Source organism: Paramisgurnus dabryanus, chromosome 22, assembly GCF_030506205.2.
Source record: "Paramisgurnus dabryanus chromosome 22, PD_genome_1.1, whole genome shotgun sequence".
NCBI classification, from domain to species: domain Eukaryota; kingdom Metazoa; phylum Chordata; class Actinopteri; order Cypriniformes; family Cobitidae; genus Paramisgurnus; species Paramisgurnus dabryanus.
Genome location: NC_133358.1, coordinates 26875542 through 26947630, shown reverse-complemented (window position 1 = coordinate 26947630; position 72089 = coordinate 26875542). Strand labels below are relative to the sequence as shown.

Here is a 72089-nt window from a genome sequence, read left to right as displayed (position 1 = left end):
ATAATTATATTAATAACAACGACCTCAACCTCTCAATCAGGTTGTGGAGGTTTCATCCATACGGACAGAGGTGTTATAAGTTCTCCCCAGTACCCACAGAACTACAAGCCCTACCTGAATTGCAATTGGGAAGTATTGGTCACTCCAGGGTTTAGGGTGTCCGTGACATTCCAAACACCCTACCAAATACAAGGGTTTGGCACACAGTGCAGCACTGGGGACTACTTGGAGGTGAGATACTATAGGGGAAGATGTAAGATTGAAACCCCTTTAAAAATAACTTTAATGAAGAGGACCAATTTTTCATGCTATTTTGGGTCTAATGAGACAGTTTAATAGTTACATCCACTAAAATATTTTCCATTAGTTACGAAATGGACCTGATGGCAACTCACCAAGTCTGTCAGGGCGTCTCTGTGGGACCAGCCCTCCATCCACACTTCAAACCACAGACAACGGCTTATTTGTCCACTTTGAGTCAGATGCCTCAAATGAGGCTAGTGGTTTCAAACTGGTATTTGAGGCCCATAGTTCAGGTGAATACTTCATTAAAATTAGTTAATTCATACAAAATACTCCATTAACACTCTGGATGCCTGCCAGTTCCTAAAAAGTTTCGGGATGCCTGTTACAATATCACAATTTTCTTCAATGTTCAGTAGTGACTGAAATAATAGTAGTAGTAAATCTCTATGCTTTTGTCCAGCTTGTGGTGGTGTTATTGGGCTGAATGATGGAGATCCGCCAGGTTACATTACATCTCCTAACTATCCATCAAACTACCCCCAAAATATCGATTGTGTGTGGATAGTCCATGTTCCCAATGGAGAGGCTGTACAACTCGACTTTGAGGATGATTTCTACATTGAGCCTCATACTGGGTATATAAATATAAATATATTTAGATCAATCAAAACATAATATTGTTGCATCTAACCATAAAAAACACATTTATCTTAATCTTCCTCTTAGATGTCTTTATGACTACATTGAGATTCGTAATGGCCCCACATCGGATGCTGATTTGATTGGCAGGCTTTGTGGCAATACCCGCCCATCCACACAGCATTCAACGGGCACCACCATGTATATACGGTTTCGAACTGACACCAGCATCGCACATATTGGTTTCAAAGCCAAAGCCTCTATCGGTAATCCATGCTACACAAATCCCTAACATTCAAATCTTGTTGTCATTCTCATTATCTCAATGGCTCAAAAATATTTTTTACCCTACTTAGCTACATGTGGAGGCACTTACATTGGTCAGAATGGTATGATCAAAAGTCCAGGTTACCCAGATTCACATTATCCAGACAACTCCAACTGTGAATGGTACCTGGAGGGTCCCACTGGACATTATCTGACCCTAACTTACACCACTTTTGACCTCCAGAGCTCCATTGACTGCACTAATGACTTTGTGGAAATCCGTGAATACAACGCCTCAGGTTTGAGTTCTCCCTTCACAAAATGCAGCCGGTTGGGGTGTCATCTGGTTGTACAGGTCGTTCATCAAAGCATTCTCTCCCCAGGTCGTCTATTGGGAAGACACTGTGGAAACAGCCTTCCGACTCCCATGGACACTGCGGACAGTTTTGCATACGTGAAGTTTGTCAGTGATAGCAGTGGAAATGCAGCAGGGTTCAGCCTGTCATTTGAAGCCAGTGTTGAAGGCAAGTGCCAATTTATCTTGAAAGCATCCGATTAGGGTTTTGTACTCTAGGGGTTAAAACTAAGGGCTGGTGACCTGGATGTTCGTGGTTTAATTAATGCCAACAAAGCATAATCCAGGGATGTTAATGAATCAGTACTGCTTTTTCCGAAGGGTAGATCAAACCCTTATAAACACACCTGAAAGAAATAGCTCTAGTTGAGTAGTACTTGAAGATCACAAGCCAGTGCCCTTGAGCAAGTCATTTGAACCAGAGGTTATGAGCATCTCTAGGTGAATTGTCCCAGCAAAAGTGTGCTTTAAGGTGTTCTGGACAGAATTGTTTTCTGAATGGCTGCTTATATAAAATTATGCTGTTGGTTTTGGAGTAGTAACCGTGACTAAGTGATGATAACAAGACATTGCTCTTCTTGTAGAGTGCGGAGGGGATCTGAATGCACCATTTGGGACCATATCATCTCCCAACTACCCAAATCTGTACCCTCACAGCCGAGTGTGTCACTGGAGAATCAGTGTTCCTCCAGGTCGTAGGGTTACTCTAACCATCAATGACTTGAGGCTGGAGGACCACGATACCTGCCTATTTGACTATGTTGAGGTAAGGTGGTTGATGCATCAGGCATTAGTCAATCTGAATGTAACATTATTTTTGTATTGAAGGTTTTAACATTAGCATGTATAGGTGAATTAAAGCTTTGTTGTTTTGACTCATTGGTTGATAGGTCCGTAATGGTTTGGCGCCAAGTGCCCCTCGATTGGACCGTTTATGTGGCACAGTGCCTGCTGGTACTCAAATGAAATCTTCGGGGAATACTATGACCGTAATTTTCTCCACAGATTCATCAGTGTCTAATGGTGGATTCACTGCAGATTACTCCTCAGAGGAAGAAGCAGGTGAGAACGTTAGTGTAAAGTAAAACAGTGAGATAACCAATGAGCATTCATATTCCTGCTAAATCCCTACTGTTTTGTTAGTGTGTGGTGGGATACTTAGTGAACCTGGCAACTTCACCTCACCGGACTTTGGCATTGGAAACTACAGCAACAACTTGAACTGCGAATGGCTGATCCAGAACCCAAAGCATGTGAATTCCTCAATTGTGATATTTATAGACAGCCTCCATCTAGAACATCATCAAACCTGCGAGTGGGACTACTTGGAGTTCAGACTGGGTGAGGTTTATAGCACCACTTTTATTTATGATCATAATGCTGTGTTTTTAGCTCAGGTGGTAGAGCACATTATCCAATCTATCACGTAGATTAACTAAATTTGACAATAGAAGTCGATACAAGGAAAACTTTTATGCCTGTTACATTTGTTCTTCTCATGCAGGTGATGTGAATGGAGAGTTCCTGGCCCGTTTCTGTGGTCAGACCGCACCTACAAACCCCATAGTGGTGTTTACCCCTGAGCTCTGGGTCCACTTTCTATCGGATGAGGCTGTAGTTGACTTGGGCTTTAAAGTCACATATTACTTTTCAGGTGAGATTGATCATTCAGAGTCTCTTAAACACAAGAATCTGTTAACTTTATAAAGCCTACATGACTGAAGAACCAAATTATTTTCCTTAGAGTGTGGAGGTTTACAGAGTGGAGATGGAGGTGTCATTTCTAGCCCTGGATATCCCAACCAATATCCCAGTCCAAGCCGCTGTGCATGGCTTCTTGAGGCTCCAGAAGGACACACTATCACTGTAAGTGCTCCTAAAATTTACAGATCAGGTCTGCTGTGTTTTTCCTATTTATTCATACTCTAAACTCTACTAACATATGTTTGTCTAGCTCACTTTTACGTACTTTGAAGTGGAAGAGCACAGCCAATGCGGTTGGGACTCTGTGACTATCTTCAATGGAGGCTCACCAGGAGCCCCCATGATTGGTCAATATTGTGGACACAACTCTCCTGGAACAGTCCAATCAGGTTCCAACAAGTTAGCTTTGGTGTTTCTTGCTGATCATGCAGTGTCCAAAGGAGGATTTGTTGCTACCTGGTCAACGGACTCATCAGGTATGCATCTGCACCAATGTCCCGTGCTGGACTTGGAACAAGATTACAGTCATTGAGTCAGGTTTAGGGACATATTTGGGTTAGGGACAAGCATTAGAGATAAGATTATGGTTTGGTATATTTGGTGTTAGGGACTAGCATTAAGGTTAGCATTAAGCATTAGAGTCTGTTTTAGGGGATATGATTATACATTGTTTTTCCCACTTCTTCAGGGTGTGGTGGAATCATTCATGCTGATACAGGCACCATCAAGTCTCCCAATTATCCACAGAATTTCCCAACCAATACTCAATGTTCCTGGACCATCATAGCCCATGATGGAAATCATCTTGAAATGGGCTTTGCCAGTGACTTCCAGATCCCAGATGCAAGTGGACAGTGTCATAACAGTTACATCAAGGTAAACAGGTGACAGTTTGATAGTAAACTGGTGATCTCTGTGTGTGTGTCTGGGATGAAATTGTCTTCTTTATGTGCATGTCTGACAGGTATGGTCTGACAGCGTAGAGAAAGATGAGAATCTCTTGGTCACTGGTTGTGGCTCTACAGCACCTGGTGTAGTCACTGCACCCCGAAATGTTATGAAGGCCCGTTTCCAATCCACAGAAACGCCTGGCAAAGGATTCTCTGCCGCATTTTATACTCGTATGTAGCGCAAATTTCTGTTTTGTTTTCCTCTGCTCTTTAAATTCTTAAAAGCATCTTAATGTATATGTTTAACTTCTGTTTTTAGGATGTGGAGCAAATTTTACAGGCTCAATTGGACGGGTAGTATCTCCAAACTACCCAGACCACTATCCAGATAATTCCAATTGTAATTACATCATTGATGGAGGAGACCAGAACGTAGTTGTCCTCACATTTAAAACTTTCCAATTGGAGGGTATGTACTTCCTAAGAAAATCATAATAGGTTGGGGGGACTGCAATTCTGTAAATTTTTAATCAAGCCTTTGCATCTTCTCCAGCACACTCCACATGTATCTATGACGGTGTGAAGATCTACAGTGGTACAGTCATCAATGGTTCTCCAATGGCTACTCTTTGTGGAAATACCATCCCAGGCGTCTTCTCCACTTTTGGACCAATGCTTCTGAACTTCTACTCTGATTTCTCAGTTAACGATAATGGCTTCCTGGCTGAATACAGAACCTTGCGTAAGTAACAACCACATAACAATGACTGTTGTCTAGTAGGCTTATATAGACTATACCTCCAGTCCCCATAGAATAAATAGACCTGGAATGGTGTGCTAGGGGACTTGGAACGTAGTATGTGTTGAGGTCAATGTGGTCTTAAGTTAAGTGTATGGTGGTATGGAAGTGGTTTATATGTATAAAAGTGCTGGTGTTGTTTGAATGTAGTGTGTGTGTTGCTGTATGGGTGGATATGATGTGTGTAGGTGTAGGCATGAATGGGTGTGGGTTGGATGTAAGTATTTGTTGACCAGAATGTTAATGTTTGCTGATATACTTGTAGCATAGCTCATTTTGAAGATTGCATCCTCCAGAGGTTGGATACATCATCAATGTTGTCTTATTTCAGACGAGATTTGAGAGAATATGCAAACGTGCATGAGAATTCCATTGCAGATTTCTCTGTCACTTCACAAAGTCATTCACAGGAACTGTGAACTTCCCATGTTGTACAATAAAAATGCAGACTTAAGGGCTGTTTTAAACTTTTCTGTGAGTTGGTGCTAAATGTGAAGACGGGACAAAATTTCTCAAAAAAAACCCTTACGAAAATTAACCATGTTTTTTTCTTGTGGTATAAAAGTGTAATAACCATGTTTTTTGTTGTATTGATTTTGTTGTATTGTCTCCAGTACAACATAAGAACAAGCAGTTTCATTTAGGAGTGGTAATAATTTGCAAAATATTGTAAATTAACGAGTTTTAGGATAAGCACTACTATGTATAATAAAGAATTTGTTTTTCATTTGAGTTCCAGCTCCCATAAGTAGATTTTTATGATTCTGCTTAATAAAAATAGATTGAATTTCATTTTTTATGTGTTTTTGACAGCATGCGGTGGTACATTTAATGGCACTGCGGGGACAGTCAGCAGTCCTGCGCATTCAATCATCAACTATCTTCACAACATCAACTGTACATATCACATACACGTCAGCAACAATCGCGTCATTGACCTCAAGTGAGTGTCCTTTGCTTTATAATGATTTAATGCATTTTCTCTGAAAATCTGCTTGATCTACACTTAAATGTTCAGTTTTAAGTGCATTTATTTGCATTTATTATTTATAATAAAGGTGCTATTTTTCCTGTGTTTTCGAAGCTTTGATTGGGTTTACGGTGCGCAATATAGCATATGATCATGTTTCCTATGTAAAAAATAAAGTAAGGTCACGTCTTTTTTTGGCGTATTTCTGCACTGCAATAAATGACTTTATTACATAGTATTTTTGTCTTGTTTTAAGTACAAATATCTAAAAAATTCTTAAATCAAGATTAATTTTCTTCATTAGCAAAATGAACTGGCGGATTGTTTAAATTTGGATAATTTTTTTGTCTAAAAACTAGACTTTTTTAGGTCATTTTGGTCATCAAGAAAGCACATTTTGATTTAAGAATTTTTTGATATTTGTACTAAAAGCTAGACAAAAATACTAAGTAAAAAAGGTAATTTTACAGTTTGTAGGTAGAGGTTGGATCAAAATTCAGAAAATTGTAGTACCTGGGAAATAGAGGGCTGTCCAAACCAAACTTTCTCTGTAGTCCTTGAAAAGCAAATTATGTTAAAAAATGATAAATCGCTTGGTCATAACTAAAGTTTTATAAATGGGATCACGAAAAACGGCACCTTTAAAGCTGCAGTCTGTAACTTTTGCCTCTCTATCGCCATCTCTGTTTGAAACATAAAACTGCAGTTATTAGCAGAGTACTTTTCTGTATGTGTGTTGGGCTTCACTACTAAAAAGTAGTTATCTGAACAAATAATATATCTGCTGCATTTGTTCTGACTAGTTGAAAACATACAAATTTACATACAAATACACTTCCTCAATGAAAGTTAATGTGTTCTACCACATACCCTTATGAAAATTAACCGTGGTTTTACTACAGTAAAAAAAAACATGGTCACTGTAGTAAAACCATGGTTACCACAAAATAACCATGGTTTTGACCACTATGGATTTCAAAAAACATAGTTACACCATGGTTACTGTAGTGAAACCATGGTTTTGCTGATAGTAATCAATACACCATTGTAACTACACTTTTACCACAAAAAAACATGCTAAATTTCCGTAAGAGAGACAGATGCCGAGAAGACGAAAGCATGCTAGTATTGATCATCTATCTGTCCTTTTGTGTAGCTAACCCCACTTAGATGTTGTGTCACGGCCAGGCAGCAAGGCTTTCATCCATCATCCATCCCTAGAGGCCTTTTCTTAAAGAAGCCCCACTCTCCCATTAATGCTGTGTGCTTTCTGAAGGATAAGATTGTTTTGCATGGCTATAGGTTTCAACTGGGATAACTAACTGTGCTTTTTCTGTTCTATAGATTCAACTCTTTCAGTTTAGAGGCCTCCTCAAACTGTCGCTTTGATTATGTGGCTGTGTACGACGGAGAAAACATTCTTGCCCCGCTAATGGGGAAATTCTGCGGACAGGAGCTTCCGCCAAACCTCAGGTCCTCGTCCAATCAGATGTTTCTCGTATTTGTCACTGACGCATCAGTTGCGGCAGAGGGTTGGAGAGCAACCTACAGTGAAACTTTAGGTAGAGATGCTCCATTTTTCATTGAACCAAAAACATACAAACAAGGAACAGATTTACACTGATTTGCGTCGTTCCAAAATCTAGCGATCATCCTAACTCAAATTAACACTTTACACAGAGACTACATAAACTTAAAAAGAAAAAACAGGTTGTTTTAACCAATGGTTGGGTCAACTGTTGGGTTATAAATAAACCTGTTCCCAGTTATGGGTTGAAACAAGTCAACATTTGGGATTGCCTGTGTTTTGGGAACAGCATTTATGTCTGGAGAACGTATATGATGCCTTCAATGCTGTCTGGGTGGGTTGGCAGCTAGCAAGCTGTTGTCCAGACCTCACTTACTTATTCCAGATATCGGTTTTGAAGGACAGTATCTGACCAGTTACTCACAGATCAAATCTGTGGTGCTGAATTGTAATCTGATCTGGTTCCTTCCTCACTAGAACAGACTTAAGACTGTGGGGATGATTGCAAAAGTCAGTAAGAAAGACAAAGATCTTTCTGTCCGGGGGTCATAAACAGCATTCTTAATAAAAGGCTAACTTCAAGATGACCAGGCTTCCTAAAGAATTGAATACTAAACAGTTTTGTAACCTGTTTATGTCCTATTGTCGTTCTTTCACAACAATAGCACTCGTTCAGAACATAAAAATCTTTTCTCACATCGTGACCAGAAACAAAGCATCATTCTCCATCCAACAATAAAGGGGCGGTTTCCCGGACAGGGTTTAGATTAATCCAGGACTGGGCCTAAATTATATAAGGACATTTTTAGTGGTTCTTACAAACCATCCTTACAAAAAACAATACTGGTGTGCAATTTAAGACAAAACAATTGCACTGATATATGTTAAGATAGGTGTTTTTAAATTAAGGAAACTCAAACATGCATTTTAATCTGGGACTAGGATAATCCCTGCCCAGAAAACTGCCCCAAAGAAAAGGAGACATTTTACAGTCTCGCAAATTAAGGTAATGTCTATGGCACTTACGTTCACTTTATATTTTTGGGTACTTTATTGGTGTGGTTCTTTTTACCAAACACCGTTTACCGTTTATGATAAAAGACACGCTTACCTTCACAAAATACACGCAAGACACTCCCTTAACACTAAACTCTGATTACGCATGAGATTATGCGAGTATCTGGCAAACGCGAGCGTCTCTTTTTTATCATAAACCCTTTAAACGCGTCTGCAGCAGGCACTTATGTTGACAAGACACGTGATGCACACAGGATCTCTTGACGCACAGAACACATATTTTGAAAAAAGGAACCACACACATGACGTGCTACATACATGTTGTGACAAACTTCGCATCGAGCGCTCGAAAAAAGAAGTCACCGTCCGCCACTGTCACCAAAATCAAAAAACAAACCAATTGGTCACTGAAACCCCAATATTGATGTAAAAATTGTTTGTTCTCATTAAGCAAAAAGGATCATGGAGATTTTAAAAATCAATGGTGCTTACAATATGTGACCCTGGGCCATAAGTCTTTAAACATGAATAATTAAGCTTTGCATTGATGTATGGTTTGTTAGGATAGGACAAAGCTATCTCACAAGAATTCGTAAATATTTTACGAGTTGTCTAATTTGTATTAATTCATACGACCACATTCGTAAGTTTTTGTACGATTTGCCTTGACCCCTGCGACGTTTGGGTAAGGTGTGGTGTAAGGGGTTTGGTTTTGTTGTTGTTTTTCTCATGAGAATCGTACGTTTTTGCACGATAAACTTTGTATGAATTAGCCAACTCGTAAAATGTACGAATTCTCGTGAGATCAGGCTGGATTGGACAATATTTGACCGAGATACCACTATTTGAAAATCTGTAATCTGAAGCTGCAAAAAGATCAAAATATTGCATTTTTTTTAAGTTGTCCAAATATTATTTATATCCAAATATGATTTAAGTTGTCCAAATATTATTAATTATAAATACATTTTTGTTATATTTATGGTAAGAAATTTGCTAAATATCTTCATGGAACATGATCTTTACTTAATGTCTTACTGATTTTTGGCATAAAAATAAATTTTGTTACATATAATGTATTGTTGGCTATTTCTACAAATATAGCTGTGTGACTTAATACTGGTTTTGTGGTCCAGGGTCACACATTATATTAGTCTGGTTTGACTCCATCAAGAACAAAAATGAGGTGATTTGTGGTCTGCACTGCCACCTCCAGGTGGATTGTGCAATTCTTGTATTTTCAAAATTCAACATTTGTCTTTTCCCCATCCATAATCTTCTCAAGGTCCACAGCAGGGTTGTGGTGGCTACCTGACGTCCTCCACTGCAATGTTTGGTTCTCCCGATATTAACATGAATGGACAGTATGAGCCACGTATGGACTGTATGTGGACCATTGCTGTGGAGGATAATAAATCCATTAACCTCACATTCTCCACATTTGAGCTTGAAGGTCCAGTTGGAGCCTTCTGCAGATATGACTATGTCAAGGTAATGACTTATAATGTCTTATAATTTGTGACAATGTTCAGACTCTTGCATGCTAACTTTTTCCATCCATAGATGTATGATGGTGACAGTGCTCACTATCCACTGGTTGGAACATACTGTGGTGATGTAGTTCCCGCTCCTTTCATCTCAACCAGTAACTTCCTAACCGTTCACTTTATATCAGACGGCATCGTGCAACGCCGCGGATTCAACGCCACTTATGTGGCAATGGACAGTAAGACGACCCTTAGACTGAGAGTTGTTTTGAGAAGTGTTTAGTGAATCAGACACCTTAACTATGCTTTTGCATCTGGTTAGGACTTTGTGGAGGAACATTCAATGCAACAGAATCGGCTCAGACCATCACATCTCCTCTCTATCCAAATCCTTACCCACCCTTCACCTCGTGCCGCTGGGTTCTGGATGCTCCTTCTCAAAAGGCTATAAAGGTGACCGTTCAACAGTTTCAGCTCCAGTCCATCCAGAGCTGCACCAGCAACTTCCTGGAATTTAAAGACTTCCCACTGGTGAGACCCAATCATCCTATATTTGAATCTTTTGGGTATGGATGTCAGAAATGCATAAATGTGTTTTATTTCTCCCAGGGGGATTATGGGCAGGCTCATAAGTTCTGTAGCATAGACTCGCACATACCAGATTTCTACAGTTATGGCCGCACCATGCACATCACTTTTAAATCCGATATCTTCATGGCTGGCAATGGATTCAGTCTGACCTATCAGGTTGCAGGTACGTTCTTTCTCTGAAAAAATCATAAGAGTTTCTTTCTTTGTGGTGTAATTATTTTGTCAGTGCGTGTATATATGTGTTGTATTTGCAGGTTGCAGTCGAGTTTATGAGCAGGAATATGGCTACCTGAAAAGTCCAGGCTGGCCTGATATATATCCTGAAAATATTGAATGCAACATCGTACTGCAGGCGCCTCAGAACAGCTCCATCTCTCTGTTCTTCACCAGTTTCGATCTGGAGAGTCACCCTTCCTGTACCTATGACTATCTGGAGGTGAGCATTAAAGGGACAGTTCACCCAAAAATGAAATTAATGACTCACCCTTGTGTCGTTCCAAACTCGTAAGTCCTCCGTTTATCTTCGAACACAGTTTAAGATGTTTTAGATTTAGTCAGAGAGCTTGTTGACCCTTCATTGAAAATCTACGTACGGTATACTGTCCATGTCCAGAAAGGTAATAAAAACATCATCAAAGTAGTCCATGTGACATCAGTGGGTCAGTTAGAATGTGTTGAAGCACTGAAAATACATTTTGGTCCAAAAATAACCAAAATTACGACTTTATTCAGCATTGTCTTCCCTTCCGCGTCTGTTGTGAAGCACATGCGCGAGACTAAAGTCACGTGACTGCAGTGACGCGGATGACGTGTTATCCTCAGACATGTTTGACAAGTTTTTTTTTCAAACATACAGCGTGCGTCTCCCTCATACTGTGAACGAAGCTCGGGCGCACAAAACCGAAAACAAACAAAAAAACAGCTGGGGCGCACCAGATAACACGTCAGCTGCGTCACTGCAGTCACGTGACTTTAGTCTTGCGCTTCTGAATCAGTGGAATCTGAAACGCGGAAGAGAAGACAATGCTGAATAAAGCAGTAATTTTTGTTATTTTTGGACAAAAAATTTATTTTCAATGCTTAAACATATTCCAACTGACCCACTGATGTCAAATGGACTACTTTGATGATGTTTTTATTACCTTTCTGGACATGGACAGTATACCGTACGTAGATTTTCAATGAAGGGTCAACAAGCTCTCGGACTAAATCTAAAACATCTTAAACTGTCATCCGAAGATGATCGAAGGTCTTACGAGGTTGGAACGACATGAGGGTGAGTCATTAATGACATTATTTTCATTTTTGGGTGAACTAACGTTATCCCTTTAACCAAACTCAAACCAATCCAATCACATGCAAAGTAAAGAAATGGTAAAATACAGACTGATCCTACAGTTTCATAAAAAGGTATTGGGGCGTTACCCTTTTTTAGGGGTGTAACGATTAACCGTGCAAATTCGCGTTTTCTCAATGAATAAATTTAAATGAATAACGGTGAAATCCAGGCACATCCGAAACACCAGGGGGCGCTCCCGTGCAGAAACTCCCTTTGTGCCACAGAAGAAGAAGCATTACGAAAGCTATTCCAGGAAATTTCTACAGGAATATTTATATCACTGTTCTTCAAATTGTTTCAGGTATTTTCAAGATAATAAAGAAAAGTGTTGCTTTTTTAAATGCACGTTAAAAACAACTCCGAATCGTTATGATTTTAGATTGATAAGGACTTCCTACTGACCAAATGCCGTAGTATACGCACAAGCTGTGCATTAAACAAAGAATCGCAGCCTTGCGATTCAGAATCAATTTCAGACAGGCATTTTTAATGGGACACATGGTTGAATCGTTATATCCCTACCCTTTTTAAAAGTACACTTTGACAACTAAGTCAACTTATTTTTTATTTTTTGTTTTTGAGTCAACTAATATTTTTGAGTTGAATAAACTCACAATTGTAAGGCAACCAGGTAACTTACTTTAAGTTGAACCAACAAATCTTTTATTTACAATGTGAAGATAATGATGCCATATCTATTTATATTTGACTGTAGGTGAGAAACGGCAGCACTGCCACGTCTCCTCTTTTAGGGAAGTACTGTGGAAGCATGCTGCCCAATCCCGTCTTCCCTGGAACCAACCAACTATTTCTGCATTTCAAGAGTGACTTTGCTATGTCCCGCAATGGCTTTGAGATCACCTGGACTTCTTCACCACAGGGTAAGAGCCTGTTTCTTATAATATTGCAGCCAATCTTTTGCTGAAGGAAGCATTGGGTGAGTCCACACTGTGTTTGTTGTGCAGGTTGTGGTGGTGTGTTATACGGAGACCACGGCTCTTTCACCAGTCCGAACTACCCTGGCACCTATGCCAATGGCACATCATGTGAATGGGGAATTAGAGCCCCTAGTGGCAGAGTTGTGACAGTCACGTTTAACCAGATCAGCATTGATGATCCAGGAGACTGTCAGAATAACTACCTGAAGTTGTATAACGGACCCAATGCTGATTCACCTGTCGTTGGGCCTTACTGTGGATTGGTATGTGTGAACTTGTACTCGTTTTGATGCTGTTTATTATTAATGATGCTGTTGCTTATATGTATGGTTGGTTAGGGGTTTGTTCTAATCTCTTGAACCTTAATATTAAACTGCTTTCCAATGCCTCGAAAATCAAGCTGCTTTGTCATTGCTATGTTATCACCAGTTAGCTTACAGTATACTATTAATGTTTTTGTTTTTCTGCAGGAGACAAATATCGCACCATTCAGAGCATCATCAAATTTTGTGTTTGTGCAGTTCTCTGCCCAGTCTGCTGTTCTTCCATCTGGGTTCAGACTCACCTGGAGCAGCTGAGACGATATTGAAACATGAATGCACACATATGCAAATACGCACACACATAACAATCATGTAAACATTTTCATTCACTGGCAAATCAGATATACCGTAATTTGACCTCCGGTTTTAGATAATTGTTTTAAGAATGAGTTTCTATATGTATATTTGAGGTATTTTTTGACAATAAAGATGTTTTTGTGTACTTTCAGTCTGGCTTATCCTACAAAAGTGAGAAATTGTTAACAATATTAGAAAGAAAGAAACTTTTAAAGAAGTTAGAGGAGAATAGTGGAGTCTTTTCTCAGCAGAAAGTCTCCATTCAATCTCATTAAAGTCAAAGGTCATTTTTTATTTTTATTTATTATGGGAATGTTTTGCTTGCGTTTTATATACCAAAAGCATCTGGTTTTACTGTAGATACATGACAGTTTCATTTAACTTGTGCTTTTCTTTTAAAAATTATGGGGTTTATGGAAGCAGCTACAATAGTAAGGTGTCACTGTCTTCAATTCTCTATCCACTTCTCTGTAGACTTTATCCAAACCATAGACCAGTGGCGGCCGGTGACTTCTTTTTTCGAGGGCGAAGTTCATCACAACACGTACACTCACCTAAAGGATTATTAGGAACACTTGTTCAATTTCACATTAATGCAGTTATGTAATCAACCAATCACATAGCAGTTGCTTCAATGCATTTAGGGGTGTGGTCCTGGTCAAGACAATCTCCTGAACTCCAAACTGAAAGTCAGATGGGAAAGAAAGGTGATTTAAGCAATTTTGAGCGTGGCATGGTTGTTAGTGCCAGACAGGCCGGCCTGAGTATTTCACAATCTGCTCAGTTACTGGGATTTTCACGCACAACCATTTCTAGGGTTTATCTTGAATGGTGTGAAAAGGGAAAAAGATTCAGTTTGTGACAATCCTTTGGGCGAAAATGCCTTGTTGATGCTAGAGGTCAGAGGAGAATGGACCGACTGATTCAAGCTGAAAGAAGAGCAACTTTGACTGAAATAACCACTCGTTGCAACCGAGGTATGCAGCAAAGCATTTGTGAAGCCACAACACGGATGGGCTACAACAGCACAAGAACTCCTGGGGACTCATCTCCACTACAAATAGGAAAAAGGGGCTACAATTTGCACAAGCTCACCAAAATTGGACAGTTGAAGACTGGAAAAATGTCGCCTGGTTTGATGAGTCTCGATTTCAGATGGTAGAGTCAGAATTTGGCGTAAACAGAATGAGAACATGGATCCATCATGTCTTGTTACCACTGTGCAGGCTGCTGGTGGTGTAATGGTGCTGAGGATGTTTTCTTGGCACACTTTAGGCCCCTTAGTGCCAATTGGGCATCGTTTAAATGCCACGGCCTACCTGAGCATTGTTTCTGACCATGTCTATCCCTTTATGACCATCATATACACATCCTCTGATGGCTACTTCTAGCAGGATAATGCACTATGTCACAAAGCTTGAATAATTTAAAATTGGTTTCTTGAACATGACAATGAGTTCACTGTACTAAAATGGCCCCCACAGTCACCAGATCTCAACCCAATAGAGCATCTTTGGGATGTGGTGGAACGGGAGCTTCGTGCCATGGATGTGCATCCTACAAATCTCCATCAACTGCAAGATGCTATCCTATCAATATGGGCCAACATTTCTAAAAAATGCTTTCAGCACCTTGTTGACACTCTGAACACATATTTTGAATTAGCACCCCTCAGATGAGCAGTCACGAGCTGCCACTGCCATAGACTGACATCCTATGCATCACATTTTACTCACTGGACAAAGAAAGTAGCTGAAGGTGAAAATACTGTAAGACTTATTTGGATGGAGATAAAAGCTGCCTGTTGTTGATGGACTCAGACACTAATGAGTCAGTTTTCAGTGTACATTGAGAAAGTTCTTTCAGAGAGAGAGAGAGAGATAGCATTTTGTGTAATCTTTTATCCAGGTCCAGTAAAGACCATGATAAGATAAGGAAAAATATTAGAGCTTTGAGATATATCATTTGGTCTTAAAGAATTTCTCAGGATTTTCATACTTATTTTGCCTAAATATAACAGGGGGTCAAAGTTTATGAGAATCTTTCTCTGTGTAGTAAAAAAATAAAAAGGTTTGTCCCTCTGGATTTTTCACTGATGCAATGAGGGGTTTCAATGTTCTGTTTCTGTTCTGTTTATGCAAATTATCTTTCTTGGTAGGTCTCATGAATCTCAGCAAGAATATTTCCAGATGAAACGTTATATAAATTATAAATAAAAAGCAAAAATAACAACATGGCTGGGATTGGACAGGCAGGGTCACATAATACTGTTCCTCAGGCACATAATTTGAAAACAACTCATAAATCACATGCGTTCGTGTGTTTTTAACACCTAATGAAACACATAACTCCCCATGCCTTTCCTGATTGTGTCCACTCTCATTTTTGGCTTCAGACTGAGGGTGTTGGTTAAAGATTTTACAGCATAAACAAGCCTTGACCCTGGAATCCCGAACTCCCGTTCTGCAAAGCAAAGTTCAGCCATGCTGAAGCATGTGTTGCCACCCACCAAATATAATCAAGCATAAAAATAGATCCACAGTTTTTTAGCCCCCCGTTTGAAATCATCAACCCTTCCAGAACTAGACACAGAGAGGAAAAAAGGAGAACAAGAGAGAACCAAGCCCAAAACAAGACCCTTTTGTTGGAACTCATCCAAAGGAGGGTAGACGTGTGGATATTACCTGTGTCCAATGCCAGGGTTCTGTATGCAGGAGGGGTTTAAAACAGAAAAGTTTTATTTCTTCGGCCACCTTGTGCGGACGTCTTTACAATGTGTCTTTCCTGGAAGGTAGGGTTTGTCAACAACTGCTCTTATCAAGACACCTGCTAAGGGTTCTCAGATTTTGATTGACAACTATTCTAATTTTACCTTATTTTTGAAAACTTTGTAATGCTACTGTAACGGCAAAAAAAAAAAAAAAAAAAAAAATTATTCATAACTAACACGTGAGGCTAATGAATATTTTCTTTTAAATTCACAATAGATACAAAATGTGTGTAATTTACTTTGAGTGTTTTGGAATTGTTGAGATTTAAAATAAAATGTAGGATTAAAAATGAATAACGTTTTTAAACTACTTCTGAAAAGTTTTAAATATTTGTTCATGCCTATGTATCAGTATGAAAAATATAAATAGAATTATAAATAATTTATTACGATCACAACAAAACGAATAATAATATTTATACCTGCTTATGATATATTTTGGCATCAGAATTTTAAGCACTGTAAACTGCACCTCACTACCCCACTTGGGTGGATGTTACAGGAATGCCACCATAGAAATAGTGCAAACTATCGCGCTGCATTTCTACATGTCTATCGTTGCACTAGCCGTTTCTAAATCCGAAGGCTGCAGCCTCCGGAGGTCGCATACGCAGGGTGCAAACGTAATCAAGCATGGCTTATTTAAGTTAACTGAGCATTACATTAGGAAGTCATAGTATATTACAATATTTTACGATTAATTAAGAATAATAGTCAACTTTATAATTGTTAATATTTTGAAATAAGACCGTCTTGATGACGTATGCAGCCTACAAATGCGACCTTTGGAGGCTGTTGTCTTCGGATTGAGTTTCGGCCCTGTTACAATTTATTTTCTTCTATTGGACCAAGGAAGCGCAACGGTGAATCAGCGCGCGCCCTCATTGGATACTTTTGTTTCATTTTTCAACGAAGTAGCAGCTGATTGGACATAAAAAGAGCATTCTGACTTGCATTCTTTTCCTCGCTTCGTGCCCCGGAAATATCCATTTATGGAAGGAATTCGTAGACTTTACAGACATACTATCAACTTCCGGTTGGGTGTGAGCGACTGTACTGTTACTAAAATATCTGGTTTACTGCCCCGAGGGTCTGAATTTTCATATCTGTTTTAATTATAACTTCGTTCATTCAGTTCAGTGAGGTAAATACTGACCGAGCACTTTGTCTGGTTGCAATTGAATCAGTATTGCGGTCAAAGAGTAATATTTTTACAGGATGTCTGTTTTGTGTGTTTATTTTTCTTGTAGATAATGTCTAAATCCCTGAAGAAGATCGTGGAGGAGAGTCGGGAAAAGAACCTGCCCGAGGTGGATATGTGTGACAGGGGAATATCAAACCTGTTGGATATTCCTGGACTTTGTAAGTAACGTTAAAGAGAAAGTTCAGTTGTCTGCTAGACATTTAAGCTAACTTTGTATTTGTGTTAATGCATCCCTGCTTAAAAACAACAGAAACCGTCACATAAATTCAAGTGAATTTATAAGAATTTACAATGGGAATTTATATTTATAGTTTTAATGGAAACTTCATGGTCTACGTGGGTCTCTACTATGTAATTTGTTGTGTTGGATTGGTGAGTTGTTATCTGATGGATGGCAACCAATAGAGATCCATTAAATCCTATTGGACCCAAAACACGGCACTTAAAATAAGTTATTTACGGTTTTAAAAATAAACAGCAGATGGTTCATACTATTGGAAACCATTAGAATTTGTAGTTTTTCTCAGTAGGGATATATGGGATGCATCTAATTTGTTTACATTGTAAATAAATGGCAGCCAGCAGTGTCAGTTTAAGTGATGTAAGTAGTAGATTAATGACATCATCACTAAGACACAGTTTTGTGTAATACTAAAAGATTGTTTTGTTTTTTAGTCACCCTGTCCAACATAACCCAACTGGTCCTGAGCCACAACAAGCTTACTGGTGAGTTCATGTTTCAAGAAATGAGATCTTAGCAAGCCATCAAAGTGTTTTTTAATTTTTTTATTTGCATGATTGTGCTTTATTTTGTGTCATAATTTTACCGAAAGCATCATGCAACAATATTGTGAACAAACAGTTGTTACAAATTACAAATAACATTTGTAGAACTTAAAGGTATACAATTTAAAGGAAAAAGCCATCAAAGTGTTTTATTCTGAAGAATATGTCATGTTTGACATGTCTGACATAGTATGTCATTAGTGTCTGTAAATATATCAGCTAACTAAATTACCTTAGTACTTTACAGCAGTGGTTCTTAAACTTGTGTCTGTGTCCCCCTGAGATGGTGCCAGGGGGCCCCCAATTTAATGTCAATTTTTTAAATAAATTAATTTATCTAAAATTCTGTGTATAAGAGTACTGAGATTGGACTACTGACCAACAGCACAACATTGAATAATGTAATATGTTTGTTTATTTCAAATTTTATAAATAGGACAAATTTCTATAAATTTTCTTTGGGGGGACCACGAAGGCACGGTTTCATCAGTAACAACAGTAATAAGCGGCTTTCATGGTCATCACGTAACTTCCGGTAAACTCCGCAAAGAATAAATAACAACAAAGTCCTTTTAAAGTAGTTTATTTATATAACAAGCAAAATAAACAACACTTAAGATTACATAGGAACACAAAACATTTGTTATTTGTTTAAGAGTTCAGTTTCAGCAACTAGTCAGACCATTTAACAAACAGAAACCGGAAGTAAAGTTCGGACCAGACGCTTATCGCGTCACAGCACGTGCGCCCGATGCAACGGTTTATAGAAGGGGGGGCACGTTGAAAAAGTTTAAGCAACCACTGCTTTACAGTAAGGTTGTATTTGTTTACATTAGTAAATGCATTAGAAAACACATACTAACAAGGAGCAATATAGTTTTTCACATTGTATTTTCTTTAATTTTAATGTTAGCTTCATTATGAATTTACTAATGAAATGTTAACAGTTACAACTTTTGATTAAAAAAAAATTCTTGGTAAATGTAAAAATTTCCATTAACTCTGATTAATAAAGGCTGCAAAAGTATTGTTTATTATTTCATGTCAGCTAATTATTTAACTAATTTTAACAAATATACACGTAAGTGTTACCAAAACTATTTCAAGTATCACTTCTAAATTTCTAGGTTTTTATGTATATTCTTATCGCACTACTGTAATTTAAACTATCCATTACTTGCATTACAAACAGAAGTTGCAGTTTCTTACAATACCAGAGCAAACGCTCAAAGCTACTACATTAATAATATTGTTATAGTGAACAATACGGATTTAATGTGGTAGTCATAATGCAATCATAATTGTTTTTAGTATTGTTGTCTATTGTGTATTACTACAGGACTGTTTTGATATTACCTGGATATTTTAAGGACAGTAGTTGGAAGTGAAGGCCACTAGAGGGCTGTGTTGTATTTGCTGAGCATGTCAGTTTGATTTTAGCTTTCTTAAAGTACAAAATAAACATAAAAGGTAGCAAGTACTTTACGTTAAGTAAAACTATTTTTAAATATTCACATTGTTCTATAGAGTGTGAATTTGATAATAATCTGTTATACATTTAAAGTTATTGGTTGAATTATTATAAGCAGGGCTGGAAATGGGACGAATCATAGGTTACTAAGTCCAGGGGTGTGAGTTTTAATGATATGCAGAGTTATAGTTCAAAATTTTAGAGAATTTCCATCTTTTTGGCTCTAATAACCGCAAAATGATATGCAAATGTAATATATAAACATGCTATAGTATGTTTTTTTTGTTGTTGTTTAAAATGATTAAATATATCCCCAACAAGAGTCTCCCAGTTAATCTCGGACATTTTCACAACTGATTACAAAGAAAAAAGTGTTTATCAGTGGAGATTGGATTTCAGTGTGGAGACTTTTATCCCCTGCATCATCTTTGGATTTACAGTCTTTGCTTTGAGCCATCTCCCATCTGATATGTACCTGAAGTGTTTAGTTGGGGACATGTTTGTTTACACAAAGATTCACTTTTTAATCTCCATGAAGATCTCCGTGTGATAATGCACATTTCTGTCAGGTACTGTCTGTAGTAATGATTAAAGCCTTTTAATATGATTTACAAGAAGATTTTAAGATGAGCAAATGATTAACTTAACTGTGGGTGACAATGCTTGTCTAAATTTTACCTACCTTATGATGAAGAACATAAACTTTACGGAAATACAGTATGCAGAAGACCACAGATAAAAATGCATTTTTTGCATAAAAAAGATAATTTTTATAAATTATCAGACATCAATATTATACATAGTTTTTAATTGGTTAAATAGATAACAAAATCATTTTTTTTACAAAGTTAACTTGATGGTGATTGTTTCCTTATTTTATGTATTACCCTCTGCTTTGTTTTATTTAACCTACACTTTTATATTTTTTCCAGGTTAAAATCCAAGTTTCACTGTATATAATCTATATGTTGTGTTTCTATTATTCATTTTCATGTTTTCATCTGTACTGTAAACTCCTCACCCCCCGCACATCCTTCTTTTCCTTTCTGTTCCCTTCCGCTCTCCTCTCTCTCATCCTGCTGGCTTAAAGAGCAGAGACAGGGAATCTGCCATCTTTTGAACTTTTCAAGGTAGTCAGGAATTACAGTGACATTTGGAACCCTTTCATTAGCAGCTCGTGAGTAAAGCAAGGCTGCTGTTCGGCCCGGGCAGGCAGTAGATCAGGTAATGAGAGAGGAGCTCTTGGCAAAGCAGCAAACCTTTCGGCTCTATATAGCTCCGTATATACCTTTCCAACTCGCTTTAAAGTCACCACTAGTGCCAAAAACATATATTTAAAATATGCACAGCTGTGTGTGTTTACAAGCATTGTTTGTACTTACAATCCACTTGATTCTGCGCATATGAAGCAGCCTATAGCTTTAAGTAGCCTATAGTGGTTTAAAAGTCTGTTTTTAGCTTAAGGTGATGAAGTATAGATGTCTGGTTGAGGGTTGGAAAAGGCAGTTTGGAGATCAATCTTGTGTGCCATTTGTGTTCAGGGCCCTGTTGTGTGGCTCTGTCCCAGGACCCTGACACGGGGTATAAGGTTCAGTGTCTTGCAGTCTCTTGGTACATTCATGGTTACATCGAGATATGGGAAACATATTGTATGTATCAAACATCTTTTATACGAGAAAAGGTCATAGGACAGATGCATGAACTGGGATTTGGACTGACTGATTAGTTTTAAGATTTCAGGTAACACTGTATGTTTCATTAACAAAGCATAAGTTGTATATAAGCTGATTAATTACAATTACAAAAAATAGGTAATACTAAGTATACCCTTTTAAATACTTTTAAAATGTTTACAAGACACAGATTTGAAAATGTTTAACGTCCAATGGCAAAAAAATCATTATATCGGCCTCTGCAATGTATCGGTTTATCACTACTTAACAGTACTTACTTAACAGTACTTAAGAGTCCTTTAAGTGTTCAATAACAACCTTTAAAACCTGTACATGCATTTCTGAGTTTTTTCTCTTTCGTGAGTCGTTCATGTGATGGCTGAATTGTTTGTTCCGTGTTGTGTGCAGGCTGGCTGAGACTGATCTCTCTGGAGGTATTCATGTCATGCTGTTTGTGTAAACCTCTCCTACCTCCCTTCCTCCGTAATGAGGGGCCATTGATCAGCCAGTAATCGGATGGAGCTCCTGTTCGGCCCATCGATCTCTGTCGGCTGTAGAAAGGGGGCAGAATGGCCTTGTGGGAAGGGAGGGGTGGTACTGATCTGTTATGCTAAGGCCTCCATCATTAAAATGTCAAATCTCTCGCTGAGGGAGTGACCCATAATTGAGCCATCAAAGACGAAGCGTCTGTTCGCTGACTCTGATAATTAGCCGTTAAACCTCGCCATGTCACCAAAAAGTCTTAAGTGTCTGTTAGCTAGACCTGCGTTTGGGAATACTTACCTGGATGATTGTTTGGGACGACTACAGTCAATTACAGTGCTTTGACTGTGACTGATGTGAGATGGATGATATGTACAGAACTGAAGTTTTTGAAATTTAGTTTTTATTCTCAACATCTCTCTGTGTCTCCCCTATACTCTTTTGTCTCTTACTCTCTTTTTACATCTTCTCTGTCACTTGCTCTCATCCTCACTGCCTCTCGTTCTTCACTGTCTAGCTCTCGTCCTCACTGCCTCTCGCTCTTCACTGCCTCTCGCTCTTCACTGTCTCTAGCTTTTGTTCTTCACTGTCTCGCTCTCGTCCTCGCTGCCTCGCGTCCTCGCTGCCTCGCGTCCTCGCTGCCTCGCGTCCTCGCAGTCTCTCACTCTCTTCCTCGCTGCTTCTCGTTCTTCACTGTCTCTCTCTCGTCCTCGTTGTCTCTCGTCCTCGTTGTCTCTCGTCCTCGTTGTCTCTCGTCCTCGTTGTCTCTCGTCCTCGTTGTCTCACGTCCTCGTTGTCTCACGTCCTCGTTGTCTCACGTCCTCGTTGTCTCACGTCCTCGTTGTCTCTCGTCCTCGCTGTCTCTCGTCCTCGCTGTCTCTCGTCCTCGCTGTCCTTCGTCCTCGCTGTCCCTCGCTCTCTCTCTTCGCTGTCCCTCGCTCTTCGCTGTCCCTCGCTCTTCGCTGTCCCTCGCTCTTCGCTGTCCCTCGCTCTTCGCTGTCCCTCGCTCTCGCTCTTCGCTGTCCCTCGCTCTCGCTCTTCGCTGTCCCTCGCTCTCGCTCTTCGCTGTCCCTCGCTCTCGCTCTTCGCTGTCCCTCGCTCTCGCTCTTCGCTGTCCCTCGCTCTCGCTCTTCGCTGTCCCTCGCTCTCGCTCTTCGCTGTCCCTCGCTCAGGCTCTTCGCTGTCCCACGCTCTCGCTCTTCGCTGTCCCTCGCTCTCGTCCTCGCTGTCCCTCGCTCTCTTTTTCATCCTTTCTGTCTCTCTCCCTTTTATCCCCTCTGTTCCCATCTCTTTTATCCTCTTTGTCCATTGCTCTCATCCTGTCTGTCTGTCTCCCTCTCTCTCTCTCTCTCTAGGTGTGCCTCCCAACATTGCGGACCTGAAAAATTTGGAGGTGTTGAACATGTTTAATAACCAGATCGAAGAGCTTCCAACTCAAATTAGTAGCCTTCAGAAGCTTAAACATCTAAACCTTGGGTTAGTTTTTATATATTCCTTTCTTTTTGTGTTTTTTCTCTTGTACTTTTCATCTTATCATGTTTCATGTCCTAGGTCTCTCATCTCTTAAAAGTTTTGCGTTGCTTTAATTGTTAAAGTGTTTTGCTTTATAGTATATTCTGTTAATCTGACCCGTTTTCCTTATGGTTATCACATTTATTTGTTAAAACAATAGTGGGGGGCTTATCTGGTCATCCCCTGGTGTTCAGAAGCCCACCTGAGCCCCACTCAAATCCTAAGGGGTTCTCTTCCTTTGAGGGCGGAGCCTCCCCAATGTCACGCAGGATTAAAGTTTTGCACAATCTGCCCTGCGCCTGACACCGCACAGTTTTATTGATTTGCTATCAGACGTACCATTTCTACACATAATCTGGCAAACATAAGCCGGTTGGTTGTATTCCCGGCTGCGGCTTTCGACTTAAATGTACGCGTGTGTATGCACACACGATTGTGTGACCGTCTACCGTTCCGATCTCATTTGTCAAAACAATTCCCCTTCTGGTGTAATTGCTTCACAAACATGGTGGAATCAATTTGTTTGTTTCTTTTAAGTCTGTTGCTAAAGTTTGGGTGTCTTCCCACTGTCATTCTAAAGGAAAGACCCGGAGGACGGACACAGAGACAAAGGATAAACACCTAAATTACAAGAGTTAATAAGCATCTCATTTGCCTCCCCGTCTCTCTTTAACCTTCTCTCTCTCTCTCTCTCTCTCTCTCTCTCTCTCTCTCTCTCTCTCTCTCTTTCTCTCTCTCTCTCTCTCTCTCTCTCTCTTTCTCTTTCTCTTTCTCTTTCTCTTTCTCTTTCTCTTTCTCTTTCTCTTTCTCTTTCTCTTTCTCTTTCTCTCTTTCTCTCTTTCTCTCTCTTCTCTCTTTCTCTCTTTCTCTCTTTCTCTCTTTCTCTCTTTCTCTCTTTCTCTCTCTCTCTCTCTCTCTCTCTCTCTTCTCTTTCTCTTTCTCTTTCTCTTTCTCTTTCTCTCTCTCTCTCTCTCTCTCTCTCTCTCTCTATGCGTTTTACACTCATTGTCGGGCACCTTGAGGGCTTCTGATTGCAAATTTTGAATTCTAGCCATAATTTAATATTTTTCCATTCAAGGACGAATATAATTTTAATCATTATAATCCATATCACAGTTTTGATATTGATGAACTTGGATCATCAGGTTTTGTCAGGCTATATGTGTGTTCTGTCACTGAATGTGAATAATAATTTAATGTAAATGTTTGAAATTTCATTCAAAAGCTACAAATGTAATTTTTTTTAACGAAACATTTCAATCAAGATCACTGCGATGTGTATGATATATTAATCATAATCAATGAGATGGATGTGTGTGTGATGTGCGTATGTCTGTCACTGTTTGCTCAGGGTCTGTCTTTTATGGATTTTCAATGGGTTCCCCTCCATCAAGAATTGATGGATGTTTTAAAAGTGTCTGTCTTTTGTGGTTAAAATGCTACTTTGTTGTCTATCTAGTATGAACAGGTTAAGCTCACTTCCAAGGGGGTTCGGGTCTCTACCTGCACTGGAGGTTCTGGACCTCACATACAACAACCTGAACGAGTCCTCACTTCCCGGCAACTTCTTTTACCTCAGTGAGTCAACAACACACTCCATCAATCAGGACTATATTTGTATTGTTTTAACGAATCTACACTCTTTTATGTATATTGCAAACTAAATCAATGGACTAAGGTCCACCTTAGTTAAAAACGAGCTAATAAAATATTTTAAAGTATTTCAGATCTCAATATTTAATGTTCCTTCGTAAATATCAAATACTAACATTATGCCTATAAATGATCACTTACTGACTCCATGTATTTTTTGCATTAATTAATACACATCATACTAAGTGTGCAAGGTTTGTGTGCGTGACGAACGTTTAGGATGACGTATACAAATAAACAAAGTGTATCAAGATTTTAAGGCTAAGTCTTGTAGCAACTATATATATTTTGCACAGATTATAATTGGTCTCTTCTCATTTAAGATGGACTAAAATATGCTAGACCAGACCTTTAACTAACAATATGCAAACAACATAAAAGTTAACTTGATCGTTATTATATTCTTCATCAGTCCAATCAGCTGATGCCATCAGCGAATGCTAATGAGCAGTGACGAAGCACTAATAACCTGTTATTTTAATAGCAGTCACATAATGAAAGCACCATCTTAACATTAATCAAGGTCTGTAATCTCTAACCACACATACACCACCTCAAACCTCCATTTATCACTGCTGTTTAGAGTGGCTGTCATATTGGCCGTGATATTGACTCTTGACTTCTCAAACAAGTTGATATTGATATGATTCGTGAATAAGCTGAGATTGCAATGGGCCAACCGGAGTGTCTAGATGCGATAAAGTCGTATCGTGTTGCTTCGCTGCTAGGGCTGTAACGATTTATCGTGCAAATGCGCGTTTTCTCAATGAATGAATTTGAATGAATTACGGTGAAATGCCGCCACATCCAAAAGCCAGAGGGCGCTCTCGTGCAGAAACTTCAATTGTGCCACAGAAGAAGTGGCATTACAAGCCCTATTCCACGAAATGTCTATAAAAATATTTATATCGCCCTTCTTCAGATTGTTTCAGGTATTTTCATGATAATAAAGAATATATTGAATGATTATGTTTAACGAGTGTTGGTTTTTTAAATGCACGTTATAAACGACTGTACATAGTACATAGCACAAGCTGCGCATGAAACACAGAATCGCAGTCTTGCGATGGAGAATCGATTTTAGACATTGAATTATCAACTATGCAAAAAACTAAATCTATGGATGATCACACATAACCTGATTCCTATTGTGCACTACGTAGCTTTCCAAAATTGAAAGAATAAAACTGGTTGGCCTGCTTTACGTAATTACGTCTGCGAGATGCATGCTGTACATTATTCATTCCTTCCAGAAAAACAAGTTTTTTTGTGATTGTTGCGGGCAAAAATCCTTGATCTTGTGGCACGTTTTCATAAAAAATGCGTTTGAATATGTGGGATATTTATGCGATGAAATTGCGGGAACTTGCAAAAATTGCGGGAACTTGCAAAAACTGTTTGCAGCTTTTCAATGATGTTCATGTCACATAACCATGTCACTTCATAACGTTCCCATGACAACAGGGGAGATGGCTGCGCTTGTGTGAGGTAAATGCAATTTTTTTTACTTTCTGCTAAGATATATGTGATTTTTGCTACGAAAGTGCGGGGATTATGAAATTATGCAAGCCCCGCATATTTTACACGCAGAAATCTGCAATTTATGCTGCGAAAGTGCGGTGTATTTGAAAAAATGCGCTCCCCGCATAAATATTTTGACTTTGGCTGATTATGCGTTGAATCATGCGATCGCGCACAATCGCATTTTTATGGAGGGACTGATTATTGGTTTGCTTGAGCGACCACCAAAAACATAACAGTACAATACGTAAGGAATAATTGATGTCCATTGAATTATAAGAAAATAATTCACACCCAAGGTGGTAATGCGGCATGAAGCGGAGCCTATTTTTAAGACATTTGACAAGTTAGATGTGCGGTTATCGAAAATTCCCGTGGAACATTTCTGAACCAATTAGAATACAGCATTCAACAGACCCGTGGTATAATTTTTTTTATTATACATTGTGTATTTTCACATTAAAGATTTAATCTGATCATTTCATTTATTGACAATTTTGAAAATAGTTGTTAGTTGAAATAAATAATTTCTATGCAGAAGATGCAGAATTTTTTATTTGTTTGTTCAGTTGTTTATCATTTCAGAAGTTGTTTGTGCCATTTGTTGTTGGCTGTTTTTTGTAGATGTTATATCTGTGTTTGTGTGTGTAATATTATAGTCGTGCTGTATCAATCAGAGATGACCGTAGTTATTGATCAGTGGTTGCAATACTCCAGTTTCTAAGTGTCTCTCTCTCTCATTTTAGCCACCCTGCGCGCGCTCTATCTCAGCGACAACGATTTTGAGATTTTGCCCCCAGACTTCGGCAAGCTGGCCAAGCTACAGATAGTGAGTAATTTATCTAAATTCCCTCTGAGATCAATTGCTTTTGTGGCTGCGCTCTGCGCCGTGTGTTGGACTTATTCTCCACGGCTTGTGTTCTTTATCAGACGCGGCGAGAGGTGATTTACAGACTGATCTTCACTTTGGTTCTTGTTCAGATCAGACTTAATCTGATAATAAAAATGAGCTAATTTGGCTTGGTGGATGTAGCAGAGATGCATTAATTTGGATATTTGCCAATACAGATTCTAACAAAAGTTTGACTTTGTCGACCTGATGTTTTTGTCAACAGATTTTGAACACGAGTCAATTGCACACCTACAAAGAAATACAAGAGTTGTTTTAATTAGTTTTTAATTAGACACTGCAATGTCCACAGTCTAAGACATAATATTAATCAGGACCTACTAATTGTGGGCAGAGCTTGATTTTATCAGGATTTAATTGGATGGAAAGTGGGGATATTAGTGCTTAAACTAATTTTTCTCTATTGACTAATCTTCTAATAAAAGAAATTATTTTTTGCATTGATAAAGATTATTAATAAGATTAATACGATATTTCCTTTTGTCTGTTCTCTCTCCTTAGTTGAGTCTGAGGGATAATGACCTCATCTCTCTGCCCAAAGAGATCGGAGATATGGCCCAGCTTAAGGAACTTCATATTCAAGGAAACAGACTCACTGTACTACCTCCTGAACTTGGTAAGTCACTATATTAGCTGCGTATAGGTTCATGTGATTTATCAAAGTGAGAGGGTTGATTGGTCGATAGTGTTGTAAAGAAGTAGACTCTGCACACCTGTCGCAACCAAAAGACCACAAGTCTCAAACAAGACATAGCTATGACGTCCGATTGGCTGTGGTTATGTCATCTCTTCTGATTGGCTGGAAATTCACAGGGGAGACCAAACCTCACTGACCCACAGAGTGCTGCTGCTGTGGTCAACCTGGGTCAAACTGCTCTCTGCCTGAGTGCATTCTGGGAAAATCTTCTCTATCACACACACACACACACACACACACACAAACACAGGTACTGACTGCTCATCTGACAGCAGTTTTTCTTCCTGTCTGGTTCCGTTTTAACAATTCAATCTATGATGCATGCACACCAGTGTCAGTATACAAGCATTATGTCAACACTTTCTGTAAGCATCACACTCCGAAACCAAAGTGTCTGTGCTCCATAGCTATAACAATACTAAAACCATTTGATACCATTTGTACTCCGAGTACTGTATATGTAGAGGATAATTTTCCTCTCTTTTTATTTGAAACTGCATCCCTGACAACCACCCACCATCTCTTTCTATTTTAATAGTGGTTTAAGCCTCTAATCATTAAGTATTTAACTTTAGCGAGTAGCTTTCCAATACAGTTTGTGTTAAATTATCTTAAAAAAAAATAGATGTACACAGAAGGGAGTCACACACCGGATAATCAGCGCCGCATCAAGTCGCGTCTAGGACAACTCGGAGGTATCATACACCGGAAGTGCACATTTTAAAGCACAAGCTTAGCTTAATCAGATAATGCAAAATATACGTAAGCAGCCAATGTTAATCATTAATGATTTGGGACAAATATGATGTTATTTAATATTAAACTATGTAAGTGGCGCTCTGTGGCGCGACAGGGATTTGAGCAACTTCCTGAGTCGTAGCTGGGCGCCGCGGACAGAAAACAATGTGTAATTTTTTTTTTTAAACGGCGCAGAGCTGCGCTTCCGGTGTGCAACCCCCTTGAGACTCGCGGGTGGTCTCTTTTTCATTTGGACCTACCTACATGAAAAAGTAAATTGTAGTAAAAATCCTAGATACTATAGTGTAGTGTTTTGTTCATGTGAAAGTTAATTTATTTTTATTATTTTTACCGTAGTCAAAGGAGTATAGTACATAAAAACAGTTTTTAACCTTACTAAAGTGCGTGCTGTAGCCATTTTTCCATACTACAGTATCATTACCATACTATACTATAGTATACTACAGTTTACTTTAGTAAATACTGTAGCAGTTTTTCATGTGGTGAATTAACTGTATTTTTACTATAGTAATGGAGTATAGTGCATGAAAAATACTATATTATATATAATATTTTACTCTGGTACTTATAGTTAAAATCCTCTACTATAGTTTTTGAACTGTACTACCATAACAGTATTTAATATCCTACATGAAAAATACTACTGTATGTACTACAGTATAGTAAGTATATAGCTAAAGTATATTAAAGAAACTATTATACTGCATTTACTATGTTGCAGTTCACTATAGTAATTACAGTAAAGTTACTATAAAATACTATTGTATGCCACAGTTTACCATAGCAAATACAGCAGTATTTTTCATGTAGGATGTTAATTTACTATATTATTTTTACTATAGTAAGGTTCAATAACGACAGTATCTAGGAACTTTACTACATATTACTATAGTAAATATTATGATATATAAAATATAGTATTTTTAATGCACTATAGTCCATTACTATAGTAAAAAATACAGTAAATTTCCTCAAAGGTATACAGGTTAATTTACTATATTATTTGTTAGTGTCCACGATGACTTAAATTTCCCATATAAAATGTAAAAATATGTCATTTGATGCATTGTTTTAAGAATTGCCGCTAGTTTATTTGTGTTGTAGGTGTGTTTGTGTGAATGCTCTGGTCAGCAGGTCTTTGTCCTGTGCTCACTGTAGAGAAGACTCTTCCTGTGTGTAGCTTGTTAGGACCCCTCTGTCATGTCCCTGTAATCCCACTCCACAGACCAGCCTTGTTAAAATCACCACTGTGCGTGCGTGTGTGAGAGAGAAAGAAGAGAGTCCAGCTAACAAGGAGCAACCAAGCGCACATGCCAAAAGCAGGGAAGAAAAACGAGGGAGAGCCGATAGACAGTGTTTGCCATTCTGAGCATCTCATGTGTAAAGCTGATGTTTAAAACCGTTAAGGAATAAAAAGATGAATCGGGTGAAAACTAAACCTGGACCTTCTCCAGCACTGATATTCGAAACGTATAGGATCTGTCTTTTAGGTTAAGGGCTGAATTGCACTAATTGTCGTGTCTGACTGCATTTGTGAGTCGTTGTGCCGGAGTCCAGGTTTAATTTAAGCCCCCTCTCTTGACAGCTTTCTCAACACTTGCTATTTAGAAACTATTTAATTAGCCCCAATGTGAGCTTAGATGCACCACATTAGCACTTTGACCTGTACTGTACAGTGTTTCTGGTTTCATCTCATCTATAGCTTTGTCTGGTCTTGTCGGTTCTCCTTTTTCTCATCTTGACTCTTTGTTTTAAATCTCTAATTCCTTCCTGGTCTCACTTTGTCTCTCTCTAGGTAATCTGGACCTGACAGGCCCAAAGCAGGTGTTTAAGGCCGAGAATAACCCTTGGGTGACTCCTATAGCGGACCAGTTCCAGCTCGGTGTCTCCCATGTGTTTGAATACGTTCGCTCTGAGACGTACAAGTAGTAAGTGATCTCTTTTCATCTTTATAGCACGTGTAAAATGCCCCTATTTGGGTGGAAGCTAAAACACCCTTTTTGTAATGTGTGTACCTTAAAATGAGCATTATTGTTAAAATAGATCTGATAAATACAGTGTGAGACAATAGTATCTAGTGGATAGAGTACAACTTGCTGAGGGTGGAAACTACGTAATGCAGGACTGTAAGTGGGCGGGGCTTTATCAGTGTGACCTCACACTGATAAGATAATTAAAACGGCATGTCTAATGAAACTGTTTGGTTCAATGAGGATAAAAAAACAATTAGCGGGTGGATTCACACACACTGTCAACACACATTATGTCCAGACATCTTGTAAAAGTGGACTTTGCATAATAGGTGCCCTTTAAAACTTAAAAGAGAGCATCACAAAAAGCTACAGCACATCTTCCTCCATGTGTCCAAACTCTTCAACACCAGCATTAGTCACTGAAGAATCATTGGGTGCCCAGGGCTGTTTGGTTGATGTATTGCACTCAAATGCGCTCTGCCCGTCGCGCCAGCGGGCAGCCCTGCCCGCCTCATGTTGGGTCAGATCCTAGAGCTTTAAACTGTAAAGCATAACCAGTTAGGTGCCATGAAAATCAAGACAATCCTACAACCCTTTGTCTTTAACTAGAGAATCGCCCTGAAATCTTCAGCTAAATACGAGGTATAAATTTAGTCTCTCTATACAGGGCAGTTTAATCGTGGCACATATTTTTCTGGAACAACCCTTAGGACGGTGATGAAAGAGAGGAAAGGTGCAGTTCTTTTATTATTTCAGGATCTGATGATTTAATGCACAATCAAACTAATTAAAATGAAAGCTGCAGGCGATACGCTTAAAGTTTCCATCACACAAGCGATCTCTCCGTTCTTAGATTTTTCATCCTTTTTTACTCCTTTTGTTTTGCATTAGTTTTTGTATCGGGAGTAACAAGCACCGGACCCACAGTGCAGCTGTTTGCACCCCACTAACTTTGTGCAACCGGACAAAACTATGAAAGTACCAATTTTGATGTCTGGAGTGTAGAGCAAGTGAAAAAACAAAATCTGTTACAAAACAAAGTGTAAATTGTATATTTTAGTATTATATGTTTCCTATATAGCTTAAAGGGATAGTTCACCCAAAAAATGAAAATTCTGTCATCATTTACTCATCCTCATGTTGTTCTAAACCTGTATGAATTTTTTTCTGATGAACACAAAAAAAGATATTTTGATAAATAATGGTAAGCACACAGCTGATTGTAACCATTGACTTTCATTGTAGGAAAAACAAATATGATGGAATTCAATGGGTACCGTCAACTGTGTGCTTACCATCATTTATCAACATATCTTCATCATCATTTATCATAATACTTCCATAATGTTTGTTTTCCTACTATGGAAGTCAATCTGCTGTGTGTTTATCATAATTTTTCAAAATATCTTCTTTTGTGTTCATCAGAAAAAACAAATTCATACAGGTTAAGAACAACATGAGGATGAGGACATGATGGCAAAATTTTTATTTTAAAGTGAACTATCCCTTTAAAGGATTAGTTTATCCAAAAATACAATTCTGATTTGCTCACCCTGTCATTGCAAACCCATATGACCTTTTTAGGTAACACTTTACAATAAGGTTGCATTAACTAATGTTAACAATTACATTATCTAACATTAACAATACTTCTACATTTATTCATCTTAGTTTATGTTAATAAACTAAGGGACAGGGGTTGCAAATTAGTCTTGGCTATAAACCTGTATGCATGGCATCTACTTTGTATTTTTTATAAAGCAATGTTTTATGCATTTGTCCCTGTCAAATAAACATTAAATAAAAATAAAAATTATACAATCACTAATACATTGTAAAAAATCACGTGTGGAGTTTGCATGTTCTCACTGTGTCAGCGTGGGTTGACTCCGGGTAATCCGGTTTCCACCCACAGACCCAAAACATGCAAGTTAGTAAAATTGGAGATGCCAAATTGTCCCTCCCCATCCTGTGTCTGGATTAACTTGTCTGAATAAAACTTGTGTATGAATTAACCAGTTCTTGCCATGAATATAGCCATAGATGCTGGAATGGCGTAAGGAAACAAGAAAGAAAGAAAATCACATGTAACTGTTAACATTAATGCACAGTGAACTAACATGAACACTTTTGTTGACATTAGCTGAGATTATTAAATAATGAAAAAAAAAACAATTGCTTATTGTTAGATGATGTTTGCAAATGCTTTTACTAATGTTAACAAATACAACCTGATTGTGAAGAAACCGTATCGAAGCCACTTTGACCTGGGGAGTTTCCGGGCTAATTGTAACATACGTTTCACAACCCTGTTCCACTTACCAATCCCCATGAACAGGAGAGGCAAATCCCCCCTCCGTTTGATCATTTAGCTGCTTGCTGTGCCGCTGTCTGGAGAGGACCGTCATAACCCACTTACCGGAACTGATCTCCCCCTACAGGCACAGCCAGAACCACCACGCATCTCTGTGTGTGCTGACACCGTGACTGTGTGTGCGCGTCTGTGCGCATGCTGCGTAATAATCAGATACTGCTGTCTGAAATAGTTTCGTAAAACAAAGCGACCTCGGTTTGATGGCGAAACTAAATGATATTGCTTACGAAAGAGACTTCCTGCCACCTTGTATCGAATCGCAGTCCGACAAATTCGAAGGTTGCGTGGCCGAAAGCTGACATGGCAGATTCTGTTTGATAAATGGGCATTTTTGAGTTAATCAATGCCGTCTGGATCCATCATCAATTTTGTGTCACGCAGTCATCAAAACGCTCGCATACACCACATTTTTCAGTCAAATATCTGAGTCTAAGCAATTCTGACCATCATTTATCTTTTTTTTTTGTTATTGTCTTTTGGTGAGTTACTACTTGGGTTTTTGTGAGGAAGTCTCAGAACCACAGAAAGAATTAGTCAGATCCCACTTACTTTTAGTATTGAGATCTGTTTTGGGTGGCGTAAATCTCATTTGAAGCTCAGTTAATGCGCTCAAATAATTGAAACTCCACATTGATAGTCAGATTTTATAGAAAATTTGTTAGAAAAGTTTTGAATAACATGCACCATTAAAGGCACCACATATCATGTCAGACTACAGTGTGTGTGTATGTATATATATGTATAAATATATACATATATATATATATGGGTCATTATGGATGTCATGATGACTTTACATTTACAAATAGGCATTTAGCAGATGCTTTTAATCAAAGCGACTTACAAAATTCAAGAAAAACAATAGAAACTTTAAAGGGAAGGGACATTCCACTTTTTTTGAACATACACTACAGAAGAGTCAAGTTTTAAATAGGAAAAATATAAAAACTTTTTGGTTATTTTTGAGCATGATGCTAATGGTCTAATCAGATTCAATGGATTGTGCTAAGCTATGCTAAAAAAGTGGTACCGCCAGACCCAGAGCCTGCTGAATGCATTCCAAAATGGTAAAAATCAAATGTTTAACTCTAGGGGAGCTTGAAAATGAGTATATATTCAAAAAAAGTGGTGTGTCCCTTTAAGGCTGGTTTTGACTTGATATTTGGGCTCGGCTTTAAACTTAAGGGTTTAGCACAGAAGAAAAGCCAACACTCATTGAGTTACTCTATAATACTTGTGGTCCTCTGGTTGTTTATGTGCTTGTGAAAGCGTGTGAGGAAGAGAAGCCGGCTATCTCACATTAGACAAGTGTTTATGGTGTGTAATTCTCAGTAGGTGTGTGTCCACGGTTCAACAGTTTCATTCTCACCTGCCTAAATGTCCTTCAGCTTCGGATTCACAGGACTCACACTTTCTCTCTCTTTCCATCACCCAATTCAGTTCTCACCCCTGATGGACATTTTTCTCATTTAAGACCACCAATCAAGCGTCTCTAAATACCACAACACATTTACGTTAGCAGAAGACGTCTACTTTCTGGCTGCTTTTCATTATAGTGTTGCACTGATATTTAGTCTGTTAAAGTTTGTTTTGAATCTCTAACCTTGAGTTTACACTTAAAGTGTAAACTTTTTTCAATAATTTAAAGAGCACCTATTTCATTGCTAAAACAACGTTATCTTGTGTATTTGGTATAATACAATGTGCTTGCGTATATTTCCACATACGAGCAAGTTTGGTGGTACAAAATAAAACGTAGCGCTTTTCTAAGCGGATTTAATAGAGGAACTATATTGTATGGCGGAACAGCTCTTTTGGGAGTACTTCAACTCGCCTGAAAAATCCGCTCCCCTTCTCCCTCTCATAATGGGAGAGGGAGGGTGTTACTGCGCCGAGTCGAAGTACTCCCAAAAGTGCTGTTCCGCCATACGATATAGTTCCTCTTTTAAATCCGCTTAGAAAAGCGCTACGTTTTATTTTGTACCACCAAACTTGCTCGTGTAACTACTCGTCTTAAATAGGAAAAACGTTGATGTGTTTGGTCACTTCTAACTTTATCTCTGAGTGGTACCATTGAATGAATGGGGCTAAGCTAAATGCTATCGAAGTGTCGCAGCGCGCCCCAGCGCTTACGTGCACGCACTAAGATGATAGAGGGATGTATCAACTCTTCTTAGTTAAGGTAATAACATATTTTAATATTGAAAATGAGTAGACTATTCCTTTAAGAAAAAGGTTAAATAAATGCATGTGTTCAAAGTCACCGATTAATCGTCCTTAATAATCGTGATTATGATTTTCACCAAAATAGTCATGATTAAGATTTTTACAAAAATAATAATTTTATTTATTTATTTATCAAAATTATGATTTTGCCTATAATCGAGCAGCCATATTTCAAGCACACCCAACATTCCCAAAACGGAAACACTGACTCAACCAAGAGTTTAACTTTGGAGTGGACAACCTGTTTGTCCGACAACTCTGAGACTAGTGGAGTGTTCGTAAAACGTCACTGACTATAGGTCTGAAATGACACATTTCAGTTTTGAGATCAGCATTGGTTGTTTCTTGAATGTTGATAACGTGGTATGTCTTTTATCTTAAGGCCAGTCTCTGGACAAACTGTAATCAACATGCTGTTTTTATTTTAAAAAGCAATTTCGAGCCTCTCCTCTCAGTTCCCGCTTTATGGCAGTAGGTTTAGTTGTAGTATCGAAGCACGGCCGGAGGAAGAAGAGGACGAGCGGAGGGGTTTGAGTGGTGTATCCGTCATGCATATTTCATGGGGCGGCTTGTTAACCTGACAGAGGGATCTTATATCTGACTGACAGCATTGGGGAGAGTCTTCGTGCTCATAATGCATTAACATATCGTAAAGCCTCCTCCCCTCCATCTTTTATTCATCTCCGACTCTAAATGCTTGTTGACCGCGGTACAACTCCAGCTCTCCTCTTCACAGCTGTCCAGAGATGACGGAAAAACCAACTGCAATTAACTTAACCGCCGGCTCACGCGCTGACACGTCAACACGCACACACGTGCTGAAAGTCCTGAATCTGTCCGCTCATAGACGTGGTATTCGCTTCAAAGCTATCGGCATGCATCAGTGGGAACTGGGAAGTAAAAATGACAGATCTAAAATGCTGTGTGTTTCGGATGGAGAGAGATTGTGTCTGCTGGGGTCAGAGGTCTCTTTCCTGGCTCTGATGGTTTAGTCTCAGACTGAGTGAAAGCAGTTCTGCCCGTGTGATGTAAATAGGATGGATCTGTTAGCATAACAGGATTAAAGCTCATTAGATGTTATCAGCTCTGAAATACTCCTGAGATGGTTTGATTAGGAAGGTACATATCTGTACCATGAAACCGCTTGATTTTGTACTCAGTCTGTTGCAGATAACTTTACCGATTAAGATTTTCTTTCACAACTATTTTTTTCTTGCAATAATTTATGAGTTAAAATCGCCATCCATGTTTCAGCACCCTAGACAGACTCTATCCTCTCCATGTTGTCTCTAATTATATTCATGCATTGCTGCCTGCTCAGATGACCGAGCCCTTATGCAAAGAAACCGACACCAGATTTCCCATAATGCCCCTTATTCTGTATATTTGTGCAGCTTAAAGGGGAAGTAGTCAGCAGGTTCCCACGTTTCTGTTCCTAGATCAAGTAGTAGCTATGTCTTGTGGTTGTCCTGTCGCACTAGGTGGCTGTCATCAGTGTTCTGTTTGCGCGTCCTAAATGATGTTGGTTGGTATTGACTTATATATTATTAGTAAATTTGGTTTACTGATCTGCATTGTAGAGTAGACAAATCAGATGGTTTGAAATATCTTTGAACCACAGGTAGAGCCAAGTGCCCACTGATTTTAGGGCTGGCCTAGCCTGGTCCAACCACACTCTCGTACATTTATTTCATTTGTACATAGAGTCTGGCCACCCTCCATTGCAAAGAGTTACTTCCGTTAAGGAGGGTCCTCTGTTAAAGTTTAAATCTATTGGATCTGCCCAGAGTCACTCAGGATCTGCCATAGGCGATCGCTAACGTGTGGTTGTGACGTATATCATGCGCCGAAACCGTCCGGAAACAACAAGTACGAATAATCAGACCAACAAAACTTAGCAAACCTGGTTCTTGCTCCGGCTTTAACTTCTGTGTATTCGGCGGTTTTGCAACAATGGACCGAATAGCTTTTCTCACGTCTTTCTCCGCTGCCATTACTGAACTACAACTCAAACTGACGCACGACCTCAACGTCATCGTTCTTAGCCACCCCCATCTGTTCGCTGATTGGACCTGCAGATTTTTGCAGGAGAAAACGAAACTCTACACAGCAGTCCCAGACGTAGTACTGAAGCGAAATGAAAATTAAGTGGAAGCACGTAGGAGGCGGAGCCAGGCTAGGGCTGCCCGACACTAATTGTGAGAATTCAGCAAAAATCTTATAATCCTTTGGTTTGGTTCCAAAACGCAATAAATCCATTTTGACCAATTTTGGTAAAAATGTGTTTTCTATACCAAGGAAGTGAGAAGATGACAAGGACTATTTTCTGTCTCAAACTTTCACATAGCATCTTTAGGTTATAAAAACATAAAAAATTAAAATTCATAATTTGATTTCAAAGATTTATTATAAAAACAGATTATTTTTTCCACGAAATGCAATAAATCCATAAGTGTTTTTTTTTCAAAATTCTATAAATCTATTGAATCAATATATAAATGTACATTCATCTTTGCCATGTTATATTCATTTAGTTGACCAGAGGAATACATTGATAAAAAAACATTAATGGCATTAATCAAAACACTTACTTTGTCATATTAAGAACACTGTCGTTGCTGCCGTCATCCTAGGGACGTCATCACTGAACTTTTTTGACAGCGATCAGCTGTAAAATGTTTTGGTCCTGCTCGATTTTCGTTGACTTTGGGTAAAATAGTGGAAAGTTTTTCATAAGATCCTCTGAGGTCAATGTGTTAGCATGACAGAAGCTTGATGCTGTCTGGAGAACAAGCAACACCCGGCATTTTTCCTGCGCCCGAGTGCCTCTCACGTAAATTATTTGATTTTGATGGCTTACGTTTCTTCCCGGTCATAAAAAACAACCACAAGTTTATCAATTCCAACAAAAGTACACGAAGTACAAAGTAGAAAATTAGGATTTTGTGTGTATTCAATGCTCCGCCATTACATGGAATGGTGCACTGTGATTTGTTGAGCGGATTTATTGCATTCTGCAGAGTGGAGTTTATCTTGTTTTGGGGGAAAAAGGCAGATATCAAAGTTTGGGTAAAATTAAGAATTTACTTTTTAATACTGACCTGATACAATACTGATTATGGCGGCAACTCATTTTTTTTTTAAATGGCGTTTATCGCATTTTGAAGCAAACTATTCATATGTTTGACACGTTATCTGACGGACGATTAATGACCAGTGCGACCAAAATTAACCACAAACGTTTTTAGACACTGTCATGCAGTGTGGCTTCTACAATGACGAACAACTCCAGACAAGTCTTCTTGCGTGTGTCCGTATTTAACAAGACTTGACTGTCAAACAGTTTGACATTAAAGACAACTGAGATCTCACAGTGTGACATAGCTTATAGCTGGGATCATGTTAGTATAGTCTGACATGCAACAATCTTAAAAGATTATTCAAAATCGTACAGTGGGCATCAGACTTCAAGTTGTTTTCCCCTTGGTTCGATCGATTGGTCTGAACACAGTTCACTTCTGCAAATTAGCCTAAATTACTTTTGTACCATTAGTGAATTAGGGGTGAGTCAATGTTGACATGTTTTCATTTTGGGTGAACTTTGGGATTATTTGGGGGTCTAAAGCTATTTCATGCATTCTGACACTGCTTAAAGGGGACATATCATTGTCATTTACTCTCATTTAGCCAGTGCATGGATTTCCGTTTGGCCTGTCAGTGCAGATAGCGTTTTATACTGAGGGCAGTGATTGTGTATTTATGCTGAAAGGAGTTCATCTGTGGCCTTTAACTTTGTGTTAAACAGTAGTTAAATATACAAGGGGGCTGTCATTGATATTTTTTCTCTTTTTCTCTCTCACGCTCTCTCTCTTTCAGTACTTGCAAACTTTTCTAAACTCCAGCTCCTATCATTGTGTACAGTAAATAAAGTTGAATTATTGTGATGTCTTAAAGCGGCATTCTGTAACCTTTTTTGTTTGAAAGTTTGTTTGAAAGAAATGGCATGAACTCTCCAAACAGTACGCAACACCATTACTGTACAACGTTAAAGCTAAACAATGGACAATAGGAACATGAGGGCTTTATATATATATATATATATATAAAAAGAGAAATGAGAAATAAGAGACAAACATGATAACAAGAACTTTAAAATAAAAGACAAGAATAATGAACAGAAACGCAGAGACCACTAGCAAGTAACTTGTAGTTTAATGTTTCAAACAGAGATGGCGATAAAGAGGCAAAAGTTCGGGAATGCAGCTTTGAGTATTAACTCTTCAATTAATTATCTCGTCAATTAAGAAAAAAACATTTCCCTGCCAATGCCGCTTTCCTGGCGAGTTTTTATCATAATCCGGTAATCCGCTATTATACACTAGATGGCGCTGTTACCCAATTTATAAAAAATACTGATGCAAAAACAAATTTAATCCATTTTTAGTCCCTCCAGAAAAACGCGATTATGTGATCCCATGATTCAATGCATAATCAGCCAAAGTCCGCATATTTATGCGGGGGCCACATTTTTTAAATATGCCGCACTTTTGCTGCATCAATTGCAAATTTCTTGCATGATTTCATAATCCCAGCATTTCCGTAGCAAACAGTCATATGTATCTTAGCAGAAAGTAAAAAATTATTGCATTTACTTAGTTCTCATGGACATCAATGAAAAGCTGCAAAAGCTGCAAACAGTTTTGGCAAGTTCCCGCAGTTTTGGCAAGTTCACGCAGTTTTGGCAAGTTCCCGCAATTTCATAGCATAAATATCCTGCATATTCCATTGCATTTTTTAAGAAAACATGCCGCAATTCCATCGCATTTTTAAGAAAACGTGCCAAGAGATAAAGGATTTTTGCCCGCAACAATCACCAAAAACTCAGCCTTTTTCCGGAAGCACCGAGTTTTAAACTCTGCGTATGTTTTGATCTTCATTCTGAATCTGATCTCTAACAAAATTACTTTACACAAATGCAATTATTTCAGCAATTTGCTCAAAATTTTGTATTTTTGAAGAAACCTACCCATATTTAAGAGGTTATAAAAAGAGAAAAAATATAATGTGAAGCTTTTGTGAAAATCACAAAAAATGCTGGCTGGCGACTTTTTTAAATAAAGCTGGCGGAGAATGAGTAAATAGAAAAAAATGTATCATATTTTTAGAAATCTATATACTGTAAAGCATTAGGTCTCACGAGACGATGAATTGCAGTTTGCGGTTGTTGCATGCATGGTTAGATGTAAGGGTCGTGCTGGGTCTAATAAAACATACCCATTTTGTTATTATAGTTTATCAAAATGAATAAATGTGAAGGCTAAATGAAAATAAGTATGTTATGTAATTCAAGAGATTGATTTCTGGTTAATCTCATTGTCTTTAATTTCGGGAATCTTGTCAAGTAATATCATCTTAAACACACATGTACAAATTACCTCCACCCACAATGACAGATCAGTGATCCACAAGTCTCCCACACATTTATTATTAAATCATTCTCTCTAACCTCTATCACACCAGAAACCGCTTTGAAAAGCCATTGTGAGAAAACACACACACAAACAGACACTTATAACTGGGTGCCCTGACTGTGTTAGACACTCTAGACTGTAACTGAGATTAATTATCCTGTATGGATCTGGAGCACTCGCAGGAAAAAGACCATCGCCGGCTGTGTATGAGAAAACCTTCTGTAGATTTTACTGTCCCAGTCCATTTTTAATTGGGTCTAAATGATGAGGAACGCAGATAAACGTGGAATAAATCTGTGTTTATTTTGCGTCCTTAGTTGACGCTTTTCTTTAATTCCTCCATTTGATTTTTCCTATCAACATTAGCGGTGCATTTGTATTTGTGACCCTGTCTGTGAAATCCAGGTAATCTAATTATGAGATTAAGAGCATCAAAGTTTAATTTCAGTCAATAATTTCACACTGATTTAAATTCACTCTGTCAGTATTAAAAAAATCAAGGTTATAATTTCACAAAATTTGTTTTTACATTACTGTAGGATCTTTAAATCAGTAAATCACAAAAACTGACATTAGGTGGGTTTTTACAGGCTGGTTCGCATTTTCTGTATTGCTGATGTAGATGTGTCATTATGAACAGCCATTGTAGCAAATAGGGCTGTCAAATTTTAATTCGAATTTCGAATATTCGTCGAATGTAAAAAAAATATGCATATTCGAACGTAAAACTTTGCATTCGAATTTTACCTGTGTCAGGAAGCTCACGCAACGTGATAATGCATAACTGACGCGGATTGTTATACTGTACAGAGCGTTAGCGGCTCAGCCAACTATGCGGAGCAAGCCAGCGTTATTCATTTGAAAAATAGCAAGAAAAGACAGTGGGGATTACGAGTCGGACAGAATACATATTAAAAGGGCTGTGTGATGCTTCTTTGGTTTTTGGAGCATCAACTGGAATTCAACCGCAAAGTGAAACTAACTGAGATGAATTATTGTCGTCTGCTTCTAAATGCAGTTTTAAAGTTTAAAATAACTGATCAACACGAAAGTGCCATAATACAGCTGCTTGTTTAGCAACATTAAAACCATATGTGCATCTACAGAGTCCACACCGCATATGAGAGAGTTGCAATGTAACGCCGCGGTGGCTTTATGTTTATAACTGACTGGAAACTTGACTTTCACCTGGACATTTAATATGCAAGTTTTTCATCAACATTATCTGCGTGAAATATAAACATGATGATCATCTGCCAACTCGACTGTTTCAGCACGTCCTCTATTAATTACGGAGAGTCTGCTTTATTAACGGCTTCACTCTGCGCGTAAGTTAAACATTTCTGTTCTGTACTTTATTACTCGCATATATTTCTACATATTTTCAACCAAGGAACACACAAAATATAATATAAGTTGTTGTGAATAGCGTTTAAGCTTGACAAAATTTAAATGACTAATGATCTTTCCCACTTATTTTGGCTTAAATAAAGATTAATTCGTTTTTATACTTATTAGAAACACGTTAATTTATCTACTTATATAAAATGCCCTATATTAATATGCATTGTCTATGTATGGCATTCGTTTTGTACATTTACAGGTGCACAACTATACTGGTTAATTTTGATTTCATTAGTAGTGTTTATAACATTCGTTTTAACAAAAAATATGCAGTGCATTATTATATTATTGGGGCTTTGTGCTGCGCCCTCTTGTGGGCTTTTAGGAGTATTTTCTCCAAGATAAAGTAGGTCTTTATAATTCGAATATAATTCGAATTTTATTATTTTTCAAGGACGAATTTCGAATGTACTTGTTCAGCCATTTTGACAGCCCTAGTAGCAAAGTAGTTTAAAGTTGGCAGTTTTAACTTTAAAGGGCGGTTTCCCGAACAAGGCTTATCATAGTCCAAGACTAAAATGCATGTTTGAGCTGCCTTAATTTTTTATTTTTTATCTTAACATATATCAGTGCCATTGTTTTGTCTCAAGATGCACATCTGTATTGTTTTTTGTAAGGGATGTTTGTAAAAAAAAAAAACTACTTTAATGCCCTAACATATGTCCTGGATTAAACTTGTCCGAGAAATCGCCCCTTAATGTACTAAAATTTATTTTCTTCAAACAGTTTAACATGAAAGACAAGTAAGTGACCAACATTAAATGGTCTTTAACCACTATGTACCCTCTTAACACTCTGGGGTCGGCTGTGGCGCGGGCGCCGCAAACTCTTTATATTTCGATCACTCCCCAAAGAGACTTAGATAACTCTGCTGATTTTTGACATACAGATATGATTTATACATCATTTAAACCGTTGAAGTGTCTAGTTTTTTTCTGTCCACTCCCAATAAAAACAGCATGTTGTGCTTTTCGCAAAATTAAGAAAATAAACATGATGCGCGTTTTGTTCTCTCTCCCTCAGTGAAGTCCTTTCCGAAACACGTCAGAAAAATGAACTGTAACTTAACGAATATTTGTCATATAAACAAAAGATAAATGTCTACATAATGCTTCGAATGTCTGCTTTTAAATGATGTAAGTGAAATCGAAAACAAATATTGTAATTCGTTGTTAACTGTATTAGAAGAGAGAGATGTACCGTCTTTCTTCTGTTGCTTCATTATCTATAATGAGCCACGCCCCGCTCCATTGAAGAAAAGAGCAGAGATCATCCATATTCATTAGTCAACCCCACAGTCAATGGACATTCCATTCCGTCTCTGCAGCCATTCACTGCTGTGTTGAGTTTTAATCCGAGTGCTGGAACATGACATCTACTTGTTTACTCGTGACTGTAACTAAAGTTATCTCCAGACGCGAGTGTGACTCGATCGACGTCCAAACGCACACACAAACACACAATGCCTCATATTTGAAGCGCTTTGTGGTATCATTATAAAAGATGCGATTTCACACATCACATACTTGTTTACTCGCGCCTAAATCTCCAGACAGACGCGAGTGTGTGTGCTTCGTCAGTGTGACGGGATCGATGTCCGACATATAAATCCTTATTTACTTGCGGATGTGTGTCAGTTTCTCCAGACGCGAGTGTTTTCTTTGTCTTCCGTCAAACAGCTGAGGCGACGGGAACGCACATACACAAACACGCGAGTCAGGAAACTCGACGCGCTTTTTGGTATTCTTATAAAATACGCAATTGCAAACAGTACAATCCTTATTTATTTGCGTCATATCTCCGCACAGCAAGTTTATTAAACACAGGATCACTCGCATGTGCACACATTCACTGCTTTCATGATCAACACGTGAGGTAATGGCGGCGGCTGTAAACAAACATTGATAAGTTTATCACGCGTGTCCCTGGTTGTGTTTCTACTATAGTGATTACAAAAACACAAATAGGAGTCCAGACAATGATAGGCAGTTGTTCTTTTGAGCTTTTTACTGCACAAAAGTAAACCTCTCGCTGGCCAACCAAACACTAACCCTGAGTTGAAGTGTGTTCATTTTACGATGGCCAAACAGTATCTTTACCAGGATTAGGCTACCATGGATTTTAAAAGGTAACTTATACTTGTGAAATGAATAGAAAATATTTCAATAGAAATATATATATATATATATATATATATATATATATATATGTATATATGTATATATGTATATAATGTGTGTGTGTATTTACATTATATTGAAAAGTAAACCTTATCATGGTTTTACTACAGAGGTAGTTACATTCCTGTTGAACATCCCCACAAGGCTCATTATTCAATTCTTTTGTCTCTCAGCTGTCAATCACTGATTATTCAGGAGCTTTCCCGCCTCCACGCATACAGCCTCTCTCAAGCAAAAGTGTCTTAGAAATTGTAAATCAATATCTTGCTTTATGTGATTGAGTAGGCCATATGATTTTCACATCATTTTGAAGAAAAAACTCTAGACTACTAGATCCAGTTTGGAAAGTCTTGGGAAACATGTTAAGAATGAGTTTTGTGGAGTTATATCAGTGACTTAAAAATTTTGCTTTTTCAAAAACCACGCATAAACATTTTTCTCTCAAAAATACAAACATGTACATACATGTTGATTATATGATATTGTAGCCCAGTTTGTGATGAACACAGTGTTATGAGACTTTTGCCATTAATATGTTTTTAAGCAACTGAAAAAAGCACAAATGTCAGTGCATGTCAAAACTTCCCCAGGGCCCTAAAAACCCCTTAGACCCCAGAGGGTTAAAAATAAAGGTTGTGAAGGGGTTCTTCACAGCAATGCCAATGGAGAACCAAAAATGGTTCTTCTAAAAATCTTTAAGACCACAATATGTAAGATTTTTGTAATATAAAACCCAAAAACCACTTGCACTGTGTGTACAGTTCTGTACTTACATTATCCCAAAAGTTCACAAGGATTTGTAAATCCAGAGAAATTCCTATTTTAAATAATCCCTTGTCATTGTTGCCTATAAATCAAGTAATATCCGCGGTATCCTCGGTTTTCGCTTGTAGAAACTTTGGAAATACGTCTGGACAAATGCGTCAATTAAGAGGAACGCTTCCCTGCCAATGACGAGTTTTTACAGCAATCCGTATTTCCAATATTATCCACCAGGTGGCACTCTTACCCAATTTATAACCCGGACACAACCGCTAAGGCCAAACAGTTCAAACTCAGTGTATGTTTTGATCATCAAAAATGCAATTATCTTAGCTTTTTGCTCAAAATGTGGTATTTTTGAAGAAAACTACCCATATTTGAGAGCTAATAAAAAGAAAATGAAAATAGGATGAAACGTTTTTGTGTTTTTTAAGCAGAGGGTCTGTTATCTAAGTTTTTTGCTCAAAATTTTGTATTTTTGAAGAAAACTACCCATTTTGAGAACTCATAAAAAGAGAACAAATGCACTTTTTTTTAAAGCACAGGGTCTGTTCTTTCATTTCCTATATTGTAACATTTTCTAGAAGGCATTACACCATTGTGAAAATCATAAAAAATGGCAACTTTTTTTTTAAACGGTGGTGGGGAAAGAGTTAATTCATTACCTCATCCATGAACATAAATTAGCGATCTCCCATCATTTTACTCTCCTTCATAATGTCATGACGCTTTACCTTAGGTATTGTTCCAAAAATGCGAATTCTAGTTGTAAAATCCTACATATTGTGCCTTTAAAGGCGGAGTCCACGATGTTTGAAAAACGGTTTGGAAAAGGAGACGGGCCGACTACCAAAACACACTTATAGCCAATCAAATCAAATCAAATGCCGGGTTGCGTATGTGTGGGGCGGGTCTATCAAGAGAAGGTCCAGATTCTATTGGGGTAGGGGCGTGTTTGTTTAGGTGATTTCAAATATCAACATTGGCTTTCAAACATCATGGACTCCGCCTTTAAGTCAAGGGATCTTAAAGAAGCTATTTCTTTCTTTTGTGCAAAGGTTCTGTGGATATTAAAGGTTCTTTATGGAACTATACAGTCAGAAATGGTTGAATACCTTCTATGGTATTGTGTAGCACCTTTATTTATAAGAGTGTACATAAGAAAAACTTGTATATAAAGACTTAATACAGTATACAGCATGGGCTGGTAAATTGACTTATGGCCCTAAACCCACTTCTTATCCTTCCTGTAACAACACAGAAGTGCAATGTATCAAATGTTTTTCTTTACGCAGGTACTTTATAGTTATAGACACTTAATATAAAGTAAATAAGTGTGGAACTATTACACTTTCATTTGCTCATCCAGGCATATACAAATAGAAGTGAAGCTACTGAGAACTTGAAAATCCACTGTCTCAATGGGTCATCTTACATTTGCTTTAAATCAAGAGGTCATGTAAGACATCAGTCTGGTTGTTGGGCAGATTTCGGCTGTAGTTTTTTTTATTTCTGGTTAGTTGATGACAGAATCTGTCATGATAAGATCTTTAGCTGTGGTGTTAGAAGTGGGAGTTTCTCTTCCTGGCGGTGGGGCCGTCAAGCCTGCAGGACACTGTCACGAAGAGAAGCGTTTTTGGATTCAGCTCACAACCCCCCTGTATTTCAGCCTGCTGTAAAACAGCCTAATTTAGCCCTGACACCAGCACAAACATCTACGTGCATCTGTCAACACTGATTCCTTCAGTAAGCCTCGCTCAGAACGGCTCACACAAACGCACACAGACTTTTCACATACATGAATGTATCAGCTGGTTAACATACTTCCAGTGAGCTTTCTGCCTGCATGATCAGATCAGAGGAATCAAGATGAACCCTTCAATGCTGAAGCAGGCAATTGTACTGTCACAGGGTCTTTAAAGGGGACATATTATCATTTTTAAGTGCTATATTTGCATCCCCAGTGCTTCTATCAACCTAGAAAATGTGAAAAAGATCAACCCAGTAACCTCTGCAAGCATGTGAAGAGATATGCCATTGAAATGTGTCTCCCCTTGTGATGTCAGAAGGGGATAATACCACCCCTAAATCTGCACTATCCAACCACAGCACTGCCATTTAGTGCAGAGATCAGCTCATTTGCATTTAAAAGGACACCAAAAAACGGCACATTTTTGCTCACACGTGCAAATTTTAACATGGTATAATAAATTATCTATGTGGTATTTTGAGCTAAAACGTCTCTGGAGACACTAAAGATTTATTTGACATCTTAAAAAGGTAGTGAAATGTCTCCTTCAAAGGACAATGACTTGTTTGCACTAAAAAGACTGGAAATGCTTTTGTTTTGGGTTTAAAATGAAGCTGGATTGCAGGTGCATATAGTTAAAAAGTTTTGAACGCTATACTATATGCAAACTAAATTGGTTATTATTAATACTTATATAAAAATAAGTTGAATGTTTTACACTTTTTTTTATATTCATATATTTATTCATCCTCCATCCACATTAAATTTGTATTTAATCATTTTAAATAATAGTAGATAATGTTATTTCCTTCATTTTTTTGTAGGGGTAAAATGTTCAAGTTTCAGTCCTTCCTAGGGATGCTCATATCAGTTAATTTTCCTGACCAACAACCGTAGCTTCTAAACCGAACATTAACCGTTAACTTAAGATTGTAATATGAAATTGTCATTGAGTAAAAATACAGTTGACGGTTGTCTGTGAACTAGTAAAAACAAAACATTTAATTTGAACGTGCAAACAGCAGCGACAGATCAACAACAGAACCAGGATTCATACATTATCAGATATTCACGCAACATTACCTTATTAAAAAGCACGCGATCGGTCCAGAGGATTAATATCCAAAGGGCAGATTGTCTCCGTTTCATTTACCACAGTGGTCATTTCTAAAGCAGGACGCTTTTCAGAAAGTTTTGGTTTTGCGTCGTCTTTCTCCGTTTGTGCAAAAAGAGACGGACTGCGCAATCTTGCGCGGACACGCGCGCGTCTCCGTTAAGCTTCCAAACACGCATACAAATGATTTCTCATACAAATGATTACTTTATCAGACCGTCAGGGCAGCAATCATTTGTGTCATTTACAGGACATTCACAAATTAAAGATAGAAAAGTGGCGAAATGTCTGTCGGCTCATGACGACACGCACCATGTATTAACAAATATTTTTTTATTTTCACTGATAATGTTAGTCGGTCATAAATTCTTACCTTCGGTTAATGGTTAAACGGTCAATGTGAACATCCCTAGTCCTTCCAGAAAAACGCGATTATGCGATCGTATGATTCAACGATCAGCCAGGATTTTTTTCAAATACACTGCACTTTCGCAGCATAAATTGCAGATTTCTGTGCACAAAATATGCGGGGGCTTCCATGATTTCATAATCCTCGCATTTTCGTAGCAAAAATCACATATATCTTAGCAGAAAGTAAAAAATTGTTGCATTTCACACAAACGCAGCCATGTTTCCTCTTGCCATGGGAACGTTATGAAGTGACGTGATTATGTGATGTGAACATCTTTAAAAAGCTGCAAACAGTTTTTGCAAGTCCCCGCAGTTTTTGCAAGTTCACGCAATTTCATTGCATAAAATTGCATAAATATCTTGCAAATTCCATCCCATTTTTTAAGAAAATGTGCCGCCAGATCAAGGATTTTTGCTCACAACAATTACAAAAAACTCAGAGTTTTTCTGGAAGGACTGAAGTTTGTGGAAGTCACTTTATAAGGTCAATTTGTGCTAAATTCTCATAATGTATTTTTAAGAGATTTAAAGTTTGCTTTCAACCATTAATTTCACATTGATTTCAATCTTTGACATGATCTTACTCAGGTGATATTAAAGATATCAAGATGATATTTTCACAGAATGCTCTTTACATTATGTAGGATGATTTTATAGAAAACAGTAAATCAAAAAATAAAAGGCTTTAGCTGGATTTGGTTCTGAATGTTTTGTATGCTTGAATAAATTTCATGTCATTAGATACACACAGTGATATCTTTATGAAAACCGGTTAAAACATCTTTCTCTTTACTGTCCCGAATCATTTTAGTTGCACATTTACTGTATCATGATCAAGAATCACTGAATTAAACATGAAGAAACGCTTTACAAACCATCACATGCATGCAGTTTTTGAATGTGACATAAGTTCTGTGTTTTTCCTTGTATGTGTGAGATGGAAAGCTGTCGTGGAGGTCTTTGATATTTCTGTGCTCTGACGGTCCACTGGGGCCTGAATTGTGTCTTTCCGCTGGGTTCTTGCCTCTGCGCCTGGCTGCGCAGCTCTGGAGGAGCCAGAAAGGAACAGAAACCTTCAGGTCCCAAGGGAAGAACCTCAGACAGGACCACACACACAAAGCGACGGGCTTAAGAGAGATTGAAAGATACAAAAGAATCTTGCTGTGAAACACATGCAGAGATTTATAAGTGATGTCTTATGAGACAAGTGCTTTGCACGCCTGTATAGGCAAGTGTCAGAGAGGGCATGTATATTTTTCACCCTTTATGTGAGAAAACAGCTCAATTTACGGTTTTCTACATAAAATCATTCTATATAATAAATTATAAATAATATAAAAAGGTAAAAGTCTATTTCAAAAGTCCACTTTAGACATTTTTCTAATTATAAGCAACTTTGCAACTACTTATCAACTACTAATGTTAACACTATTTGTAGACTTTCTGCTTAATATCTATTAACACTTTATTGTATGATTCCTTCAACTGTCTATAAGTATGTTTGCAGGTGCATGTCAACTTATTTCACAAACCCTAACCTCTTCCCTAACCCCAACCCTTACAATCTACTAATACTCGAATGACACTTAGTTGACATATCGTTGCAAATTAATGAAAGTTTGTTGACATGTAGTTGCAAAGTTATTTTTAGTTAGTAGAATATCTAAAATGGACAATCAAAATAAAGTGTAACCTATAAAAAAATACAACATTTGTGAACCATGGTGGCAAATTGAGTCAGAATGAGCAAATTTTTAAAAAATTTGTTATTTATGTTTTGACATTTACTATAAAAAAAAAACTTCAAAACGATGTATGATTTGTTGGAATCTGACACAAAACTGACAAGGGGATACACCTGTTTGAAGTTGATAGAGTCAGCAAAGTCAATTTCGAGAAAAATCAAGTTAGAGATTTTTAAAGGGGCGATGGCACAAGACTTTTTTAACCCCGGATTTCCACCGACTGCGGAACAGCTGCGGAACGGCGGCGGAGTCAATCGGTTTCCATTCAAGTCAATGTGTGTATTTCCACTGACTGCGCTCCGAATCCGTCACAGCTCCGGCCATCCGCAGCCCTCCGGCACAAATACGCAGAGCTTCTATTTTTGACGGATGCCGGACAGCTCCGCAGGGCGGAGCCATGACTTTATCGCGTGATCATACCTGAATACGCGAGAACTCGTGTTTTTTTTTTTATTAAATATTTGCAATACAAACATTACAAACACACACAAATAAAGTCATTAATATAGAAACAACAAATAATAGACAAGAACAGAGCCAGGGGGAGTTTCAAATAAATACATTAAAGATAGAGCATAAATAAATGTTTTAGCAGCCTTCTTATTTTTTGAATTTTGGATGGATTTGATGTACTGCTCTGTCTACGCGAGATCTCGTGTTGTGATCTGGGCTGGTTTGTAAAAACGTCATAATTCAACGGCATAATGGGCAGAGACAGAACTAGGTATCGCGCGATCATCACGTGAATTTGCGAGACCTCATGGGTCCTCGTCACTTCAGCACGCAGCCGCTCTGCAACAAATACGGATCTGGTGGGCATTGGCGGAGTGCGGAGCTGTAACGCAGCGGAGCTGATCTGCAGCCGCTCCGCAGTCGGTGGAAATCCGGGGTAAGATGTCAAATAAATCTTTGGTGTCCCCAGAGCATATATGTGTAGTTTTAGCTAAAAATACCATATAGATAATTTATTATGGCATTTTAAAATTGCCACTTTGTAGGTGTGTGCAAAAATGTGCCGTTTTGGGTGTGTCCTTTCAAATGCAAATGAGCTGATGAAATTCAAACACTGATCACAATGATGGTGTTTTGTTGCATTTAAAACTCAATTGTGCTGTCAATTTATTTTTTCTCTCTCACTTTCTCTCTGCACTAAATGGCAGTGCTGTGGTTGGATAGTGCAGATTAAGGGGTGGTAGTATTATAATAAGAGCTCCTTATGACATCATAAGGAGTGCCAAATTTCAACAACCTATTTTTTTGTGTGCTTGCATAGAATTGTTTACCAAAACTAAGCTACTGGGTTGATCTTTTTCACATTTTCTAGGTTGATAGAAGCACTGGGGACCCAATCATAGCACTTAAACATGGAAAAAGTCAGATTTTCATGCCATGGCCCCTTTAAGGTTCAAAAAACAAAATCACTGCATCCATACATAAAAATCAAGGGTAAAACTAATAGATTTGGCCAGTGTTTGAATTATTTGAATGATTATAGGGGTTCCCTAGCTAATGCGGCTTTCACATAGGATCCAGTGTGCTGCGAAACCGATTAATTTCAATGGTTTGCGCCGCGCGAAGGCGTTTTTTTTGTTGCGTTCAAAATAGTTTAACTTTTGCGCTGCGCTCTGTGACGATTACCCGCGCAGCCAATAGAAACCGGGCATCCAAACAAGCAAAATGGACAAAAACTTATAATCGGAATTCTCAGAGCTTTATAATACAAGTTTATTCTCCTACAGAGACATCGGAAGGAAAGCCGTGTCATGGAAACACGTAGCAATTAGGGCTGCACGATGTGAGGAAAAGTTGCGATGTGCGGTGACATTGTTTAATGTTGCGATGACGATGTGAGTTGCGATAAATATTTTATATTTTTTCATGTTTTAGGGGCCATTCACATGTTGCGCCTAAAACGCGTGGAAAACACTAGACACGTAGGTTATTGTCACATGATCTGCACGCTGCGCTTGTGTCATTCTGAAAAGTTAAAATGTTTTTGAAAAACCTGGAAAAACGAGCGCATCGCACCGCGTGCGAGTCGCTACCGCGGCGCTTCCAGAGCGCACATACTGCACGCCTACATTTGAAATAATGAACTTGAGCGCGCAATAGACGCAATATGTGAATCACCACTTCCACAGTACCTGTGTTTGTGGGGTCATCTCTCCTAAATCCAAAATAATCCATGATATATGATATAGCTGAAGTGCTGTTCCTTTTCACCACAAGGTCTTCGTCTGAAAACACATTTTCTCACTCTTCTCTCCTTTCTCGCCATCGTTTTTGGTAACATGCACAGCGTCGCAACTGACACCTAACAAATCAATCTGAGCGTAGCTGATTTGGGGGTTCCCCTGATTGGTCTAATAGCATGAACACGCAAATCATCCGTGCGTCCCAAACTGCCTACTTCCATACTATATAGTATGCAAAGAGTACGAGAAGAAGTGATTTTCGCCTACTATATAGTATGGAAGTATGCGGTTTGGGACGCAGGGTCTTCAGGACTAAACGTGATAGGTCAAATGTTTATTACATGTGCTTACCGCTTTCCCTTCATTCATCACGCCAAGGCTGTCTGTTGCGATGTGTTCATCGCGTGAGTTCATATCGCGATGACGATGAAAATTCGATGTATCGTTCAGCCCTAGTAGCAATTCAAGTTGGCATGTCAGGTGTGTTTTAAGTCAAGTAGCTTGTTGTAGGTATTCAGCTTAAAGTTACGTGAAATGGAGACAGGAAACATCAGTCTCTGTATTCCTCATCGACTATTTAACGCAAATATAAACACTGTAGTAATTTATTGAAAACCCTGCCTACACTGGTCTGGCCATCAGAGCACAAATCGCTTGGCTGCGCGGAACCCAGCGGCCAGTGCAGCGCACACCGCGTCCTATGTGAAAGCCGCATAAAGCCCCCTTCTTATCATAGGATCGCCGTGATTTCACAAAGTAAGATGTGATCCTGGATTAACATTTGTTGTTGGTCCTGGATCAATGTTTTAATCAAAGAAACCACAAATTACCCTTAACTCAAATACTAACCATGATCGCCATCTTCTCTCGTCTTTAGGAAACAAAAACATTTATTATTTTTTGACGAGGTATTTGTTCAGGAGTTCAGTTTATCAACTAGTCAGACCATTTAACAAACAGAGACCGCAAGTAAAGCTTCGCTCACCTCAAGTGCATCCGATAAAACTGTCTATATTTATTGATTAGAGTATTAAAAACTTGTGATTGAAAAGTGTTAAAGTAAATTTATAACAGATAAAATATGCGATTAATCGCGAGTTAACTCACGACAATCATGCGATTAATCTAGATGAAATATTTTAATCGACTGACAGCACTAATACCTAACCTGCTTTGTGGTTCGGAGGTTAAAAATCTGGTTCAAAGCAACCAAGGGTTCATTTATTAACTATAAGTGCAAGGCCCTATAATAAGTTTACTGTAGTTTACTTTGTATTAAACTAAATGACTGCTTGCTTAAGTAAAGAAAGTTTAACGTATTTCTCTGATGGGGTAATTAAACCACTCGGCGCTAAGCGGAGTACGACTGCTCCGTTTTCTCTGCCCAGATGTGGTCCTTTGTAAATATTTAATATGAACCTTATAGTCATGCATTTTTGCCGCCGCTTGACATTTCACAGCTCCGCAATTAGAATTCGACCTCAAATAGTATTCTTTAATTACACTCGGGAATGTCATACAGTAGTCGTGGACCCGACATGCTTTGTGTCGTGCCACCGACCCCGCCATCACCAGCCACAATGTAAACATCCGATCAGAGATGAGTATTAATGAGCTAACAAAAGGATTACCGTACAGATGGAGACTCCCTATGTTACAAATTCACATAGGAAGAGCACCTATGCTTTTGGTAAGTCTCAAAGCTGAGCGAATATGTGCCTGCATAAAATACATTGTCACTCTCTTTCTCTTTCCTGAGCCCATCCTCTGAAATAAAGAGGGACCACTGGACTGGAAATTGCTCATCCTACATGTCCTGTCTCTCTCCATTCTGTGCAAAGGGTTGGTTGTGGATAATTGTGTCTCTGTGCGGTACACAGCTGTAGCCGAGGGGTGTCGGACAGCACAGAGAGTTCTGTGTCCCAGTGGGCGACCCGTCAGCGTGTTAGACTCAATTAATCCTCTTTCAGCTGGTTAACACTAAAAATATAACTCCCCTCTCGCCCGCTACTCTGTATTCAAAGCTTTTTGCCGAAGCTATACGAGCGGCCAGGTGTGATCACACAATGTTTGTTTTTGTTTTGCAGTCTTTACGGTCGACACATGCAGGCCAATCCAGAGCCACCCAAAAAGAACGCAGACAAATCCAAGAAGATTAGCCGCAAGCCGCTGGCGGCCAAAAACAAGTGAAGACGACGACTGATCCGCGCTGAACCTCACTGCATGTGCCTTTCCCGTTTTATATTTATTCAGAAAATATGTTTTATATTGCTTCAGTATTATGCTAATCACGTAAATTGTTTTACTTCAAAAAATCATTACGTGTACATTTCAAAACGAACCGGAAAAGTCACTCAACAAGTCATACAGATGTTAAGTTGCGAGCGTGCATCTTGTGCTCGGGTCTCTGTTGTCTCTCTCTCTCTAGTAAAGCATCCAGCCATCCGAATGAGGAAATCTGTATTTCTTAGTGAATTCTGGGATGCGGTGACAAGGGTTGTGTAACCGTAGAGGGATTTAGCTCGAGTTTTGGGGTCTTAGCCAAGTCTGAGCAGGATTGTGTCAGGTCTCGGGGGGACACCGCTGATTGCTTCCTCTGGCTCTTAATGACAGATATGAATGGCCAGGAACGTAATCTCAGATGGTACACACAGCAGAGACCAGACACAAATGTCCCGCTGGCCATTTAAGAGAGGGTCAACAAGATATTTAAACAAACCGCAGAGGAACTCTGTAACAGTGGGCCAAAATATACCAGCCATTGTTTCACATGTCATTGTTAACGTGACGGTGCAAGTTTTTACTGTAAACAATACAGTATTGTGGTCGAAATAATTTTGCATTAACTGTTTTTTGTGTATCATGATGCTTACTACGTATATTGTACACTAACACTTCTGCAAAGCTTGGCTTTTTATTTTTTGTATATTTGAATGGGTCACAAAATGTTTTATTGCAATCACATTCAAGCTGTAATATTTTGGTATTTTTAATCATGCGCAAGTGAAGCTATGTACTGAATTTTTAACACTGAAATAAAGTCACCGTTTTGTTGGTTTATTCATTATTAATGTTTCTGATGTCAGTTTATAAACAATTATTTTGTAAATAATAGTTTTACAAACAATACAAAAATTGTTGTGCTTTGCGTAAGACAGGTTTTATTTTGTTTACGCATCAAAACAAAGACATTCACACAATGAATGGCTCGTAAATGCTAAGCGAAATGAAGCTTACAGGCGATTACTCTATGGCTTGGTTTCACAGACAAGGCTTAAGTAAACCCAGGACTAAGTCTTAGTTAAATTAAGATGTTTATGCTTGTTTTATAGACGTTACTGGTGTGTACACTGGCATATTTTAAGTTTATGTCATTAAAAGTTATTTGCAGTTGAGAAAAATCAAACGTGTTTTAGTCTAGGACTAGCCTTAAGCTTTGTCTGTGAAACTGGGGGTGTTTCAGTTATTTTGCTTAAACTGCTTACGAAAAATTTCATGCAAATGTCAACGTTATCAGGAAAAAAGAAAGTTTTTACCAAAGGTTTTTTACACCATACTGATATCACGGATTTAAATACCAGAGTGAGATCCATGTTTTCGTTTTTATATTATTTTTATAGTTTGGTGCTTTTTACACTCATACTGTTGTTTTTCCTCATAAATGCATGCACAAAATTTTTTATTAAATATTTGTTCTTTGAAGAGATGTCACCTCACTATATCCAGTATTATTTCTTCTGTTTTGTGTCTTTAAATTCACAGAATTTCTTCAAAGTATGTTGTCCCTAAAAATATATTTTGGTAACACTTTCTATGAAGCCCATCTTTATAATGAATTATAGCCCCCTTTATAATTGTTTATAGGTAATTATTACTATATTATTTATAACGACACAACAGCACCTTACTTACTTACTTACTTACTTACTTAATCATTAAGCTGATGCTTTTATCCAAAGCGACTTACAATTGCTACACTGCAAAAAAAACTTTGCTGCCTTAAAATATTTTGTTAAATCAACTTAGATTTAAAAGTCATGTCAACAGAGATGAGTTGTCACAACGTATTAAATATAGTTGAGAAAAGTCAACTTAAAGGAGTTGTCCACTTTATAGATGGGGCCCATTGACTTACCATAGTATTTTTTTCCTACTATAAAAAGTCAATGGACCCCATCTTTTAAGTGGACTACTCCTTTAATTTTATAAGTTATAACAACTCACCTGTAGTTATAACAACTCATCTCTAGTCAAGAAAAATAATTGTAAGTTGAAATGACTTGTAAATCTGAGTTGATTCAACAAAAAATTTTAAGGCAGCAAAGTATTTTTAACAGTGTATATATGTCAGAGGTCGCACGCCTCTGGAGCAACTAGGGGTTAAGTGTCTTGCTTAGGGACACAATGGTGTGTCACAGTGGATTCGAACCCGGGTCTCTCACACCAAAGGCGTGTGTCTTATCCACTGGGCCATCACCACCCCCAAGACCTATACCCCATTTTAAGAACAGTATAGTTGGGTCAATGACCCGTATGGTTCAATTAAATGTAAAAGGGTTAAATTTTCTAAATACATTTGCAGATTACTTGCATAAATTATCTTTTTTTGAGGACCAAGTCCAAAATTTCTGGGTTTATTGACTAGTCTGTGTTTTTTTATGAAAATATAAATATATTCATAAAAAATGTGAAATAAAATATAATCATCTAGTTTAGTGTAATATGATTTTTTTACATTTTACATCATTTGTCAAAGATAATTTAGAAAACATAGCTGTTTTCAGCATATGTCAGGACAAATATTACAAAAACACATTAAAATTTACATTTAGAAATAACTAATAAAATGATATTTAATTTTTTTTGATGATTACTTTTAAATGCCATCAAGGTGGATAAAACATTTACTATTTCTCATTCTTTGGTACAATTGGCGGTTACACCATTTGATATTTTCAGGTCCATTCAGTCTTAACTTTCATAAAAATGGTGCAAATGTAATTTTTGATTGCATAAAATTAAAATAAATACACTCTTGAAATAAACCTGATGCGTGCTTTTAAAACAAGTTTTTTTTTAAAGAGTTTCTCAATTTCTCATCTTGCCAAACCATTTTGGTCACTGACCCAGTTACATTTATAATATTTTTATTATTATAAGTGATGCATTTTAAATGTGCATGCTCATAATCTATTATATTTAGCCTGGTTCAGATCGTATCTAACCAATCGCTTTCACTTTGTTTATGTAAATGAGGAGGAGTCACATCACTCCCTGGTTAAATACGGCGTACCGCAGGGATCAGTTTTAGGTCCTATCCTGTTCTCGTTATATATGTTACCTCTGGGAGATATTATCAGGAATCATAACATACAGTTTCACTGCTACGCAGATGACACACAGCTTTACATCTCCTCACATCCTAGCGAAACACACAATTTTTCTAAGCTATCAGACTGCATCAGCGATATAAGTGACTGGATGGCACATAACTTTCTTATGCTAAACTCCAATAAGACAGAGATACTTGTTATCGAACCGAATTGCTACAAATATAATATGACAGACTACAAGTTGCCCATAGATGGCTGCACTGTGGTGCCAACCTACAGTAAAAAAAAAGTAATTTAAAGTAGATAACTTTAAATCTAGACTTAAAACTTTTCTCTTTAACAAGGCATTCGCATAGTTTATTTTAGCAATAGTACTTATCTCCCAATAGCTAGCTTGTACAACCTAATAAATAAATAAATTAATGAATAAATTAAAACCTTTTTCGTCAACACTCCAAAGCATGGTAAATGTCATTAATACTCTTTAGTAATATGCTGAAACTTTGAATTGCTTGTCGATTGAGACTTAATTGCCAAATATGGTCAGTTTCCAATTTTGGCCTTTTCCCATGGCCTTAAAAATAGTATGTCATACAGAACAGCTTGCCACTGTACGTTAGTATTAACGACGGCAGTGGGGCCTCTGGCCTTAGTCAAACGAGTTCTGTTTCTGTTTCTAAAATCATCAACTATAATGTAATACACTTAACCAGCAATAGTTAGCCTGTCCGGAACCGAGCTGACTAAAACCACATTACTGTGGGACACTTGCTTTTTATGTGGGTTTTTTTTACTTCCCCGGCTAAAATTCCGGGTTTTTTTTCTCCTAGGGGGGTTTTCAACCCGGGGAGGCAGCCTTTTTGGGCTTAACTTCTATACGTTACATTAGTAATACGTTTGCTTATAATGTTGATTTATACCCGCAGCAAATTTAGCTGCTTGTGCTATCGTGTATTATGTTGTGCTATCTGTCAATTTTCTGTGCTTTCACTACATCTATTATGTAAAGCTGCTTTGATACAATTACCAAATTGTGAAAAGCGCTATATAAATAAAATTGAATTGAATTGAATTGAATACACTGATTTGTAAGTATTAATTACTTTGTTGTATACTTCCATGAGTGTATTTTTAAAGATGAAGCCTGCATTGTTATAATGTCATAATATTATAGTTACAACTTATTAGTAATGCAGATTTAGTTTTTTGTCAAATAATGAATTGTTTTATATTGTTGTTAATAGCCATGTTTTGAGTAACTTATTGTGATTCATAATGCAGTTATTAACCTCCATATAAATGCATAATTGATGGCTTTAAGTCAAGTGAAAGCATACAATGCAAATGATAGGAAATTATGAAGATGTTACTCATTTTAAAAATAATGTTGCTGCGTTTTACTAGTATTTAAATTGCTATTGTTTGTTTTAATAGAATTTCTGTATTTTTATTTTCATTACTTTGTAACAGCCACATTATTGTTCTGTAGTTAAATTTGCAAATAAACATTTTAAAATGGATAATAAAAACATCCTCTTGATTTCCTAACATATGCTTTCACTTTAATTAAAGGATTAATCAATTTTCTTAAAAAAATCCAGATAATTTAAATGTTGATGTCTTTCTTTGTTCAGTCGAGAAGAAATTATGTTTTTTGAGGAAAACATTCCAGGATTTTTCTCAATTTAAAGGACCCCAACGCTTAACAGTTTTAATGCAGATTAAATTTACATTTCCAAAGGACTCTAAATGATCCCAAACGAGGCATAAGGGTCTTATCTAGCAAAACGATTGTCATTTTTGGCAAGAAAATTAAACTTCTCATCTTCTTCCTCCAGTCCTGTGACGCGCCAGCGCGACCGCACATAATTGCATAATGACGTGGAAGGGTCACGTGTTACATATAAGAAACTTACATTAGCAGACCATTTACACAATAAACTGACACAAAGACATTAATTATTATCATTCGACATACAACAACGTCAGAATGGTCATCTTTCTCCACACTTGTAAACACTGGGGCGTAGTTTCGATACGTCATCCGTGATCTCTTGACGTGATGACGTATTCAGGAGGTCACGCTGGCGCGTCACAGGACCGGAGGAAGTAGAGAAGTTGTGGATTAAAAGTGCATATGTTTTATTTTTCTTGCCAAAAATTATAACCGTTTCGCTAGATAAGACCCTTATGCCTCGTTTGAGATTGTTAAGAGTCCATTGAAATTGGAATTTTAAACTGCATTAAAACTGTTAAGTATTGGGGTCCATTAAAGTCCATTAAAATGAGAAAAGTCCTGGAATGTTTTCCTCTGAAAACATAATTTCTTCTTGACTGAACAAAGAAAGACATCAACATTTTGGATGACATGGTGGTGAGTAAATTATCTGTATTTTTTTTTAAAGAAAATAGACTAATCCTTTAAAGCAATCAATAATGCATTTATATAGGTTAATAACTGTATTATAAGTAACTCATAACATGGCTATTAACAACAATATAAAACAATTCAGTTATTTGACAAAGAACTAAATGTGCATTACTAATAAGTCGTTTAAAAAAATAATATAAACAGATTTAATATATTGCTAATAAATACATTCTTTATATACATTCTTTATATTTAAATTTTTTTAAATGAAAATGTCATATCCATAACACTGGAATTACTCTGTCAGCTTTACTGCAGATGTAAGCTTTTACATATGTAAGCCTTTTAAGCACAATTGGTGTTAGGTCATGCATGTACACACATAAAGTTCTGTGTGACTTATTGAATCACGAAAAGTTTCAAATAAGTTAAAAGTTCTCGAATACGTGTACAATGTGAACCATGTGAAAACAATGCTTGGTTTGAAATGTGTGATCTGAAAGCGTTACAGAGGATCATCACATCTAAAAACGATCTTCCCATCGGAGGCCCGGTCATGACAGGCGATCCGGGGTAATGGAGCTGACCTTTCATCGCCGTGAGTCAGATGATATACCGTGTGTTGGTGTGTTTGAAGATGATCCGTGCCAGCCGTATGGGAATTCCTGTCTTTTTTTGCTAATATTCCACTCACATTATTATTACCCTGTCCAGACGCTGTGTGCGCCTGTCGCCCTGTCCTTCTTGTTCACACTCAGCAGGCACATCTGTCCAGCGGCCCAATACACTTTCCTTCATCTACACAATCTCACACTCAGCTTGAACATCTGTCCGTGCCAAAGTCCACACCGTGTAGCCAACCTCTCTCAGTCTTTCGACCCCCTGCATTCTTCGTTTGCTTTCAAAACTTTTTTGATTTGGAAAAGTAGGTTTGGAGAGCGAAGAGGTGGGGTTTCAAAGTTTGCCGCAAACTGTTGGACATTCATTACGATCCAAAGTCTTCAGGCAATCAATCTGGTGCTCGGTTGAGAAACGGTTCTTTAGATCCCAACCCAAGTTTGTCCCATCCTTCTGCCGGTGTCGATAGGAAGTAGGACGTTGAGGTTTAAAAATGACTCTGAATGGCGATGGATCACCATGCACGCCAACACGCGTCACAGCCAACAATTACTCACTGACCTTTCGGAAAATCCTTGAATGTCTTTTTCCCTTCTTTGAGTTGTAGCGACTTTGCTTGGCTTGATTACTTTTTTTGTTTGTTTAGTCCGTTTTATCATCCCGTTTAAAACGATTTCTCGTAGCGTACTCTCTATGCTGCTCATACGCTGAAGGGCATTACGGCCCTCGCTAACCGAGGTCATTGATTTTTGCAGCTTGATTTATGGGGTGGGGGAAACTCCATCGGAGAGCAGGTCCCATGCCGACCAATGAAATGGTGTAGTCGGTTCAACACTGTTGAACCCAGACTTTCATCAGGCGTCCAAGGTAAGCAGTATGGACAGGGGGCCATTGTGTTGTCCGAGAATAATTGGCTGTGTTCAAGACCTCGCTGAATCAAAGCAGAACAACACAACACAACAGAGGATTATGCCAAGTCGGGTACATCCGGATTGGAGATGGAGATGTTTTGGGGTTTTTAAAAGATCTGATGACAGCAGAGCACTTATGGCTAACCACAAAATGATGGTCACTAACCAAATAACCTGTTGAATTTAGCAGAGGTGCATCAATGAGGTCGATTCCCGGATAGTTAAATGAATGATTCGTTCCTGCATGCAGTAGTGGCAGCACGTCACCACCGAGTCTATACTATTGGCAAGCGTGTCGTTTGGCGGTTGTGCCGTTACCTTCGAAGTTCATTCTCAGGGACTTGGCACGATACAGTTCATAAACATTTCCGATAGCTTAATTTTTCACCGTGCAGTGACCTACAATGTCATCCTACGGATGCAAAAGTTTGGTTACCTTGCACGTCTAAAAGTTAACAAAGGAAGATATTTCAATTAGATGAAACAAAAGCTTTAGAATATCTTATGGTAATGCTTTACATTATAATGTCTGTTATACTGTATAGGGGATGGCGGGGCTAGTTGTCACATGAGAAGGTTGTCACAGGGAAAATCCCATAAAAGCTTGTTTTTCTTTGTAGAGACACTCAAAGCTTATGTGTTTAAGTCCCAGGACACACATACTGATAGAAATGTATAGAATTCAATGTAAGGCACTTTGGATGAATGTGTCTGCCTAATACATAAATATAATGTACCACTTAAAGTTCAAAATCATTCATAAATTAGGACGTTATTTGTGTAAATCAACCTGTTTTTGCATTCTGTTTACTGACACACAATAAAAGACTCTTAACTAATAAATAAAAGTCTAAGGATTTTTTTATACATTTTGAGGAAAGATAAAACTTGTGAAATAATTAAAAAATAAAAGTAAAATATATTAATACATTTTATTCTGACAAATTGTCATTTAGGTTTTTGTTTACAATAATTTTTATGTTACCTTAAACTATATATTTAATGCAAAGTATTGCTATCTGTTAAGTGGTTTTGCGTTTTGGTGTGTTATAAGACAGAGCACGAGCACCCTCCCTTTCTCTCTCGTTCTTTCTCACACACGCACACACTCACAGAGCATCTCCACATCTTCATGACATCCACCTTTATCCAGCTATTCCCAGTTCATCGCGTCTTTTGCGCACAAAGGAAAGACTTTTCGAGCTTAGGACGGATAACGAGGGTGTGTACGAGGGTAACAGGTTGCTTTTTCCCGTCTGTCAGTGGAGTTTGTGCTTTGCCAGTCCACATGGAGAGATGCTGAAGGTGTTGCGCGTCTGGAGTGATGCTGATGCTGAGGCAGGGCTGCGCGCGTTTTAGTGCGACTTGAGTAAGCCAACATCAGCAGAAAAGAAGTTGAGAGGAAAAAAAAGAGAAGCGTTTGGGGCCCAGGCCAAAAGTTCAATAGGAAAACCAATCGGACTTTTTTTCTTATCCATAGGGGTCCCACGCCAGCCTTCAAAATTTCGCCCAAAAGCAGACAGGAGGACCGGCCGGTCCTGACGCGACTCGTCGGCAGGAAGCGGCTGATCGCGGCTGGGGTGCTCGGTGTGGTCATGGTTTTGGTTCTGGTGATCCTCATCCCGGTTTTGGTGAGCTCCGCCGGGACCTCCGCCGCGCACTACGAGATGCTCGGTACCTGCAGGATGGTTTGCGATCCGTACGGTACCAAATCCCCGACCAGCACGGTCTCAGCAGACACGGTCCGGGACAGCAATCTTATGCAGTCGTTACCAACTTTTATACAAGGTCCGAAAGGTGAACCGGGACGCCCGGGAAAAGTGGGGCCGAGGGGCCCGCCTGGTGAACCGGGACCACCTGGACCTCCCGGACCCCCTGGAGAGAAAGGAGAACCGGGACGACCTGGATTACCGGGACAACCGGGACCGAATATGGCCACCGGTGCCATTAGCGCGGCCACCTACAGCACCGTACCCAAAATCGCCTTTTACGCGGGGCTCAAAAAGCAACACGAGGGCTACGAGCTGCTGAAGTTTGACGATGTGGTGACGAACCTCGGGAATCATTACGACCCCAGCACGGGAAAATTCACCTGCTCCATACCGGGAATATATTTCTTTACTTACCATGTGCTCATGCGAGGAGGAGACGGAACCAGCATGTGGGCTGACCTGTGTAAGAACAACCAGGTGAGCAAACACACAATAAGGCATAAAAAATGACAGGAGAGCAAAGGGAAACGTTTGCTTGAATTGTCTATTAGATATTACTCATGAGAAAAAGACCCAAAATGTTTCAGAAGAGATTCACAAACTGGGCTCAGATTTGCAAAGTCTCCAATTAAAAACGTAATATTATTAAATATATCAATATGAACTTAAACATTTCTCATCAAATTTACCCAAATCCAGGTTATTTTATACAATCTACATTAATTTACAGCTCCATAATGTATTTAAACAATTCACTAACTTGACACATAAATGAAACATAACTGAGAACTCTCCTGAGCTATATTTATTTCATTTATGGAAAGACTTTTAAAATATATATATTTTTTGGGGATATACTGTATATATAAACACATTTCTTACACTTTAGCATATCTGCATGTGTCCTATGTGTTTGTTCAGGTTATATTAAGGTGTTGTTTGACCCATTCAAATTAAACTCATTTTCTAGGGTGCTGTTGACAGGTCAAAAATAATATAATTGAGACTTTTAGTTTCTCATGTCTATTTAAATGTATGGTTAATGATTCTCAAAGTGAAACACTCATTAATTGGTTAAAGAAATATTATCACTATATATTAATAATAAAAAAACATCTACGTAATTACATCAGTGCTTTTATCATGTATTTTTTACATGTAATAATAATAATAATAATCATTATAATGATGATAATAATAGGTTAATTTCATTCAAATACTAGTTGCTAAACAATTACTATTACATTTGAAAACAATGTCTCTTTTACAAGTTTTCTGCTTTTGAAAATTAAAAAATCTACCACTTGATAAAACACCCTTTGTCTAATGATATTAGTTGAAAATGATTTTAAAGTGATATAAAATTTTAATTAATTCAAGAATTTAAATGGGCTATCCAAGTAGATCCCTTAAACCTTAATATGGTTTTGGCACAGTGAATGTTCTAGTAAAATTTTGCTATACGTAATAATAAATGGCTCGTATTTATTAATGCCTAAATATAAATCCTAAAAATAAACTGCTAATAAATGCCTCACGCAACACCAGGATCCAGCATAACACATACATTATAAACAGCACATGTGCCATATTCAGAACCCCTTATAGGATTTTCTGCACACACTGCACTGTCTGTATTGCAGAAATCAATTTTTAACCTGGGAGGATATTTGCCAATTTACAGTTTCAGGTCCATTGAGATCCAATAATGAATTTTTTAAAAATAAAAATCTACATGGTACAATTTTAAGCCTTGGAATATCACATAATGCACATATGGTTTAATGCAATGGCCATTAACATATACCATGATGATATTAGCATGCTGCTAATACATTTAAAACTCAAAACCTAATTCCCAAAACTGTACCCGGCCTAATGAGGTTTTTCCGTTGAGAACTTCAAGTCCATGCATAACCGCACAAGCAACCAGTTTTTCAAGTACGCAACTATTTATAAGGTTGACAGCTTGATCTTTCGACTAAATTTCCTCCCGCAGGTCCGTGCCAGTGCAATCGCCCAGGATGCAGATCAGAACTACGACTACGCCAGCAACAGTGCCGTCCTTCATCTTGAACCCGGCGATGAAGTCTACATCAAACTAGACGGAGGCAAAGCCCACGGGGGGAACAACAACAAGTACAGCACCTTCTCTGGCTTTATCATTTACGCCGATTAGGACCGGCTCCTCGCTTCTCGAGATGGTCTCTATCCCCCCTTCGCGTTTTGTTGTTTCTCTTGCATATTTTTTCTTTCGGGCCCGGGGCAAGTAGCCAGACCTGCTCGAACACTCACATCATAAGCGTGTAGATGTGGGTGTGACAGCAGAACTTGTTGCCCTACGAACCGAATACGGCCCGTGGTCAAGCAGAGTGGAAAGATTTACACTGGAGAAACTACAGAGAAGGAGTTACTGGAGCTCTGTGTGTCCGTCCATCTCTGTGTCTATCAAAGAAGCCTGTGAGATATATTTTATAAATGTAACCAGATAGATGTGCAATAATAAAGTAAACTACAATTTGTCATCATCAGACCATCTCAGTAATATTTAGCAATGGCTGTCTGATGCTTAAATGTATGGATTTGCATATCAAGGAGTATTGGCCCACCTAATATAGACTAAGTCACCATCAGTCAGATGTCAAATGTAACCGTATTTCCTCTTGTATAATATACATATATACATCTGCAAAATATCCGCAGATACTCGTCCCTGACTTTGTGAGTGAATTAGGAACGTAAATGAAACAATATACCTTGTTGGCAATGGCTTGCAGTGAATATCTCAGAATGCTTTCACTTTACAGTAAAAACATGCAATTATTTTTTTCTGTGTTATGTAAGATGGCATCTTTAATTGCACACAGACGTTCTAGACAGAAGAGGAATAATGTTTCTTGTGATATTTAGAGCACTATGCAGAGTATGGGTGTTAATATGTAAACATGTATTCAAAGATTTCCAGAATGTGACTATTAATATTGCATCTTATTTTTCGTGTAAATATAGTTTTTTTTTGTTTCAAAGTGAAACTTTGGAAAGCATGAGGTGATTGCGATGAAACGTCCTGTCACTCTTGTGACATGAATGTGTGTGATGAATTGATATCTGAGGATTATTTCTTCCTGTGTTGCTGCTGTAATTCTCATTCACATCTCCAATCCTTCAAACGCATTTTCCATTAAATGGAAATTTGATCGGATATGTGCATTTTCCTTATTTGTAAAGATAAACTGAGCGAATATATTAATAAATTGATTTATGTGAGCAATAATAAGGAATCGCTTCGTGGAGAGCTTTGGTTTAGTTTAAACCGGGCATCCACTTGTACTCTAAAATGCTGGGTTATTTTCAACCCAGCGTTGGGTCAAAACCATAAACTGTAAAAAATCTGGACGTAGTGTCTGTGACATCACCCATAGGTTTGTGAAGAGTTTTTTGAAGCCGAACGTAGGCGGTGCCCAACGTTGCCATCTTGGCCGTGCGTCACCGAGCATCACTTGTGGATTTTTGAAAATGAGTAAAGACGTGGGTGAAGCTTAGGTGGCTGGTTGCTAAAACCAAGCCCACCTAGCTTGACTCTAGTAACAGCAGTGGCAGTTCACCCATCACTCAAGTGGCCACGCCCTTAATTATGCAAAATTTAAGGCTTAATATAATTTAAACAGATGAGTTACAAAAAATGTCACCCCCCTCACAGTTGTCACGAAGGGCAAAATTATCTATATAGACCAAAACCCCTTTTTGTACCAGGCTGTAAACATATTAAGTTGGGAATTTTAACATGGGGGTCTATGGGAATTGACTTCCTTTTGGAGCGAGTCGATGAATTGCAGTTTAAGTCACTTCCGTATTGGCTTCATCAGAGAGATGAGAAGGTTGCCCCTTGGTCAAAATAGGACAAACTCAGCCAATCTGGGAAATGTTTATATTTGACCCAACAACCCAGCATTTTGTGTTGAAACAACCCAGCATGTTTTTTTGAGCCCTTTTTGAGCCAACACTGGGTTAAAAATAACCCAGTATTTTTTTAGAGTGTGCTGTTAGTGTCCTGATGCTCAGCTCATTGTGTTGATGTATAAACTGTCACACCTGACTATAAAGTCAACACAAAATGACATTCGCAACCTATTTACAACCGTAAAGTGATGTATTTCAGAAGGATTCTTATGGATGCTCCGTTATAAATAATGAGGGGCAGGACTTAAAAATCCTGAAACTGGATCGTGAGTGGCCATTCCATAGCCGGATTTCCAGACTTCGCGATGGATTGTGGGAAATTATGGATTGCAAAAAAGTCTTTTGGATTAAGATGTGGAGGCTGAGGGTCAAGTTTACTCTCTAAAAAAGGCAAAGATATTAGTAAGAGTGCAGAATAGTAGCATACAAAAACCCAAAATAACTCTTTAGGTTTTGATTAACATTAAAAGATTAGTCAATTTTCTTAAAAAAAAATCCAGATAATTTACTCACCTCCATGTCATCCAAAATGTTGATGTCTTTCATTGTTCAGTCGAGAAGAAATTTTGTTTTTTGAGGAAAACATTCCAGGATTTTTCTCATTTTAATGGACTTTAATGGACCCCAATACTAAACAGTTTTGATGCAGTTTAAAATTGCAGTTTCAACGAAGTTTCAAATGACTCTAAATGATCCCAAACGAGGCATAAGGGTCTTATCTAGCGAAGAAAAATTTGAAATATGCACTTTTAAACCAGAATTTCTCGTCTAGCTCCGGTCCTGTGACGCGCCAGTGCGACCTCACGCAATACGTCATCACGTCGAGAGGTCACGGAGGACGTATGCGAAACTACGCCCCAGTGTTTACAAGTGTGGAGAAAGAGGACCGTTCCGACGTTGTTGTATGTGTAATGATACTAATTAATGTTTAAAATGGTCCTCAAATGTGCGTTTCATATATGTAACACATGACCTTTCCACGGCATTACGCAATTACGTGAGGTCGCGCTGGCGCTTCACAGGACCGGAGATAGACGAGAAGTTGTGGTTTAAAAGTGGGTTTTTCTTGTCAAAAATGACAATTGTTTCGCTAGATAAGACCCTTATGCCTTGTTTGGGATCGTTAAGAGTCATTTGAAAAATCCTGGAATGTTTTTCTCAAAAATCATAATTTCTTCTCGACTGAACAAAAAAAAATACATCAACATTTTGCATGACATGGTGATGAGTAAATTATCTGGATTTTTTTTATAAAGAAAATTGACCAATCCTTTAACCAATAGACCACACTGCCTAGATGACATCAACTGGAAGGGTCATATTTCGATAAAAGATTACAAAGACAAACTATATGCTAAATTGTGCGCAGAAAAATAAAGTAAATGATTTTATATGGTCTTTAAAGTTACACACAATGATTGTGTCAATTATAGGCTTTTTTAGGTTAATTTAACCCAACAATTGGGTTTGTTCATGTTTTACCCAACCAGAGTGTATGAAAGTTCAATTTGAATCTTCATTTCCGCAGCATTTGAGGTGATGTCTGACTCAGCGAGACACAGTTAAAGTAGCAAGAATCACATTAAAATTAGCTTGCTGTCAAACTTCTTGCGTGGCATCACACTAAAGAGCAGATGTCTGTTTCTTAGAGTCCAATGAGCTCGATCAACATAACATCATTTCTCACTTTCAGATTAAAATTCAGTCTCCGGGTGGACGGTGAAGGTCACGTGAAGAACTTAACACCCCAGATGGAGGTCTGACCTCTACAGCTGTGAATGAACGCAAATGAATCACTCCAGATGATTTCAGTCCTTTAATAAAGTCAAACAGATGTTGTCTACATCCCAGGAAAAGAGAAGAAAACTACATTTTCGGTGTGCATTTCGAATGGGGCATTAAGTTTCGTTTCTTATGAGAGCTCTGCGTGACCGGGCCAATCAGTGAGGGGTCAAACAGGAATCAAATCTCTGTGTAAAACATTTCAGACCCGATAGACCTCCTGACATAAACATAGCCTTTTATAATGAGCTCTGCACACACATGCGCTCTTTCTGTCTGTCTGGTGCTCTATTTCTCTCACTTTCTCTCTTTTTTATGTAAATTTTGGTGCTTTGAAAGAGTTTGATGAAGTTTATATTCAGTAGGCCTATACAGTATTTGTGACTTGACAAAAGCAGGTATAGGCTATAATTCATCCTATAATCAATGATAACAGTAAAGACTAAAATCTGTTGCAATTTAAATATTTTAACTAATTACTGTAATGAGAAAAGAAAAAAAAGATGTAAAAATGTCAAATATGATGTAAAAATATTTTTTGGAGAATGACATGTTCTTCGCCGATTTTGCTTGCATTGGTTTCCATGTTTTAATTTCCTCTTAATTTGTGCTGCTGTGAATGGCCATGATATTTATATTAAATATCTGACCTCATTTCACTAAACCACCCTCCAAAAATATTTACAGATCTGATAGCGTTTGAAAGAAATATGGGCTATAAAAGATATTTTTCATAATATCGCCATTTATGAACCCCTCCATTTCAAAGGTCACAAGGTTACTATCTCTGGACTCAAAGGATTTTACAGGATCGGTTACTCATCCGACTGAGACCCGACTCCTGGAAGCCAAGGCCAGCGGTGATACGTGCCATTTTTCCTCTTTTTGTGACTAAACAAAATCTCTTTCGTCTCCGTGAACGGATGTCATTCATCACCGAGTACCCTACCCAAGAAGCCACCTGCTCAGGCAACATTCACCATCCTTTCTCGGGGGCGCCCACGACTGCCACATTACTCAACATCAGTCACCTTTAACCCATGAGATTGTCCTCAGGACCAGACGTGAAAAGATTTCATAACACATTTTGGTCATTTAATTAGACATGCGGCAGGGAAAAAATGTGACGGAAAAGTTAATGGCAATTTTTTGTCTGTCAGTAAATGGGGTCTGCTCTTCTGACAGCTTTTTAATCATTTGTCAGTGTTTTTTTAAAGACTGCATGAATGTACAGATTCGGGTGAATAGTAGCCTGGATTTCATTACTGATATTTTCGATAAAAATGACTGCAAAATGATAAGGTTTCCATGCAACGTTATGCGACTAAAACATATTTTTTCCCTCTCGTAATACAGTAAAGCATATCACTAACCATTATTTTTAATCGAAGGAGATGCAGGCGTGTTATGCAAGCATTAATGACAAGGAAGACCCCTTATACTTGGGAGCGCCACGTATGAGGTGTTTCTGGGGGGTTATAGTATGAGATTTTGCATCTTTAAACAATAATCATGTGACTTCTATGCATGTCAGGTGACTATTTCTATTGCAGTTTAATATATTAAGATATATTCCTTTTTTTCGAATTGCCTGAAAAACCACCAAGCATGAAATCTTTTTTGCATTATATAGGAGTTTATGTTTCTCCATTGGGCCTATTTTCAATTCACAATTTCACTTTGTGCAATTTGAAGGGTAATGGAACTAATAACTACGTTGAACTAAACGAAATCTTGTTATAACCTAACGTCAGTCTGACGTCAAAACCCAATGTTGATCTGACGTCATAACCCAATGTTAAACTGACGTCATAACCCAACGTCAAATTGACGTCATAACCCAACGTCGAACTGATGTCATAACCCAACGTCAGTCTGATGTTAAAACCCAAGGTCGGTCTGACATCACAACCCAACGTCAAACTGACGTGATAATCCAACATTGGTCTAATGTCATAATTCAACGTTGGTCTAATGTCATAACCCAATGTCAGTCTAACGTCAGAAACCAACGTTGGTCTAACGTCACAACCCAACATCAAACTAACATCATAACCCTATGTTGGTCTAATGTCATAAACTACCGTCGGTCCAATGTCATAACCCAACATTGGTCTGAAGTCAAAACCCAACGTCGGTCTGATGCATAACACAGCGTCAAACTGACGTCATATCTCAACGTTGGTCTAATTTCATAACCCAACGTCATTCTGATGACACAACCGAAAATCGGCCTGAAGTCACAATCCACAGCGGTCTGACGTCATAAACCAACATCGATCTAACATCATAACCCAACGTCGAACTGATGTCATAACCCAACGTCGAACTGATGTCATAACCCAACGTCAGTCTGATGTTAAAACCCAAGGTCGGTCTGACATCACAACCCAACGTCAAACTGACGGGATAATCCAACATTGGTCTAATGTCATAATTCAACGTTGGTCTAACGTCATAACCCAATGTCAGTCTAACGTCAGAAACCAACGTTGGTCTAACGTCACAACCCAACATCAAACTAACATCATAACCCTATGTTGGTCTAATGTCATAAACCACCATCGGTCTAATGTCATAACCCAACATTGGTCTGAAGTCAAAACCCAACGTCGGTCTGATGCATAACACAGCGCCAAACTGACGTCATATCTGAACGTTGGTCTAATTTCATAACCCAACGTCATTCTGATGACACAACCGAAAATCGGCCTGAAGTCACAATCCACAGCGGTCTGACGTCATAAACCAACATCGATCTAACATCATAACCCAACGTCGAACTGATGTCATAACCCAACGTCAGTCTGATGTTAAAACCCAAGGTCGGTCTGACATCACAACCCAACGTCAAACTGACGTGATAATCCAACATTGGTCTAATGTCATAATTCAATGTTGGTCTAATGTCATAACCCAATGTCAGTCTAACGTCAGAAACCAACGTTGGTCTAACGTCACAACCCAA

At 38.2% G+C, this 72089-nt stretch overlaps 3 protein-coding genes across 4 annotated transcripts in view; all 3 read left to right on the top strand.

Moving 5' to 3' along the window:
• cubn (cubilin (intrinsic factor-cobalamin receptor)) overlaps window positions 1-13478 on the top strand; it is a 45013-nt gene extending 31535 nt beyond the window's left edge. The window contains exons 41-66 of the mRNA XM_065258542.2: window positions 41-231; window positions 368-536; window positions 707-881; window positions 973-1151; window positions 1242-1451; window positions 1536-1676; window positions 2092-2273; window positions 2398-2569; window positions 2651-2848; window positions 3012-3161; window positions 3252-3373; window positions 3462-3687; window positions 3900-4087; window positions 4176-4332; window positions 4421-4570; window positions 4655-4843; window positions 5714-5843; window positions 7215-7432; window positions 9701-9906; window positions 9979-10141; window positions 10225-10433; window positions 10512-10656; window positions 10748-10929; window positions 12548-12713; window positions 12798-13033; window positions 13241-13478. Of these exons, the coding sequence (XP_065114614.1) occupies window positions 41-231; window positions 368-536; window positions 707-881; window positions 973-1151; window positions 1242-1451; window positions 1536-1676; window positions 2092-2273; window positions 2398-2569; window positions 2651-2848; window positions 3012-3161; window positions 3252-3373; window positions 3462-3687; window positions 3900-4087; window positions 4176-4332; window positions 4421-4570; window positions 4655-4843; window positions 5714-5843; window positions 7215-7432; window positions 9701-9906; window positions 9979-10141; window positions 10225-10433; window positions 10512-10656; window positions 10748-10929; window positions 12548-12713; window positions 12798-13033; window positions 13241-13348 (4562 nt within the window). The 3' untranslated portion in view covers window positions 13349-13478. The remainder of the gene's footprint in view (window positions 1-40; window positions 232-367; window positions 537-706; window positions 882-972; window positions 1152-1241; window positions 1452-1535; window positions 1677-2091; window positions 2274-2397; window positions 2570-2650; window positions 2849-3011; window positions 3162-3251; window positions 3374-3461; window positions 3688-3899; window positions 4088-4175; window positions 4333-4420; window positions 4571-4654; window positions 4844-5713; window positions 5844-7214; window positions 7433-9700; window positions 9907-9978; window positions 10142-10224; window positions 10434-10511; window positions 10657-10747; window positions 10930-12547; window positions 12714-12797; window positions 13034-13240) is intronic.
• Window positions 13479-15950: 2472 nt separating this feature from the next.
• rsu1 (Ras suppressor protein 1) lies at window positions 15951-55492 on the top strand. Of its 2 annotated transcripts, none has more exons than XM_065258539.2 (9): window positions 15951-16181; window positions 17411-17522; window positions 18040-18090; window positions 23133-23253; window positions 24749-24867; window positions 27210-27292; window positions 27875-27989; window positions 30625-30757; window positions 54522-55492. In XM_065258539.2, the coding sequence occupies exons 1-9, from the start codon at window positions 16164-16166 to the stop codon at window positions 54622-54624; spliced, it is 855 nt and encodes a 284-aa protein (XP_065114611.1). In that variant the 5' UTR covers window positions 15951-16163; the 3' UTR covers window positions 54625-55492. The 2 variants fall into 2 exon arrangements, with proteins under 2 accessions (XP_065114611.1, XP_065114613.1); XM_065258541.1 differs by lacking the exon at window positions 15951-16181 and adding an exon at window positions 17147-17304.
• A 7273-nt stretch (window positions 55493-62765) lies between these two features.
• c1ql3a (complement component 1, q subcomponent-like 3a) lies at window positions 62766-66581 on the top strand. Its single transcript, XM_065258538.2, has 2 exons — window positions 62766-63856; window positions 65379-66581. The coding sequence occupies exons 1-2, from the start codon at window positions 63263-63265 to the stop codon at window positions 65556-65558; spliced, it is 774 nt and encodes a 257-aa protein (XP_065114610.1). The 5' UTR covers window positions 62766-63262; the 3' UTR covers window positions 65559-66581.
• The last annotated feature ends 5508 nt before the right edge of the window (window positions 66582-72089 follow it).

Bases quoted from the DNA above. Each gene is read 5' to 3' on its own strand.
- rsu1 (XM_065258539.2), top strand. The intron at 17,523-18,039 runs GTAAGTAACGTT...TTTGTTTTTTAG, and splicing joins GTTGGATATTCCTGGACTTT to TCACCCTGTCCAACATAACC. The intron at 30,758-54,521 runs GTAAGTGATCTC...TTTGTTTTGCAG, and splicing joins CGCTCTGAGACGTACAAGTA to TCTTTACGGTCGACACATGC.
- c1ql3a (XM_065258538.2), top strand. From the start codon at position 63,263: ATGGTTTTGGTTCTGGTGATCCTCATCCCGGTTTTGGTGAGCTCCGCC. The intron at 63,857-65,378 runs GTGAGCAAACAC...TTCCTCCCGCAG, and splicing joins ACCTGTGTAAGAACAACCAG to GTCCGTGCCAGTGCAATCGC.